The 61,780-nt window shown below is 47.4% G+C and overlaps 1 protein-coding gene across 2 annotated transcripts; it reads left to right on the top strand.

Moving 5' to 3' along the window:
• The first annotated feature begins 25,259 nt into the window (after positions 1–25,259).
• On the top strand, positions 25,260–34,846 carry LOC123097275 (RNA polymerase sigma factor sigB). Of its 2 annotated transcripts, XM_044518979.1 has the most exons (7): positions 25,260–25,659; positions 26,079–26,615; positions 32,212–32,442; positions 32,539–32,679; positions 33,960–34,007; positions 34,106–34,303; positions 34,384–34,846. In XM_044518979.1, the coding sequence occupies exons 1-7, from the start codon at positions 25,420–25,422 to the stop codon at positions 34,675–34,677; spliced, it is 1,689 nt and encodes a 562-aa protein (XP_044374914.1). In that variant the 5' UTR covers positions 25,260–25,419; the 3' UTR covers positions 34,678–34,846. The 2 variants fall into 2 exon arrangements, with proteins under 2 accessions (XP_044374914.1, XP_044374915.1); XM_044518980.1 differs by lacking the exon at positions 33,960–34,007.
• The last annotated feature ends 26,934 nt before the right edge of the window (positions 34,847–61,780 follow it).

The following is a 61,780-nucleotide window of genomic DNA, read 5'->3' as shown; positions in this document are numbered from 1 at the left end:
AGATCCCGCCGCCGCCTGGGCGTCCCCGCCGCCGTCGTGGCCTCGCCGCCCGGCCATGGCGCCGCCGCCGCCCGGCGCTCCCCGCAGCCTCCAGCCGCCGGCGCCCCGCCCCGCCGGCGTGCCCCGTGGGCCCCGCCGCCGCAGCTCCTCCCTCCGACCTCCGCCGCCGGCACCTCCCCTCGCCGGAGCGCGCCGCCCCATCCTCTCTCCGGCGAGTCGAGCCCGACCCCGAGCCCGATCTGCACTGCCGACCCGGCGTTGACTTCATCCCCCCCTCGAGGTCGAAATATCTCTAAGTCCCCAGATTTTGCTAATATGTGTGCATGTTCAACTGTGTGTAACTCCGTGCATGTAGCTCTGATTCACGCGTGTAATATGTCAAATTGTTCGCTTCGTGATGCTCTTCATTTTGTTCAATTGCACCATGTTCATTAGAGGTCATCTTGAAGCCCAAATCTCTGTTGGAAGAGGGCTAGTTGCTGTTATTCTCTGGTTCTTATCAGAACTTGGAGATTTGTCATTTTTGTATCATTTAATCTATGCATCTTTTGGGCATGAGCTCTACATGTGTTTTGAAGTATGCCATGCCATCTTTCCAGTGGTGTAGTCCATGTATTTTTGTGATCTCTGTGGTGACTAGCACAAGCATGGAAAGTAGGCCCCGTAATATTTCTGATTTCAGGGACTTAGTGATTTCTCTAAGTCCTTGTCTGCTGTAATTTCGTTGCCATGTAAACTTGATGCTACAGAGATATCCATGCATATTTTGGTGATGTTCAGTAAGGATGTTTTGTAGATATTGTTGTAATTGATCCATTACTGCCCTTGTTTGCAATTATGGAGTGCTATAGCATGACTCATTCTTGCTCTACTTTTGCTATAAAATATTTCTGGCAGATTCTTAACATGATATGCAATTTTGCCAAGCTTGTTATAGTTGATCCATACATGCTATGATATTGTTCTTACCATGGTTAGCTTCATAAACTTGCCATCTTGCTGTAGGTATGCTTGGTTTGTCATGCATTGCTCTGTAGTGAGTGCATCAAGCTCACAAAGAGGCCTACATATCATTATTTCTGCCATGCTCTGTTTTCTGCTAAGTCTGAAACCTGATAACGAAACTTGCTATGTTCACATGCTTGCCATCATATCTTCTGGTCCTTTTTGGCTTATGGTCAGTAAGGGACTTTTGTCATATGCGTTGAGTAGATTCATGTCATGCCTTGTTTTTCCATGTTAAGTTCCTGTAGCATGTTTATTTCATGCTCTGAACATTACAACCTGATGCTATTTCTGCCATGTCCAGTAATTTCACTGTGTCTGTGAACCTGTTATTATTTTGCAATCTTGCCATGTCCTTTTTAGCATGTTCTAGTGATTTCTGGAGATAGCTCAGTGTTCATGTTTTGTTGTGCTTTACCTGTACATCATGTCCATGCCTTTTGTTCTCATGTTGGGTTGCTGTAGCATATTGTTTTGATGCTTGCTATATGCCTAGTTGCTGTTTTCGTCAGATTGTTGCTATGTCTTGTTTGGAGTGTATGTGTTGCACCGTTGCTCCGTTTTGAGCATGCTCTATATGAAATTTGCTTAGTTTTGCATGTAGTCTCATATTATCATGTTGCATCCTTGTTTTGAGGTGTTTGCTTGATGTTTGTATGCATTTTGCATCAATGCCATGCTTATCTTGTTTTGCTCATATCTTCTAGGCCGTAGCTCCGAATCTAATGAACTTTATATGTAACTCGACTAGAATTTCGTGTAGATCATCATGGTGCTCTTTAACTTGCTGTTTAACAACTTCAACTTAATGCTTGTTCAGTTCTGGACCTATTTCGAAATTTGCATATGAGGACTTACCGGATTTGTTATATGTTGTTTCCGGCCTCATTTAAACTTGCTTTGATGTGTTGTTCTTGTATGCATCATCTCTTGTCATGAGTAGCTTTATATAGCCTTGTCATGCATCATATTTGGTTGAGCATCATGCCTTGTTCTTGTGTGGTGTGTTTACCTTGTTGTGTGCTTCTTCTCGATAGTTCCCGTGTCGTTGCGATCGTGAGGATTTGTTCGTCTTCGTGGCTTCATCTTCTTCATGGATTCGTTCTTCTTCCTAGCGGGATTTCAGGCAAGATGACCGTCACCTTGGATCTCATTACTATCATTGCTATGCTAGTTGCTTCGCTCTATCGCTTTGCTGCGCTACCTATTCACTTGTTCCTCAAGCCTCCCAAATTGCCATGAACCTCTAACCTTTGTCTCCCTTCCTAGCAAACCATTGTTTGGCTATGTTACCGCTTTGCTCAGCCCCTCTTATAGCGTTGCTAGCTGCAGGTGAAGATGAAGATTGCTCCATGTTGGATTATGTTTATGTTGGGATATCACAATATCTCTTATATTATTAATGCATCTATATATTTGGTAAAGGGTGGAAGGCTCGGCCTTATGCCTGGTGTTTTGTTCCACTCTTGCCGCCCTAGTTTCCGTCATACCGGTGTTATGTTCCTGGATTTTGCGTTCCTTACACGGTTGGGTGATTTATGGGACCCCCTTGACAGTTCGCCTTGAATAAAACTCTTCCAGCAAGGCCCAACCTTGGTTTTACCATTTGTCCAGCCTATTTCTTTTCCCTAGGGAGTCGCTCTCTCGAGGGTCATCTTATTTTAACCCCCCCGGGCCAGTGCTTCTCTAAGTGTTGGTCCGAACTGAGTAGACTGCGGGGCCACCTCGGGGAAACTCGAGGTCTGGTTTTACTCGTAGGATGTCTCATCCGGTGTTGCCCTGAGAACGAGATATGTGCAGCTCCTATCGGGATGTCGGCGCATCGGGCGGCTTTGCTGGTCTTGTTTTACCATTGTCGAAATGTCTTGTAACCGGGATTCCGAGACTGATCGGGTCTTCCCGGGAGAAGGAATATCCTTCGTTGACCGTGAGAGCTTATCATGGGCTAAGTTGGGACACCCCTGCAGGGTTTTATCTTTCGAAAGCCGTGCCCGCGATTATGTGGCAGATGGGAATTTGTTAATATCCGGTTGTAGAGAACTTGACACTTGAGCTTAATTAAAACGCATCAACCGTGTGTGTAGCCGTGATGGTCTCTTCTCGGCGGAGTCCGGGAAGTGAACACGGTTTCTGGGTTATGTTTGACGTAAGTAGGAGTTCAGGATCACTTCTTGATCATTGCTAGTTCACGACCGTTCCTTTGCTTCTCTTCTCGCTCTTATTTGCATAAGTTAGCCACCATACTTGCTTAGTCGCTGCTGCAACCTCACCACTTTACCCCTTCCTTTCCCGTTAAGCTTTGCTAGTCTTGGTACCCATGGTAATGGGATTGCTGAGTCCTCGTGGCTCACAGATTACTACATCACCAGTTGCAGGTTCAGGTTATGCGATGATCATGACGCGAGAGCGATGTTTACTTGTTTTGGAGTTCTTCTTCTGCTTCTTCTTCGATCAGGGGATAGGTTCCAGGTCGGCAGCCTGGGCTAGCAGGGTGGATGTCGTTTGATCTTCTGTTTGTGTTTCATCCGTAGTCGGATGTTGATCTTATGTATGATGCATTGATGTATTTTTGCGGCATCTGTATGCCTTGTATGTATCCCCAAATATTATGTAATGTTGATGTAATGATATCCACCTTGCAAAAGCGTTTCAATATGCGGTTCTATCCTTGGTGGGGCCTTCGAGTCTCTTTAGGATAGTATCGCATATTGGGCGTGACACTAAGCATGCAACCAAGGACACATATTTGATTTTTCAACCAGTTTATATGCACTGGAGCATGTGCATGTAGTTCAAATTTGAATTATGCACATAAAATGCCTGAAAAACCCAGTTAATGTATAAAAATGTCCAAACGAAGCCCGAAAAATTCCAAAATCAAACACAACACTCCTGTTGTTCTATGTTGACACTGGAAATTTTTTGAAAGCAATAGGAGGCAACGGATATCGTTTCGTCCCCAAAGGTGGCACGTTCCCTACCGAAACCATCACGCTTGTTGTGAGAAGCTCTGGTTTGTGAGAAGCTTATACCCAAACCTGCCCCAAATGGGACAAAAATTTTACCACGACATGTTGATGCCGCTCCATGATAGCATGCCAAGTTTCATGAATTTCAGACGAGTTTTGGATTTACTAGAATTTAAAAACCAGGTATCTCAGTGTTTGCGCCCGAGTGACGGTGGCGGGGTGTTTGAAATTCATTCCCATTTCTTGCATGGGACCTAATCATGCAACCAAGGACACATATTTGATTTTTTTTCAACCAGTTTATATGCACTGGAGCATGTGCATGTAGTTCAAATTTGAATTATGCACATAAAATGCCTGGAAAACCCAGTTAATGTATAAAAATGTCCAAACGAAGCCCGAAAAATTCCAAAATCAAACACAACACTCCTGTTGTTCTATGTTGACACTGGAATTTTTTTGAAAGCAATAAGAGGCAACGGATATCGTTTCGTCCCCAAAGGTGGCACGTTCCCTACCAAAACCATCACGCTTGTTGTGAGAAGCTCTCGTTTGTGAGAAGCTTATGCCCAAACCTGCCCCAAATGGGACAAAAAATTTACCATGGCATGTTGATGCCGCTCCATGATAGCATGCCAAGTTTCATGAATTTCAGACGAGTTTTGGATTTACTAGAATTTAAAAACCAGGTATCTCAATGTTTGCGGCCGAGTGACGATGGCGGGGTGTTTGAAATTCATTCCCATTTCTTGCATGGGACCTAAGCATGCAACCAAGGACACATATTTGATTTTTCAACCAGTTTATATGCACTGGAGCATGTGTATGTAGTTCAAATTTGAATTATGCACATAAAATGCTTGGAAAACCCAGTTAATGTATAAAAATATCCAAATGAACCCCAAAAAATTCCCAAATCAAACACAACACTCCTGTTGTTCACTGGAATTTTTTTGAAAGCAATAAGAGGCAACGGATATCGTTTCGTCCCTAACGGTGGCACATTCCCTACCGAAACCATCACGCTTGTTGTAAGAAGCTCTCGTTTGTGAGAAGCTTATACCCAAACCTGCCCCAAATGGGACAAAAAATTTACCACGACATGTTGATGCCGCTCCATGATAGCATGCCAAGTTTCATGAATTTCAGACAAGTTTTGGATTTACTAGAATTTAAAAACCAGGTATCTCAATGTTTGCGGCCGAGTGACGGTGGTGGGGTGTTTGACATTCACTCCTATTTCTTGCATGGGACCTAAGCATGCAACCAAGGACACAGATTTGATTTTTCAACCCGTTTATATGCACCGGAGCATGTGCATGTAGTTCAAATTTGAAATATGCACCTGAAATGCCTACAAAACCAAGTTAATGTATAAAAACGTCCAAGCAAACCCTGAATAGTTCCAATTTTTTGACGACGCACCTATAGTTGCATGTTCACTGTAGATAAAAGTTCTAGCAATTCAAACACCATCATTTGCAGCTGTGACCCCATTACGTAATTCAAATCAAGACGAAAAATCAAGTAAATCGCACACAGTTTATTATCACCAACCGTGTGAGATGCAACACAAAATATCTTCGAGCACCGTCGGTGTATAGTATGCCTATGGCTTACGCGAGAAGGTGCATCGGCTACAGTCCACAACCGGCGTGTCAAGCACACTAGCTCACTCCCCAAATATCATTTCACTGTTCAATCGTCGCCGGTGAAAGATGGGGACGTGGACCTGCGTCGTGAGGGCAACTTCAGCGGCCCACTCCGGCGAGAGCGCGGCCGCAGCCGCCAGGCGCGTGCTAACAAGCTTCGTGAGGGCGACCGCAATCTGCGTCCGGGCGGCCAAGGCAGCCCAAACGGCCGTTGTTGCTTCTCAGGCGGCGGCAGCAGCATCTGCCTCGGGGATAGCAACTGGCGAGAGCGGCACAGCAGCTGTTTGTTTCGCAGCGGCGGCCTTAGCCCTGATGGAGGCCGCCCACGCCCATGTCGAGGCCGTCCACGCCCAGCTCATGGTGGTCACCGCACAAATCAAAGGATGCTTCTCCGACAACGGTCGGCAACCCACAGCCGAAGAGTTGGCAATCACCGAGAGAGTTCGAGCAGCCGTCCGTTCCTGCGCGGCATACCTTGCCACGACGGAGCCCTCCAAAGCCCAGATCGCGGCCGCCCACGCCCAGCTCGTGGCGGCCTATTCCAAAGATATGGCGGACGCGGATGGCGAGATGCTTGCGGAGTATGGTGCGATTGATGCCATGGAGCCCCTTCCCCAGGAGATCGTCGGGCGCGAGCTGGACATGGAGGCAACGATGGAGATCGACGAGCACCTGTCGTGGTACTAGTACTCTTTGTTTTGTTTAATTAAGAGCGTCGGTCTTTAATTTATTAGAGTAATGTTTAGGTCAGCTAGCTCTGTTTAATTGCCGAACTTGCTCGATTAAGAAGTGTGGGTGTGCTGTAGTCTCCTTTGTGTACCCAAATTATGCAATGACGTGGATGACCACTGTAACCAGGGAAATTTGAACCAAAATTTTTGACGTTCAAACTCATCACACACGGGTTAAGCTATCTAAATCGTTTGTGATGTTGACATATCCTACACTGTTCTGAATAAGGGACCGTGTCTGATGACACTTTGCGCACCAGTTTTTTCGCTGAAGCGATTCCAAATTTTTGGCTTCCCCGGAAATGTCTACCTCCCCGCCCCCTCCCCCTTACCAAAAGCCACATTTTCCCTATTTCTGCCTTCCTTTCCAAGTTGAATCCTTCACTCCTTGCTTGTAGTGCCGCCTCCTCGCCGGCGCCCCTCCTTCACGCTGCTCGGCCTCGCCTATCCAGGTAGGTAATCCACACCCGACCCCCATCCTCCTCCTCCTTCCACATCCCACATGCCCCGACCACCGGCGCGAGCACGACACCTTCCACCCAAATCACCGACCCCTCCACCAAATAAGCGCCGCCCTAAGCGATGGTGCACGCAGTATAGCCAGGATCTCAAGGAGCATTTGGCAACGGAGAAGCAAATCGCGGCCGCACGTGCGGATGAGGTTGCGATGGCTTCCATTCATGCCGACCCCCAGATCTTGGAGGACACCTTGCCATTTTCTAGCTACGCCGGTTAAGCATGCTCGGTTTACCCGTTGCGTGTGCTACTCCTGCCTTTCCTTCACAAATTCTAATGAATTGTGCTATCTAATTTTACCATGCAATCGGTTACTCCAGTGTATATGTTCTATATGTCGTGCAGTGTGGTGATCACTTATTAACTGTTTTGTTAATTAGTTGTCGTCTTTAGTTAACTGTTTGGTTCAATTATGCAAATGTGATGTTCAATTCTTCAGGCTGCAATTTTGTATTGTCTTCCATGTGAGAAATAAATCGAATTTACCTTTACAAAATACATGAGAAACGAATACAATTGCTATATTTCCAAGTTGTCAACCATGCTTGGTTTGGTTATACATTGTGCAATGTGGTGCTCAGTTAACGTTTGGTTCATTTGTGTTGTGGTGTTTAGTTCAATTCTGCAATGCGATGTCCAATTGTTGTGGCTGCATTCTGTTATTGTATACCATGTGAGAAATAAATCGAATTTGGCTGTACTAAATACATGAGAAACAAATACAATTGCTATATTTCCAAGTTGTTAAGCATGCTTGGTTTGGTTAACTGTCTGATCTTCTATTAGGAGTATGTTATATTGTGCAATGTGGTGCTCAGTTAATGTTTGGTTCATTTGTTGTGGTGTTTAGTTAACTGCTTGGTTCAATTCTACAATGCGATGTCCAATTGTCGTGGGTAGAATTTTGTAATGTTGTGCATGTGAGGAATAAATCGAATTTGGCTGCACTTAATACATGAGAAACATATACAAGTGCTATATTTGCTAGTTCTTAATCATGCTTGGTTTGGATAAATGGGTTTTCCATGTGGCTTGAATTAATCTGATGAATCTGCAATGTGCTTATTTTTCATCAACATATTTTACCGATAGCATGCGAACCCTTACTTAACCTGATGACTACCTACCTTATATGTGTTGCAGGGAAACAATGGGAAGCACTGAGGTTTACAATCGAGGTTAGCACCTGCATGGTCCGTTGTCTAATAGCACATTATTGTGCAATTGCAGGAACCATTCTAATATTTAGGTTTTTCACAATTTGGTCTTGCACCTGTAGGTCCTGTTGTCAGAGGTTTGACCCACTGTTCGACCCTTTTTGCATATGGAGAAATGAGTTATCCATGAATATCAGTCAAGTCAAGAAACTCAGAAAGATTGTTAGGATAAAGAAATTAGCGACAAAAAACAACAAGATCTTTGTCTGCACAATGAAGAAGACATCAGTTCACTACAGGATGGTTTTTATTCCTTTGCCCCATTTCCAATATAGAGAAGATATTTATGCACATCCTTGTTTTCAGGCCTTTCCAAAGCAGTTCACGGATGATTACCTCTCAAACCACCTGTATGGTCAAGAGGTGAGGAAGGTATTCATACAACACCCACGGTTCAATATTGAAGTGTTCCTGAAGAGGACGAAGGATGGACGGTCAATCATCCACAGGCACTGGCCTAAAGTTACAAAGACCTTCAACATCAATGAAGGCTCAATATTCGCCTTCTGCTTCAGCAGTTTTCCAGATGAGATACATCTGTCTATGTACCGTCTATGATGCTAATTTCGAAAGGTTATAGATGTTGCATGTGAAACTTGGTGCTGGTGTAGTTGTGTAATGGGGTAGCTGAGTGCTGAAGCTATATGATGTTGTACTCTGATGTATTTCAATTATGAAAATGAAATATATTGTGTGCTTAATATGAAATGTAAATTAGATTAATAAATGGATTATTAATAATTGGATAATTAGCCTGCTAATTGGGTTTTTCTATTGCAAACGGTTATTGAAAAAACACTGTGTGCGATGCATTCAATAACGCACACAGTTTCTAGGAATAAACCGTGTTAGATTAATGAACAATCACACACGACATCCTCTTGAAAACTGTTTGTATTAGGCCACCTGGCGCACACGTTTACCATATAAAAACCGTGTGTGATGGACAGCCCTTGACACACAGTTTCTTCTATGCACCATGTGTGATGCATTCAATAACGCACACGATAAAATTGTTAATACCGTGTGCAATGGAAACGCTATCACAAACGATTTAACAGGGAAAATTGTGTGTGATGTACTTGCGAACAGAAAACGTTTTCCTTGGAGCGACTGTGTGGGATGTATATACGAACGTAAACGTTTAGCGGTGACTGACTGTGTGGGATGTACTTGCGACCGGAAATGATTTCACCTGTATAATTGTATTCTTTTGAGAGCTACTGTACGTATTTCCGTATTTGAGCACTCGCCGGTCGCACACGACCTCATTTTGCCGAGTGTGTGTGCCAGGAGGGCATATCCCCGACGGTTTCTGGGTCATGTGGGAAGGACCCCCTGTCGTGGAATTGTCACGGCAGATGTCCTTGAGCTAGGACTTAGTCGTGGAGCCATCGCAACTAGGAAGCTTGAAGGGGTTATGCGGGACAAGAAACATGAGGGTTTATACTGGTTCGGCCCCTTACGGTGAAGGTAAAGGCCTACGTCCAGTTCGAGGTGTTATTGATTAGGGTTACGATCGCCAGGGAGCTAAACAACTATGCCCGGCTCTCGATCAGATCGTTGTCGCCCCTAAACCGCTGCCGGGTCGTCCCTTTATATAGGGAGGCTGACGCCCAGTGGCCCTTAGAGTCCCGGCCGGCTCATAAGAGTGTCCGGCTCGGACTCTAAACAATACTTGCCTTACACTACAAGTCTACTATAACAATAAAGATTGTACTACGGGCTTTAAGCCATCGCCGGGTCTCAGCCCATCTCTGGCCCATTATCTTGAAACTTAGCTCCGGGCTTCTGGCAATGACCCTTAGTGTAACCCGGCCCTCCTGGCGGGTGACTCTCAGGTCTATATCCTCAACATTAGGCCCCAGATTGACTTGAGCCGGCTCGTGTCAATCTTCAACTCTGCCGACAGAAAAAATCTCCGGCTTACCGTTCGTGTGAAGGCCATAACCCGGTGTGACGTCATTCTCCGGACTCCGGATAATCCGCCGCGACGTCATCCTCCATTAAGTCCGTTTTTTACTCCGCCAGATCCGCAACGGATCTCTGCTGTTACTGTCTTTCCGAAAATCGAGGCGCCGTGAGGGGGAGATAACCACGCCGTAGTCTCCTTGAATATCGCGCCCACTTATGACTTGCCTTATAAATAGGCCGGCCCGGCACTCTCTTCTCACACTCTCCTTCTTCTTCCTCGCGCTGTCGTTCCTCTGCCCGAGCTTCTGCCGCCGCCGCCGCCGTCGCGCCCCTGATCTTCATCGACCCGGCCGCTGCATCACCCTGACCCGGACCAGATAACGACGGCGACCTTCGCTCTTCCTCAACTCCGGTGAGTCTTCCCTGCCTTGCTAGAACAAATCTGTGGTAGGGTTCATCTTGTGTTCTTCGCGTTCTTCACCATTGCCGCAAGTTTCAGTAACCCCTGTAGTCACTGCCCCCGTTGATCTTAACTCTTCGTAGAACCTTTGCGGTAAATGTTCGAGATCCATTCCATCTGCAAAAATCCTCTTTTTACTGCTTAAAGACCATGTTCCACCTTAAGAACTTCTCCTGTTTCTGTTTCTTTAGGTCTAGAAAATTTTCATCTTGCCCGACCATTTTGATCCGAAAAAGTTACTGTAATATATGAAATCTGTTTTACCACACTTAGTAAAAACTGCAGCCCTTGAATCTTGGCGGCTTATGTTTCCGACTTAAAGAAAACACGCGCCGTAGAACTTTCCGGTTTAAAGAGAACCATGCTCTGTAGTATCTTCCGACTTAACCGCAGTAATCCGTAGATGACCAACTCATCCTGAATGCCCCGACGACTTAGATAACCCACCGTATCAATACATACCATTAGTCCCCTTCATAAGCCGTCATTGTAGTTTGAATGATAAACTCCGGCTTATAATTAACCCGGACACCTTCTTCTTTATCATAGATCACCAACCGTCACCATGCCTCCCAAAGCTCCCATCACTTGCAACTGGATGAGATCCAACGTCACTGATGAGACCCTGGCCAACTTTGTTAAGTCCGGATATCTGCCCAGGAAGGAAGTGATGTCCTACCGTGCCCCTGATCCGTCCGAAGAAAGACCACAGCCGAGGGAGGGGAGGTAGTGATCTTTGCGGACCATATGAGCCGGGGCTTTGCACCGCCCGGCTCAAAATTCTTCCGGGATGTGCTCAACTTCTTTGACCTTCGACCTCAGGATATAGGACCCAATTCCATATCCAACATCTGCAACTTCCAAGTCTTTTGTGAAGTATATCTTGGAGAAGAGCCGAGTCTACTGCTCTTCAGAGAGCTGTTTTATTTGAACCGCCAAAATGAGTGTGCCAACGGGCCAAGTCTAGAGTTAGGCGGCATCTCCATCCAGCGACGTAGGGACTGTCTGTTCCCTTACGCAGAGCCGCCGAGCCACCCTAAGGACTGGAATATGACTTGGTTCTACTGCCAAGATACATCCCCGGCTGACGAGAATCCACTGCCCGGGCTTTCGCCCAACACGCCTGGAGCCGACTCACCCGTTATCGACAAAACTTACTGCCGCGGAACGCCAACCTTTGCTTCCAACGATCAACAAGATCAAGGCCCTGCTAGGCAATGGCCTGAACGGAATTGATCTGGTCCGGGTCTGGATCTCATGGCGGGTGATCCCATTGAGCCGCCGCCCCGGCTTAATGTGTGAGTACACCGGGCGAAAGGATGACCCGCAGAGGCACAGTCGCAATGATCTTCCAGAAGACGTTGCGGAAGAAGAGACCAAGGCTCTGTTAAACGAGAGCCTGGCAGACTGTGGAAGAACCGGGCTAGCCCCGTTCTGCAAGACCAATCCAGCCCCAGCGGTAAGCCGCTGACTTTAACCTTTCCATTTTTTACCTGTCATCTTACTAAGAACTCATTACTGTATTTTTCAGGCTGATGATAAATTCTGGCGGGTCAAGTATGACCATGAGGCGGCCAAGAAGGCCAGGAAGGCGAAGAAAGCCGCCAAGAGAGCCGCCCCTCGCAAAAAGGGAAACATACCCACTGCTTCGGAGCTGCTGCAATTAAGCGATAGCTCCGAGTCAGAGGTAACCCTTAAACCTTTAAACTCTTGCCGTATTTACTGGTTGCTGCTGTCCACTTTACCATCATTTTGCTTATTGACAGGATGACACCGGCGCCAGTAACCCGGTGATTGAAGAGGTAACATTACTCCCCTCCGACTCGGAGCCTTTGCCACAGCTGAAAGTCCGAGGGTAATCCGGAAAGTAAGCTTTTCTCATCCATTAGCTCATCAAGACCCTCAATTTCTTTTGAAGCAGCAGGTTCACGAAAGCCGGCGTCTCACCCGGGCCTGCAAGGACACCGACCTCTCCGCCGGGTTACCCGACGGCGACAAAGAAACGTCGCACCGAGGTCTTTTCTCACTTGTACCCTTTTCATCCGTTGGCGGGTGTTATCCGTCAACCACTTAATTCTTCTGACTCCAATTACCAGGAGACCTCCCCCTCTTCGGGTGACTCCCTGCAATCAAGTCTGCCGGCCTTCAAGACTGCACCCGGGTAATAACAATCACCTTACATTATCTGTCTGTATTTACTCTTTGTATGCCTAACACTTCTGTCTTTTCAGTGCCCAGGCAAAGCTCACCAAAAGAACAAAGAAGACCAGGTCAGCCGGAGTGCCGGACTTGCCTGAGCCAGAGACGACGGCTCAAGATCCGCCAGCCGCCTCCGAGGCCACCATTCCCATGGATACGGCGCCTGAAGCCCCTGCCCCGACCACCAAGACAACGACCGAAGCGTTAGCTAATCCGGAGGCGTCCGCTCAGCCCCACCAGCTAACGACCCGGACGTGGTAATTACCCGGACGGAGTATGTTGAGCCGGGGAGGCCGACCGCACTGGCCAAATGCTCCGCGAAGGGGGAGTTGCTGCAACCCCATCGGGTGAATCTGGACCTCTCCAGCTACACCGATTTAAGCATTGGAGAGCTTGTCTCAGGCTACATCAGCCAAGTTCACAAGAGCCGAGACGCCGAGATCGCCATGGTTAACCAGATCCAACAGAAATCTGAGGTAACCTTCTGCTGTTTTCTTATTTCTGCATAGTGATCCTTGTCATCCTAGCCCCCAAGTCTAGCACTTATACTTGAATATGTTGTAGACTTAGATTCCGGCTTACTGAACTGAGCCGGCCGTTCATAGATAGATACGTTCAATATGCATTAGCCCCCAAGTGCCAAGTGTCTTTGCTTGGAAAGCGCTTGGGACTTTATAGAATGACTGTCAATAACCCAGAAATATATGCAGGCTGTTGGCAAGAAATTAGAGTCGGACCTGGCGGATCTCAAGAGCCGGTTAAAGACTCAAGAGATGGAGACCCAGAAGGCGAATGCCAAGTTTGTCTCCAGCATCGCCGCTCAGGAGAAATTGAAGACTGAATTCGACGCTGAGCGGAAGGCCTGGGCTGAGGAGAAAGCCGCACTGATGACCCGGGCGGAATAGGCGGAGAAGGCACTCTCTGAAAAAACCGCCGAACTCTCCAGCCTAAAGCGCCAAGTGTCCCAAATAGTAGCTGCCATCTTCGGTAAGTCGCCTCACCGGCTTTCATTCATGTTAGAATGTTTACATCTCCTGATTCATCCTTGTCACCGGGTCATCTGATGTTGTTAAACAGGTTCCAGAAGCGCCAACTTGAACCAGAGCGTGGTCACCAAGCTAAAGGCCGTGTACACCCTGGTGGAACAACTCTACACCGGGTCACAGCGCGCTTTAGCTGTGGTGGCCCTATCCAACGAGGTGCCAACCCATCTGGCCGAAGTCCTGCGCCGGCTTGCTGTTCTGCCACAGCGGATCCAGGAGCTACGCCGAGCCTCCGCAAGATCCGGAGCAATTGCCGCGCTGAGCCGGGCCAAAGCATTCCTGCCGGAGCTAGACCCGGCAGACATCGCACTGGGTTACCCGAGCTTGAAAGAAGACGGCTCCGCCTTCGACCAGAAGGACTTCGCGGCATGTGTTAAGGCTGTATGCCCGGTGGCCACCATCATCGGGAACGACACCGACTTAACCAAGTATCAGCCGGGGTACAACGCGGAGAATCAGAGGATTCCAACCCCTCGCTATGAAGCTCTTAGTCTGATTCCTCCGGCTCGTCAGCACACCTTCGCCCCCGAGATTGACCCGGCCGGGTTAATTGATGAAGAAGCCCAGTTCGAAGCTCTCAGCGGCATCGACTGGAAGTCGTCAACCTTCGAGGTCTTGGGATCAACCGGAGCAAAAGACGAGCCGGGGACTTCAACCCAGCAGGCATCGTAAAGCGGCTGGCGGTTCACCGAACAACGCTTCAACCTTGAGACTTGAAGAATTTTGTAATAGACTAGGTGCAACATTTTATCTCTGTCGTGCCATCGTGCACGTAATGAATGCTGGAAACTCTTGAAATTATCCTTTGTGTTCCTCCGGGTCGTAATTATCCCTTTGTCCTTCTCAACCTTAAAAAGTGCCTTTAAGTATCTGCATAGAAAGGCAAATCACAAGTCGCAAGGCGGCTTACCGCCCTGAGAATCAGGTGTTTGAGATGGATAACCCGGAATACAAACCAAAAAGACTGGTCCTTAACTATATTCTGAACACAGTCGTGATAACACACTCAACAGCCTGTAAGCATACTTCCGGGTTAAATAACCCGGGTAGCACGGTTGGTATCTTAACTCGAATTTACTTGTCTTGATGACATCCATGATGCTCAACTAACAAGATAAACCAAAATTAAGCCGGCAAGTGAAACCTGGCCATGCACACGTTGTCATAATCAGAGTAGACTTTGCGATAAATCAGAACTTAGGGGCTTCCAGTTTGAATACGACCAAAGACCCGGCCCGAAAGGGGTTTAAGCCAAGATTCGGATACGATCATATAGCCCCCAATGGGTGTGGCGATGCCAATCAAGAGGGTACCGACAGCTATGTTCTCTTGGGTTCGAATACAACCCATGTTTGAACAGGAAGCCCCCAAGTGATTCTGAAAATTGTTTAACGACGCTGATTCAAATACGATCCACGTCGGTTCTCAGAGGGGTTACACTATGATTCAAATATGACCAAAGGCAACCTCCCAATGAGCTCGGCACTTTGCCAATCAAATGGGTATCGACAGCTATGTTCTCTTTGGTTCGAATACGACCCATGTTTGAACAGGAAGCCCCCAAGTGATCTTACTGCTTACGGCTAGACTCGAATGCGATCATAAGCCGGATCCTCCTTTCAAATTAGTATGACACGTATATTTGGAGGAGAAAAAAAAAAGGACAGAGGTCTTGCTTTATTGCTTATCATAATATATACATGGCTGAGATAAATATATTCACCACAAGAGCCGGTAGCTCAAGTGTAGTAAGGCGAAGCTGAGCTATGTTCCACGGCCGACGGGTCTCCTCCTCAGATTTACGCGAGTCTTTATGCTCCCGGATATCAATGAGGTAATATGACCCGTTGTGCAAGTTCTTACTGACCACAAAAGGCCCTTCCCAAGGTGGGGATAACTTGTGTGCATCTGTTTGATCCTGGATGAGCCGGAGCACCAGGTCGCCTTCCTGAAAGACCCGTGACTTGACCCGGCGGCTATGATAACGGCGCAGGTCTTGTTGGTAAATCGCTGAACGGGCGGCTGCCACATCACGCTGTTCGTCCAACAAGTCCAGAGCATCTTGGCGCGCCTGTTCATTATCCGTCTCAGCATAAGCCGCCACACGAGGTGAATCATGACGGATGTCGCTGGGGAGAACCGCTTCTGCTCCATAAACCATGAAGAAAGGCGTGAAGCCTGTAGACCTGTTAGGAGTAGTGTTGATGCTCCATAAGACGGAGGGCAATTCCTCCACCCAACAACCCGGCGTCCGTTGCAAAGGGACCAAAAGCCGGGGTTTGATGCCCTTCAGAATCTCCTGGTTAGCTCTCTCAGCTTGACCATTAGACTGGGGATGAGCTACTGAAGAAACATCAAGCCGGATATGCTCTCGTTGACAAAACTCCTCCATAGCGCCTTTGGACAGATTAGTGCCATTGTCTGTTATGATGCTGTGCGGAAAGCCGAAGCGGAAGATCACCTTTTTCATAAATTTAACCGCCGTGGCTGCATCACACTTGCTAACTGGCTCAGCTTCCACCCACTTCATGAATTTGTCCACTGCCACCAAGAGGTGGGTCTTCTTATCCTTGGACCGTTTAAAAGGCCCAACCATATCAAGCCCCCAGACCGCAAAGGGCCAGGCGATTGGAATCATCCTCAACTCCTGAGCCGGCACATGAGCCCGTCGTGAGAACCTTTGGCAGCCATCACATTTACTGACCAAGTCCTCTGCATCAGCGTGAGCCGTCAGCCAGTAAAAACCATGACGGAAAGCCTTGGCCACAAGAGATTTTGAACCGGCATGATGGCCACAATCCCCTTCATGAATCTCGCGCAAGATCTCTTGACCTTCCTCAGGGGAGATACAACGCTGAAATGCCCCTGAAACACTGCGATGATACAACTCGCCATCGATAACAATCAATGACTTAGCCCGCCGGGTTATTTGCCTGGCCAGAATTTCCTCTTCAGGCAATTCTCCCCGGGTTATATAAGCCAGATATGGCATTGTCCAGTCTGGTATGACATGAAGAGCTGCCACCAGTTGCGCCTCCGGGTCAGGGACGGCCAAATCTTCTTCTGTAGGCAACTTGACCGAAGGATTATACAGGACATCCAGGAAAGTGTTAGGCGGCACCGGCTTTCGCTGAGAGCCTAGCCGGCTTAACGCATCCGCCGCCTCGTTCCTCCGGCGATCAATATGCTCCACTTGGTACCCCTGGAAGTGCCCAGCAATGGCATCAACCTCGCGGCGATAAGCCGCCATTAGAGGATCCTTAGAATCCCAGGTGCCTGATACTTGTTGAGCCACCAAGTCTGAGTCACCAAAGCACCTCACCCGGCTTAAGCTCATCTCCTTAGCCACCCGAAGACCGTGGAGCAAAGCCTCGTATTCAGCCGCATTGTTAGTGCAAGGAAACATCAACCGTAGCACATAATGGAATTTGTCACCTTTAGGGGAAGCCAAGACAACACCAGCTCCCGAGCCCTCCAGCTGCCTGGACCCATCAAAGTGAATAGTCCAATAAGTGTTATCCGGCTTTTGCTCAGGTACTTGCGACTCTGTCCAATCATTGATGAAATCTACCAAGGCCTGAGACTTAACAGCAGTGCGTGGCACATATTTAAGGTCATGAGGTCCAAGTTCTATAGCCCACTTAGCAATTCTCCCTGTAGCCTCTCTGTTCTGGATAATATCACCGAGAGGGGCGGAACTGACCACAGTGATGGGATGACCCTGAAAATAATGCTTAAGCTTCCGGCTTGCCATAAACACCCCATATACGAGCTTCTGCCAATGCGGATACCGCTGCTTGGACTCAATGAGCACCTCACTGACATAATAAACCGGTCGCTGAACCGGATGCTCCTTACCCGCCTCTTTGCGCTCCACCACAATGGCCACGCTGACGGCTCGTGCGTTTGCCGCCACATACAGTAGCAAGGGCTCCTTATCAACCGGAGCAGCAAGGACGGGGGGCTCCGCCAGTTGCTTTTTCAAATCCTCAAAAGCGGTATTAGCTGCATCATTCCAGACAAAGTTGTCAGTTTTCTTCATCAACTGATATAAGGGCATAGCCTTCTCACCCAAGCGGCTTATGAACCGGCTTAAAGCAGCGATGCGACCTGCCAAACGCTGAACATCGTTTATACATGCCGGCTTAGCTAGAGAAGTGATAGCTTTGATCTTCTCCGGGTTAGCTTCAATTCCTCTGTCAGAAACCAAGAAGCCCAATAGCTTGCCTGCAGGAACATCAAAAACACATTTGGCCGGGTTAAGCATCATCTTGTAGACCCGGAGATTATCGAAGGTTTCCCTTAAGTCATCTATCAGGGTTTCCTCCTTGATGGACTTAACCACAATATCGTCCACGTAAGCGTGAACATTGCGCCCGATCTGTTTATGGAGACAATTCTGTACACAACGCTGGTAAGTCGCCTGCGCACACTTGAGCCCAAAGGGCATAGAGACATAGCAGAAGGCTCCAAAGGGAGTGATGAACGTCGTCTTCTCCTGGTCCTTAACTGCCATCTTAATCTGATGATACCCGGAATAGGCATCCAAGAAACTTAAGCGTGCACAACCTGCCGTAGCATCAATGATCTGATCAATACGGGGGAGAGCAAAAGGATCAGCCGGACACGCCTTGTTCAAGTCCGTGTAGTCCACACACATCCGCCAGGTGCCGTTCTTCTTAAGTACAAGCACCGGGTTAGCCAACCACTCTGGGTGAAAAACCTCAACAATGAACCCAGCCGCCAAAAGCCGGGCCACTTCTTCACCAATAGCCTTCCGCCTCTCTTCGTTAAACCGTCGAAGGAACTGTCTGACCGGCTTAAATTTCGGATCAACATTGAGAGTGTGCTCAGCGAGTTCTCTAGGTACACCTGGCATGTCAGAAGGTTTCCATGCGAAGATGTCCCTATTCTCACGGATGAACTTGATGAGCGCGCCTTCCTATTTCGGGTCCAGATTTGCACTGATGCTGAACTGCTGAGACGAGTCACCTGGAACAAAATCAACAAGTTTAGTCTCATCAGCTGATTTAAACTTCATTGCTGGTTCATTCTCCGTGGTTGGCTTTTTCAGAGAGGTCATATCTGTTGGGTCGACATTGTCTTTATAAAATTTCAACTCTTCTGTGGCACAAACAGACTCTGCATAAGCCGCGTCACCTTCCTCACACTCCAGAGCCACTTTCCGGCTGCCGTGAACCATAATGGTCCCGTTGTGACCCGGCATCTTGAGTTGTAAGTACACATAGCACGGCCGTGCCATGAACTTGGCGTAAGCCGGCCGTCCAAATATGGCATGGTAAGGACTTCTTATCTTGACCACCTCAAAGGTCAACTTCTCCACCCTGTAGTTGTTCTCATCACCGAAGGCCACTTCCAGTTCGATCTTGCCGACTGGATAAGCCGATTTACCGGGTACCACACCATGGAAGATAGTATTTGACTGGCTGAGGTTCTTATCAACTAGTCCCATACGACGGAAAGTCTCATAATAGAGGATGTTGATGCTGCTGCCTCCATCCATGAGTACCTTTGTGAACTTATAGCCTCCCACTTGAGGAGCCTTCACTAAGGCCAGGTGGCCCGGGTTATCCACCCGGGGAGGGTGATCCTCCCTACTCCACACTATGGGCTGCTCCGACCACCGTAAGTAGCGTGGAACCGCCGGCTCAACAGCATTAACAGCCCTCTTGTGAAGCTTCTCGTCTCGTTTGCACAAACTAGTGGTGAACACGTGATACTGTCCACCGCTAAGCTGCTTTGGGTTGGTCTGATAGCCCCCTGTTGCTGTTGATGACCCTGACCAGACTGTTGATTAAAGCCCCCTTGACCGTTCTGAGGACCGGAATTTGACCCGCCGCCCGGGCCATGGAAGCCGCCGGAGCCTGAGCCGCCACCCGGACCATTGTAGTTTTTAAAGGCCTTCATGATAGCACAATCCTTCCACAGATGAGTCGCTGGCTTCTCTCTAGAACCGTGTCTCGGACAAGGTTCATTCAACAGCTGTTCCAGAGAAGGTCCTGACCCGCCGCCTCGGGGAGGGGGCCTCCCCTTGCGTCGTTGGTTATTACCTTGAGAGTTGGTGTTGGCTACAAACTCTAGGCTGCCATCGGCCTTGCGCTTGCCTCCTCCTTGATTCCCCGGGTTAAACTGAGGACTCTTGCCGTTGCCGTTCTTCTTTCCCTTCCCTGTCCTTTCATCATCTGAAGGGGGATCCTTGGTACCATCAGAATCGGCGTACTTGACAAGAGCCGCCATCAGTGTACCCATATCAGTACAGTCACGCTTAAGCCGCCCGAGTTTCATCTTTAGGGGCACAAAGCGACAGTTTTGTTCCAACATTAAGACTGCAGAGCCGGCATCCATCTTATTTGATGAATGTATGATCTCCTTGACCCGGCGAACCCAATGGGTCGTGGATTCACCCTCCTGCTGCTTACAGTTAGTCAGATCCACGATTGACATAGATTGCCTGTAGGTATCTTTGAAGTTTTGAATGAACCGGGCTTTCAGCTCAGCCCAAGACCCAATGGAGTTCGGCGGTAACCCTTTCAACCACGTGCGGGCAGTTCCATCTAACATCATGGTGAAATATTTGGCCATGGCCGCCTCACTGACTTCCAGTAATTCCATAGCCATCTCATAACTCTCAATCCAGGCTGCAGGCTGTAAGTCTGCTGTATAGTTAGGCACCTTCCTAGGTCCTTTGAAGTCCTTGGGTAGACGTTCATTACGGATAGCTGGCACCAAACAAGGGACACCCCCGGTTCTGGTAGGGATACCCGCATCAACGGACGTCGTCGGATAAGCCGGGGGGGTCTGGTAAGCCGTCAATTGAGGCGCCTGCTCCGCCTCTTGGCGTGCTTGGTCTGCTACGTAGAAGGCTCCCTTATGAGCCGGGCCATGACCAGGGGGCGGGTCATGGCGTTGGACATTACTTGAGCCGGTCGCCGAGACCATGTGCCGGCTGTAACTCGGGCTCTGCCCTGGACGAGGGGTTGAGTGGATCCTATCCCGGCTGTAGGAGTACGCCTCTTGTTGCGCCAGTGCTGTATGAAGGAGTTCTCTGACCCGGCGGGTCTCAATAGCCGTCGGAGAGTCGCCATCAACGGGCAGAGCCGCCAGCCGTGCCGCCGCGGCGACCATGTTCTCCAGCGGGTTATTATAATGGCCCGGGGGTATTGGCACATATTGAGGCAGGGCAGGGGGCACCTGGGGAGGCCCCATCACTCGTGGCTGAATAAGGGGTCCTGACCCGGGCGCAATGACCCCTGGTGGGTTACTGGATCCCGCACCCGGCGTGTTGAAGAGATTGCGCGGATCGTAAACCGGCGGGAGTCGAGACTGGGCCTTCTGATGCCTCCTTCTCATGACCTCGTTGGCCGCGTTTTGATCCATCGTGAGTCGAAAGGACTGCGCCTGAATCAACTGAGTCCGGGCATCGAGAGCCGCCCGCTCTGCTGCCAGCCTGATCCCTTCTGCTGCAAGATCTTCGTTAGCTTTCCTCAGATCCAATTTTAACTGTGTCACCTCCGCATCATGCTGAGCTTGATCTGCCGGGTCAACCGTGGCAGTTAACAGGGCCGTTATCTTGTCCGTGAGATCCATCAGCACCTGAGCCGGGGAAGGCACCGGGTTTCCTGATCCGGCAACGGGGTCCTGAACAGGCTGCGCGCCGGCCATAAAAACTCCAACCTGACTTGGCGGCTCAAAAAGGTCCGGAATACTGTCGCCATCGGAAAAACTCATGAGCCTGCCATCTTGAAGTTGGTACAACGAGTTTGACTCATCAGCGGCCGACTCGCCGTCAGAGCCGGCGGCCGCCTCATCACCAGACCCGGATGGATCAGAGGGCCCTCCGTGGATGCATCCCACAAAAGCGCGCCTTAAGGCAGGCCGGGCCCGGGCGGGTCGTGCGCGCTGAGCCGTTTCGATGAGATCGGCGTGGGGATCCGGCTCGGGGCCCGGCTCACCAATCTTGCCGATGAAGACATGAATTCCACCGAAGGGGACCCGGTACCCGTACTCCACTGAGCCGGCGTCGGGGCCCCAGTCCGCATCGTCGACGTAGAGCTTGCCGCGACGACTCTTGGTCATCCGGCCCACAGCGTATCCCTTGAGCCCTTCGAAGCTGCCCTTCAAGAACTCAAATCCACCGTGCGCCAGCCCCACGGTGGGTGCCAACTGTCGTGGAATTGTCACGGCAGATGTCCTTGAGCTAGGACTTAGTCGTGGAGCCATCGCAACTAGGAAGCTTGAAGGGGTTATGCGGGACAAGAAACACGAGGGTTTATACTGGTTCGGCCCCTTACGGTGAAGGTAAAGGCCTACGTCCAGTTCGAGGTGTTATTGATTAGGGTTACGATCGCCAGGGAGCTAAACAACTATGCCCGGCTCTCGATCAGATCGTTGTCGCCCCTAAACCGCTGCCGGGTCGTCCCTTTATATAGGGAGGCTGACGCCCAGTGGCCCTTAGAGTCCCGGCCGGCTCATAAGAGTGTCCGGCTCGGACTCTAAACAATACTTGCCTTACACTACAAGTCTACTATAACAATAAAGATTGTACTACGGGCTTTAAGCCATCGCCGGGTCTCAGCCCATCTCTGGCCCATTATCTTGAAACTTAGCTCCGGGCTTCTGGCAATGACCCTTAGTGTAACCCGGCCCTCCTGGCGGGTGACTCTCAGGTCTATATCCTCAACACCCCCCTATCGCCCACACTCACTTGGCGACGGTTCCAATTGTCGTCGCGAAAAGGGGTTAAAAATTGTTTGTATAGCACCTCGCTGTACTAGTGTAATGATAAGAATGTGGATGATGATGACGATGACAATGGTGATGATGTTGATGACGATGACAGTGGTGATGATGGTGTACCCTCCTTATGCTTGGTGATGAAGATGACCCTCTTCTCGTTGCCAATCCCTCCTCTGGATGATCTCCAGAGGCTAGGGTTCTGTCTTCTGGACGAGTTTCTGTGTCTCTGGGCGTCTGATCCCCGATCCGATTTCACGGGGTGAAAGTAGTCGATGAGGCGGTGGTGTTGACACCTCATACAACCACCCATACGAGCGGTCACGCTCATATGGAACGCCTTCTTTTGCTCTAGAAGGGCCACGACGGCTCCTCCTTTGGCCTCCTTGCTTGATTCTTATATGGTAGGTGATTATCACATTATATACAAGATTCCACTGCCATTTCCTGGGATTCCTTCCATAAAGTGCTAAATGGTCCAAAAAGGGTTACCTGGGGGTTATCAACAAAAGGAGGTGCGCGACCATAAAACCTACCATGTAGGCACAAGAAAACTATCAAAATCATCACATAAATTGGACTCATCAATGTCGCCTGCGATAGATGGTGCTGAGCAGACTCCAACCAACGTGATGTTGCTATTTGAAACTGTGTTGTAGCAAGTGAAATCCGATGATAACTAGGTGTGCTCCAGAGGCGGAATTCATAGTCACATCAAGGTTGTCAGAGACACAGATTAGTGCCATCGCAAGGAGGAACATCCAGACGCAAACCAAAAGTGGAATCATCAGCAGTATCCGCACCAGGCAGGTCATGCGAATGAAAAAAATGGGGACGGAATTGATTCATGTGCACCTCCAACTGGAGGAGGGACATAAACATTATGTGTCTTTCCCAGTGGTTGGGGTCGAAGGCAAGGGTGTCGATGATAGCGTTGTTGCTACCGTTCCCAACATTCCGCGATGAGGAAGAACCATCTCCAGAGGGCGAGCTCTCCTTGTTCAGATTTGCTCGACGACAAGCACTACCTCCTCCCGAACAACGTCAAGTCGCGATGAGGCCAGTGTTCGTCTCCAATAACCTGCCCATGGATGTGAGAAGTAACTCACCATGATCCTTGAACTTATGGTCCAAATCGTTGGCGAACTCCACTTGAAGAAGTTCATACACGCTACTGCCCCCAACCGATAACTTCTCCATGGCTTCTGCTCGCCGCCGTTCTTGCCATCGAGTACCATGGCGTTGTCACGGAATCTCTAGGACTTGTTGTCTTCGATACCAATTGTAAGGTACCTCCATCTCTAGGTCTGAACTAGCTCACAAACTGGATTAATTTGAAGCACACATGAATTTGAACTAGCTCACAAACTGGATTAATTTGAAGAACACATTAATTTGATCCAAATACCTTAAAAATGGTTTTATTGAAACTGTTGTATTTTGCATGTCTGCCCGTCACTCCTAACAAGTAACAAGGGGGTGGCTCCCGTCACGCGAGCGTGAAAAATGGATCGCTCCTGCGACGCGCCTGGCGAGCATGTCACGGGAGGTTATCCAATCGCGGCCGGAGCAACGCCCCCTCCTTCGTTCTCTACCCTCACCGCTGCCGGTCCACGCCGCCGGGCAAAGCCTGGCTGGTGTTGGCGGCGGCGGGGCCCTCTCTCCTCTCCGCACGTGGGGGCTCGGCGCGGGCCGGCGATCCCGGGCGGGGGCGCGGCGGCGCTGGGCAGAGCTTGGAGGCGACCGGTCTTCGATTCTTCGTCCTAGCTGTGGAGGGCTGGTCGCGGTGGCGGCTCTCGCCTGGGTTGGCGGTGCCGGTACTGCCCCAGATCCGGCCCGCCGGGATCCAGGGAAGTCCTGCAGTGGTTGGCCCTGTTGTTCTTCATGCTCCAAAATTTTGATCTGCTTCATGCTGGCCTCTTCGATCTGGACACCGACGGGTTCCGGTCTTTTGCTCGGAGATCTCAACTTTCGGCGCATGGCGCCACTGGTTATCTAGATCCGAATTGATCCGGTCGGACGTGCCCTTGTCTTCGGCCAGAGAGGCTTCATGAGGGCATGGCGCGAAGCTTCGCTGCCTTGCCAGTGCCATGGGACATGTCTAAGTATAGATTTCGCGACGTTGACAGTGGTGAAGAAAGTCATGGTGGCTGCGACTGGAGACTTGTAACGGCAGAGAGGAGTTTTGGTTCCATTGAAGAATGGCGACACAGGTTTTTTCCTGTGTGTCGGGTGTTGAAGACTTGCAGCGGCGACCTTTGCAGGAGAGGGCGGCAACACAGGTGGACAACATTTTTGGGGGTAGTTCTCGAGCACCGAGCCGTGTTCTCCAGGGTGAAAGCCCAAGGTCTGGCCTTCATTGGTTGTACCTGACAATGGTCTTGCGAAGGCATTGTTTTTGGATCTCCGACTCTCTCCAGGGTGAAAACTCAAGATCCTTGATCGGGCGACGACAACGCTTGTGCATTGTTTCCTTCTTGGAGGCGTCGCTTTTGGAGAACCTCTTATGTAGTACGGGTGTTGTCTTTGGTGGTGGTTATAGTGTTGCTGTTGTGAGTGTTTCATCACTGCGACGGGGTCTTTGTTTTTATATTTCTTTTCCTTTTTAATTTTTGTTCTTGGCTGTGTGCATCCTTGATGTCTTTCGATGTCTTGTTGGTGCAGAGGCTGCGTGTAATTGATATCTTCGCGATATATTCCCTTTATCGGAAAAAGGAATTTCAATAATAATAATAATTTAGACTTTTTTTTTTTGCTGAAACTAAGTTTGGACAGCCTCTGTGATATCGTGGAGCGCGCCTCAGCCGACCTGATCACTTTGCCCTTATCCGAAGAGACCAAACAAATCCCAGAATCCATCCGCGCCGTCGCCTTGTCTCTCCACCTCCGTCCCCCCGCTTCCTCCCTACCGCGGAGATCACCGACCCGAGGTGAGCTCTCGATCAGCCCGGGCTGCACAATGGCGTGTCTGGCGCCGCACTTCAAGTGGGCCCCGTCTTCGTTCTCCACCACCCACGCGTACCAGCACCCTTCCTCGTCGTCCTCATCCTCCAACTCAGGCAGGTGCTCCGGCCGCCGCCCCTTCCGTGTCCAGTGCGCTGTCACTTCTGCTGCTGCAGCAGTCGTCGACGCTGACCACGCGGCTGGTGGGCCGCTCCACCTCGTTTACTCGTCTCCGGACTCGGCGCCGGTTCTCCAGGTGACGTAGTCTGCTCGGTTGTTTTTTGCATTGCGTTTTACATTCAACTGATAAAGAAGGTTTGGTTGAGCTAGGAGTGGGCGTGATTGGCCGAATGTTGTTGTTCACTTGCACTAAGTTGTTTCTGAGTGAGAATGTGAGCTAATCAGTTGGCCTATTATGGTCAACAAATGTGATGGACATGGAGTAATGATACTCTTGGTGGAATTTGATTTGAAATAGCATATTATATCCCTACAGGTAGATTGTATTTCACATTACGTATGCACGCGTCTGTAGCTACTTCTACTGTCAGGATTGTTAATTTACTTTCGAATACTGTAATCTGGCACTAATTATAGGACTTGTAGCATTAGCAACTCTTACTAGTTATGTCAGATCATGCTTTTCATTCGTTTATCTTGTAAAAATTTCAACAGAGAAATTTTGAGTCAACTCTGGCATCAGAAACAGTTCTGAACAAAGAGGCTGTTGTAACTGCTGCAGCTGCAGAGGCAGTTGCCCTTGCAAGAGCAGCAGCTGAAGCTGCCCAAGAAGTTGTTCACATGGTACAGAAGAGTAGTTCCCAGCCCGTGTTCAGAAAAAAAGGGGAAGTGGAAAATTACTTGGCGAAAGAAATCCTTCGCACAGAAATGTTATCGAGCAGGGCAAATGAATATAGTGATGGTGAACCATATGGCATTCCGAGTGATGAAGCAGAACTAGATGATGATACACAGGACGCTGATAACATAGCTGTTAAGTCTGCACGTCAATCCGAGAGAAGAGCTCGGAGAACAAGAGCAACAATGAAGGCAGCTACAATAGTCCGTAGTTCCCCAAAACTAGCAGCGTCATCGAAGAAGAAGCGATCCAAGGGTCCATCGACCATGAATCCTTTAGGTTCCTTATGGAAGATGACTGGCCGAAAACTTCTTACAGCAAAGGAAGAGGTTGAGCTCTCGAATGGTATTCAGGTGAGGCTACCGTTTTACAATTAATTTGTATGAACTATTGGATTTGTTGTTAGGGAAATAGCAACTTGTATTCCTATGAGGCCATAGGCCAGTATGTATACAAATACATGTGTGATACAACATGCAGAAAATCCCTTACATAATGGGACTATTACACGGCTAATATATACAACTGTAACACCGCTCCCATACTCATGGTGAATCAACAACACTGAGCTTGGAGAGGAAAAACCGTGTTGTGCTCTAGTCTGGCCCATCGAGAACAAATCAGCCTACTGTAACTCTGAAAGCACACACTGAACATTGGAGACATGTGACGAGAGAACACAATGTACCTTGGGTGTAACTCTGAAAGCACACACTGAACATTGGAGACATGTGACGAGAGAACACAATGTACCTTGGGTGCTGCTCATCTATTCAAGATATATAGTACATGTGCAACAGTGAGAGTGGGAGAGGGAGGGAGGGAGGTTTGCTAACACCCTGCCGCAGCTGAAGCATCTGGTAGCCGGATGCACAAGCTGGACCGGAAATCCTGAAACGCCAGCATCGGAAGACCCATTGTCAGGACGTCGTCGAATTGCTGCTTCATAGGGACATGCAGCACACGGAGCTTGCCGAGGTCTACCTCTTCCTGGACGAAGTGTATGTCGAACTCGACGTGCTTCGACCGTCGGTGATTGATGGGATTTGCAGCTATATACACCGAGGAAATGCTATCACAGAAGACGACGGTGGCCTTGGGCAGGGGAACGTGAAGTTTGCCGAGAAGTTGTCTGAGCCAGCAACACTCAGCCACCGTATTTGTGACAATGCGGTACTCTGCCTCCGCGCTTGAAAGGCAGACCGTGGCCTGGTGTTTGCTGGACCAGGATACAGGGAGTCGCCGAGGAATATGACGTGCCGAAGGTGGATCGTCGTGTGTTCGGGCAGCCGGCCCAGTCCGCGTCGAAGTAGGCCACCAGGTCGAAGGATGCCGAGCGGTGTAGATGCAGACCATGAGTGGTTGTCCCGCGTAGATAGTGTGCAATCCGCTTCAGAGAGCAAGGTGAGCGGTGTGAGGGTCGTGCATGACGAGGCAACATTGCTGGACGACATAGGCTATGTCGGGGCGCTTCATTGTCGTGTATTGGAGGGTGCTGGCGAGGCTGCGGTACTCGGAGGCGTCGGTACCGGGGCGCCGTCAGATGCCGAGAGCTTGGAGTGTGTGTCAGACTGACGTGGACACGGGCTTGCAGTCCTGCATGTTGGCATGGTCCAGAAGCACCTCGGCGGTAGGTGCGCTGGGACAGGAAGAAGCCGGCTTTGTTTTACGTCATGGCAATGCCGAGGAAGTAGTGTAGCGGTCTGACATCCTTCATCGAGAATTCGGTGAACAGCTGTTGTTGGAGATGGTGAAGAAGAGTTGTAGTAGAGGCAGCGAGGAATATGTCGTCGACGTAGAGTAGAAGATAGGCGGTTCCTGAGCTATTGTGCAAGACAAACAGCGAGGGATTCGACTGTGAGCCGATGTTGTGGACAAACGCGGCGAACCGAGCGAACCAGGCGTGTGGCGCTTATTTTAGGTCTAGAGACTTGTCGAGGAGGCAGACATGGTCGGGGTGGGTGCGTCGACGAAGGCGGACGGCTGTTGGAAGTAGACGCGCTCGGAGAGATGTCTATGTAGCAACGCATTGTTGAAGTCCATTTGGTGTACATGCCATTGGCGCGAAGCAGCAATGTATAACATAACGTGAATGGTGGCCGCCTTGACGACCGGCGAGAATGTCTCATTGAAGTAAACGCCAGGACGCCGAGGGAAGCTGCGCACAACCCAGCGCGCTTTGAACCTCTCCAAGATGCCATCGGCCTTGAACTTCTGGCAGAACAACCATTTGCCGGTAACGATATTGGCGGCATCGGGCCAGGGAACAAGGCTCCACGTCCGGTTCCGGTTTTGATCAGAGCCTTGTACGCAATCTGCACAGCAGCTAGCCAATGGGGATCATGCAAAGCAGCACACGGTTTTGGGAAATGGGGACGTTGAGGGGTCTGTGGTGGCGGTGAGAGATAGATCGTATTTTTTGTTGAGTAGGAATTTCCCTGCCTGGCCGCGTGCGGTCATGGTGTGGGTGGGGATAGGCGGGACATGACGATGAGGTGCCGAAATTGGGGAAGGAAGGGGTGGGGCTGGTGTGGCCGGTGAATCAGAGATCACATGGTTGGGTGAAGGGCTTTGCAGGTTTCCTGGTTTGCTGCCATGGCAGGAGATTCGGTTGCCATGGCAGGGATTTGGGGGTGTGGGCTGGCGGGTGAGGGGGGGGGGGGTTGGCTGCCATGGCAGGGGTTTTCTGTATGTGGGGCTGGCGGCTGGGGATTTGGCTGCCATGGCAGGAGTTTGGTTGGGTGGGCTCTCGGCTGCCATGGCAGGAGAATTGGGTGGGGTGGGAGATGTTGGGGCGGCGGGGCGGGGGTGATTAATGCGCTGCCGCTGAGGGACTGTGGTGGATTGGTGAGCTCGAGGAGGTCAGGGGTGGGGTCTGGTGGTGTCGTGCTGAATGGATATTGTGTTTCGTCGAAGACAACGTGGCGAGAGAGGATGACGTGGTCGGTGGGCTCGATTTTTGTGATCTTGGGAATAACCAAGGAATACACATGGGGTGACTGGTGCTAGTTTGTGTGTTGGTGGCGGAGATTAGGTTAATAGAGGCAGCCAAATACTCGTAGGGCAGTGTAGTCTGGGTGAATGCCATAGAGAAGGAAGAAGGGTGTTTGGTCGCGGCATGGACGGCATGGGTGTCGATTAAGCAGGAAGGTGACGGTCTGTAGGGCCTCAGCCCAGTACGGGTAGGGCATGGCTGCGTTGATGAGTAGGGAGTGGGTGATGTCATTGAGTGTGCGAAGAGATCGTTCGGCACAACCAATTTGTGGCGATGTGTACGGGCATGACATGCAAAGAACAATGTCGAGGGATGAAAAAAGGGTGCGGGTGGCGAGATTTTCGTATTCACGCGCATTGTTAGATTGGATTATGAGAATAGAGAGGTTGAAGTGGTTTTGTACAAGGGAGATGAACGTGCGTAGGATGGGAGAACATCAGATTTTTGTCGCAAGGGGGAACTCCATACAAAGTGACTGATCATCAACGATAACGGTAGTATTGAAAACCGGAGAGCTGAAATTGAAAATAAGAGACATTATCCGATGAACTAAAAGGTAACCTAACACTCTTCCCTGATTGACATGCGTGGCATGTCGGGCAGGAGCTCTCGGTGATGGCGAGAGATGAGCGTCGGAGGGTTTGATCGAGGGCATCATCGACAGGGTGCCCGAGTCGACGATGCCAGGTGTCGCTGGAGACGGTGGTGAGGGTGTGATGACGTTGAGGCTCGGTCGTGGGTTCCAGTGGGTAAAGATCGTCAGGAGAATCACATCGGAGGGTCACCACCTTCGTTCTTTGATCCTTAACAGATAGTCCATGATCATCAAATTCAACATTAATGGGGTTGTCACAAGCTGGGGCTTTGGCTGGTACGGATATTTTGATTAGATTAGGTGAGACTAAAACATTATGAAGGGAGAGGGCGTTGGTTTTTGTCGGGATGTTGTGGTAGCTAGTGTGTGTGACTGCTAGCGAGGAACCATTGCCAACTACAATGCGGGAAGAGTAGCAAGGATGACATGAAGAGATTATACTCCCTCCGTCCCAAAATTCTTGTCTTAGATTTGTCTAGATATGGATGTATCGACTTGATACATCCGTATTTAGACAAATCTAAGACAAGAATTTTGGGACGGAGGGAGTATCAGACAAGGACGCCATGTGAGTGGAAGCTCCAGTATCGAGGTACCACTCCGTGCTTGGCGAGGAAGCCTGACCTTGCTGCACTCTCATACTGTTCAAGGCGTGGATGAGGGCTGTCTGGTCCCAAGTCGGATGGGTGGCATTGGGAGATCCGCCAGCCACCGCACCGTAGAGGGGGTGGGCAGGAGCACGGCTGGTGTGCCAGACAATAGGTGGAGCCGAGCCGAGCGCCGGTGGACGACCCCATGGTGCACCGCCATGCTGGGGAACAGAGTGGAGCCCCCGGGGCACGGGATGAGGATGCCTGCACCAGGAGCATGGGGCCGCCAGGGCATGGGCCAAGCGTGGACCATGCCGGTCCAGGGCGCTGGTGCGAGAGCAGCAGGGCGAGGGGCTGAACCACCCCCGCCAGAGTGTGATGATAGGCCCTCGCCAGAGTTGGTAGTCTTCCCCTTGCCCTTGTGGACTAACCTGAGTCCGAATGGTCCACCCGGGTCTCATCTGAGTGGGTTTCTGCCCACTTAAGTGCCCGACCGTATAGGTTCACGTACATGGGCACGACCTGACTATTGACTTCATCGAAGGTTGCCAGCTTTGGGTTGTTTCGACTATATCCTGATTGTTATTGACAAGCTGTCCAAATACGGCCATTTTATTTCCTTGCATCACCCTTTTACTACTATACCTCTCGCTGACGCCTTTCTCGACATGATTTACAAATTGTATGCTATGCCTCTTCTATTGTCTCTGAACGTGATCGCATCTTTACCACTGCCTTTTGGAAAGAGTTGTTTCAATGCACTGGCACCTGCTACGTATGATCCTGCCTCGCCACCTCTAACCAGATGGTCAAACAGAGTGTGTAAATCAACATGTGGAGGGTTATCTCCGTTGTTGTGTCAGTGCCCATCCAACTCGTTGGTTGGTCTCAGTCGCCCCCTCTTTGTGAATTTTGGTAAAATAGCAATTGCACTCTGCAATGGGCAAAACCCCCTTTGAGGTCATCTATGGGCATCATCCGCGACACTTCGGCATTGCTCCTGATGACACCATTGTTATTCCTGATCTTCAGCAGTGGCTTGAACGTTTCCTCCTCATTATGGACTCGGTTGGTCAGCACCTCTTGCGCGCGTAGCAGCGGATGAAGAGCCAGGCCAACAAACATCACATTGATAGATTTTTTGCTGTTGGTGATGAGGTCTTCTTGAAGCTCCAACCCTATATTTAGGCCTCTGTCGCTCCCTGAGCAAATTACAAATTGGTTTTCAAGTTCTTCGGCCCCTTTGAGGTGCTCGAGAGCGTCAGCGAAGTGGCCTATTGGCTAGCCCTGCCAGCGTCAACCGAAGTTTATCCTGTTTTCAGGTTTCCTTGCTCCGCAAGGTTCTAAAGCCGGACTATCAAGTATTACCTCAGTTGCCTTCACCTGATGCTCATTTGCTGGTCCCTGGAAAGGTGCTTCGGCAATGAGTTCTTCGCCGCAGTGCCAATTCTCTTGTTTAAGTTCTCGTTCAATGGAGCAACGCACCATCCGAGCTGGTGCACAACCTGGTGAACTAAGTGCGTGTGTGCGCTGGAGAGTAGGTGGCGGTGGTGAAACTGCTGGCCAGAAACCGAGAGCAAAGGAGAGAGGCGTGGGTTTAGGCGAGAGCTCGACGAACACCAATGCCGCGTTGCTTGTACTCGAGATATTGCTGGACCTAGTAATCGAAATCCTCGTGAGATGGAGTGCTTACGTGGATGTAGTATTGTTCTTTTCATTTAGAGCCAGTTTTGGAGCTAAATATGCAACATTACCTTGAATTGGTGCAGGATCTCTTGAAGCTGGAGGCAATTCAAGGTGAGCTTGCAGAGTACAATGGTGGTCAACCAACCTTCCCACAGTGGGCAGCTGCAGCTGGAACTGATGAGAACACTTTGCGGAAACGTCTTGATCATGGTATTCATTGCAAAAACAGAATGGTAACATCTAATGTGCGACTTGTAATCTCTATTGCCAGAGAATTTGAAGGTCCAGGGTTGGAGCTTTATGATCTTATTCAGGTACATGGACTTTTCTTTAGCTGTTGTGGTTAATAAGTATGGTTACTTCTATGCTGTATTTAGCATGGATATTTTATTTCTAGGTCTTCATTACAGGAAGGAATGCAGGGCCTTATAAGAGGTGCTGAAAAGTTTGATGCATCAAAGGGTTTTCGGTTCTCTACATATTCTCACTGGTGGATCAAACAAGCTATGCGAAAATCTGTCTCTGAGCAAACCCAGATATTTCGCTTACCAGTATGTTGGCCATCCTTGTCCTTTTAGTTATTTTATGTTTTGTTGCACTATTCTGTGTACCCACCTGCTGGCTGCTGTGGTCATACTGATTGTGACTTGGTGCCTAATAATACTATCATGCATGAGTGCAAGCTGAATTAAGTTAGACAATTTCTGAGATTCTGCAGTACGAGTGAACCCATTCAAATTGGTGAAACTGCTAGTCTATGTGCAAATGCGAGATAACAATTTATTTTGTAGCATAACGCATTGATGCTAGTTTCTTGGTGCAATGAGACACATGGTACAGTTGACGGGTTTTTTTCCGGAAAGGCCAAAGGCCACATATTAAGTTGAACAGACCCTTACAAAAGCACCTTTCCAGAAATTGAAATATCCATCCAGGTCCCTGGGGTTGCCAAAGTCTTCTTCCTCCTGCATCCATCGGCCGCGCGCCTTAAGCAAAGTTCGTTGCCGCCTCTGGGCTTCTGTCTCAATGGAGCAAACTTGTTGAAGCCCACAAGCTTGTATAAGCAACGGCCGGGAAGTCGTTGATGTAGACTAGAAGACGCCGTCGGCCGCGATCTGCGCAGCAAATCACCGACCTGGAGAAGAACACACCGGAAACGGCCTGTAGAATGCCCCAGGCCCTGGCTCATAGAGTCGGGGAACACAAATCTCACACGCTCCCTGCTGAGGCCAAGGCTAGCCAACCTTCGTCGGTCAGAACTGGAGCTATTTTTTTCGAAAAGGTCAGAATTGGAGCTGGAGGACCAAGATGCACAACTACGTTCTCCACTCCGCAGGACAGCACGACTGAGACAAAACTGCAGAAGAAAAGCAAAAGAAGCAGATCTGGTTCTACTCTCCCACATGCCACAAAGAAGAACCGCCAGAATGACAGCGAGGCGTGGAGACCTTATCCATGCTGACAATGATGCCATCGTCTCATCACATCCGATCGGAGACAAACCCTAAATTTTTTCGTAACCCTACCACCACCACCGGACCGAAGCCCTATAGTCTCACCGGGGAGGGAGTAGGGTAGACCGGCTACCGCCTGTCGCTTAGGTCGTGGGAGCAGGAGAAAGAATGATTCATACGATGATTACGGGTATTACTTGGGTCAGACGTCTTTGGTACTTTTGGCAGTCAGTGTTGTCTTTTTTCTTTTCATATAGTGAAAAGACATTGCACATTACTGCAATATTACTCCTGTTGACTTTCTCTTTTAATATTCTCTGTTAATTGATGATTCCGGTTTACTACGATTTGTGTATGATTCTCCGAGACCGTCTCAGTTCATTTGCTTCAACTTACCAGACAGTAGGCATGGATCTTACCAGACGGTAGGAATGAATGCCAATTTGTATTTGATACTTGTATTTTATCAATGCTGGTTCTCTTAGCTGCAATATTTCTTACACTGGTTTATTCTGATTACCAGGCTCACATGGTTGAGGCAAGTTATCGTGTGAAGGAGTGCACAAAACGACTTCGCCGTAAACTTAAAAGGCGACCCTCTAATGAGGAAATAGCAGTGGACACTGGTATGCCAGTCAAACGTGTCGAAGCAGCAGTGAACCTCCCGAAGTATAGTGTATCCCTTGATAGCAAAATTGGAAGCACAGACATGACCTACCAGGTGCTGTCTCGTTTGTATTTTGTATCTCACCCGTGCTTGCTGTATATAGAACTCAAACAAGAACGTGCTCCCATTTTCAGGAGGTCACAGCTGATCCCAGCGCCGAGACAGCTGAAGAAATGCTGAATAGAATGTCAATGAAGAAAGATGTGCATCAGGCACTGGATACTCTGAGCCCACGTGAGAGACAAGTTGTCAAGCTTAGGTTTGGAATCGATGATGGTAGGATAAGAACTTTGCAGGAGATTGGCAACATCATGGGTGTCAGCAGGGAGAGGATTCGGCAGATCGAATCGGGTGCATTTCGGAAACTGAGAGGCAAGAAAAAGGTGAAGTGTTTGATGGATTATCTGGTGCCTGTAGGCAATTGGTGAACTGTTTGTCTGCACAAAGTATTTTTCTTTCAGATTTAGTTTTGTTTTTGAGAATCCATTACTTGTACCATTTACCTAGCCACCCCTTATATAGTGTAGGTCAAATGAAAGGAATCAATAAATTTTGGTGAGCAATTTAATTTTTAAGATCGGAAACATTGAAATATCATGCATCCCTTGCCGAGCGGTTCCATATCTGCTCTCACTGAATATCTTCCAAGAATAATACTCCCTCTGTTCCTAAATATAAGTCTTTGTAGAGATTTCATTATGGACCACATACGGATGTATGTAGATGCATTTTAAAGTATAGTGAAATCTCTCCAAAGACTTATATTTAGGAACGGAGGGAGTAATAATCAAACCAAACCAAATTGCTGAATTGCTGAAAGGACCCGTCTAGTGGGCGCTCAAGCGCCAGGTAGAGCTTCGGAGCGGCCGGTGGAAAAGGAAAGTACGTGTCCCCTTGTACACAAAAGGAAGTTGACAATCTAGTTTGCTTTTCAATTTTTGTTTTTTAAAAAGGCCATAACTTTTGAATCAAATATCGAAATTAAGATCTGCTTTCACCGCTGAAATCCTCGCGATGGACTCTTCGAAACTAGATCCCGCATGGATATGTTTTGACAAACTTTTTTGTGCAACTAGCTGACAGGGATGTGCAACTTTTTCTGTACACCATAGACGTGCAGTTTTCCTCTATGATACCTCCACCCCCAAACTGCCTCCTTCTAGTAAGATGTGCAACTTCGTTGGTTGCCCAGGCCATGCAGTTTTCACTAGTGGCACCACCTCATACTACTCTCTAACAGTGAAATGTGCAATTTCATCTACTGCCCCGGTGCCCTGGCCAACTGCCTGGTAGTCGCCATGCGTGTGCAGCCCCCACAACCGCGTTTGAGGGACTATCCTATAAGAATGTCCCAAGTCCACAGCCACGCATGCGTGACTATGCACACAAGAGTGTGCAACTCCATGGTCGGACGTGGGCGCCTTCCATAGCAATTCATGTGCGACTATGCAGATGAGATTGTGCAATTGTGTGGCCGTGCATGTGCGACTATGCCGACGAGAGTGTGCAACTCCGTGGCCGGGCATGAGCACCTCCCACAAAAACTCATGTGCGACTATGCGGACAAGGTTGTGCAACTCCATGACCATGTATGTGCGACTGTGCCGACGAGAGTGTGAACTCTGCGGCCATGCATGAGCACCTCCCATGATAATTCATGTGTGACTATGTGGACGAGATTGTGCAACTATGTGTCCATACATGTGCGACTGCACCGACGAGAGTGTGCAACTCCACGACCATGCGTGAGCACCTCCCACGGCAATTTATGTGCGACTATGCGAACGAGATTGTGCAACTCTGTGGCCATGCATGTGCGACTATACCGAGGAGAGTGTGCAACTCCGCGGCCGGGCATGAGCACCTCATCCGGCAATTCATGTGCGACTATCCGGACGAGATTGTGTAACTCTATGGCCATGCATGTGCGACTATGCCGATGAGAGTGTGCAACTCCGCGGCCGGGCATGAGCACCTCCCACAACAACTCATGTGCGACTATGCTGACGAGGTTGTGTAAGTCTGTGGCCATGCATATGCGACTGTGCCGACGAGAGTGTGCAACTCCGCGGCCATGCATGAGCACCTCCCACGACAATTCATGTGCGACTATGCGGACGAAATTGTGCAACTCTGTGTCCGTGCATGTGCGACTGTGCTGACGAGAGTGTGCAACCCCGCGGCCATGCGTGAGCACCTCCCACGACAATTTATGTGCAACTATGTGCACGAGATTGTGCAACTCTGTGGCCATGCATGTGCGACTATACCGACGAGAGTGTGCAACTCCGCATCCGGGCGTGAGCACCTCCCAAGACAATTCATGTGCAACTATGCAGATGAGATCATGCAACTCTATGCCCATTCATATGCGACTGTGCCGATAAAAGTGTGCAACTCCGCGGCCATGCGTGAGCACCTCCCACGACAATTCATGTGCGACTATGCGGATGAGATTGTGCAACTCTGTGTCCATGCGTGTGCGGCTATGCCGGCGAGAGTGTGCAACTCCGTAGCCGGGTGTGAGAACCTCCCACGATAATTCATGTGCGACTATTCGGACCAGATTGTGCAACTCTGTTGCCATGCATGTGCAACTCGGCGGTCGTGCGTGAGCTACTACCCCGACGAGAGTTTGCATCTCTGTGGTCCTACGTGTGCCACTATGTCGCCGCATGTGTGCAACTCCCGAAATCTTGCGTGAACTACTATACCAACGGGAGTGTACAATTCCCGCAGCGAAAGAGAGTGGGCACCTATGCCGACGAAAGTGTGCAACTCTGCGGCCGTGCGTGTGTAACTATGCAAGCGAGATTGTGCAACTCCGTTGTCACGCGCGTGCGACTATGCCGACAAGAGTGTACAACTCCATAGTCATACGTGAGCTATTACGCCGACGAAAGTGTGCAATTTAGCGGTCGTGCGTACGCGACTATGCTGCCACATGTCTGCAACTCCTGTAGTCATGCGTGAGCTATCATGCCAACGAGAGTATATCATGCCAACGAGAGTATGCATCTTCGCGGCAAATGCGTGTGCGACTATGCCGACTAGACTGTACAACTCCATGCTCATGCGTTCAACAGTCTTCCAGTGTGCAGCAGTAGTTGATCGAGGTTACAATGTCGTCCGTCTAGCTATACTTGAGTAAGCAATGCAAGCGCGAGAGAGCATCTAACCATCTTTGTATTGTGTGTTGTGCAACTTTTTAATGATCGTATCCAACCGAGAAGTACTATGTGTGCAACTACAACTATCGCGGATGCCAACTAAAATGCGAAAATATCATCTAGCCAACTTAGTATTGTCGTGTTGTGCAACTTTCTAAACCATATATACAACTAAAAACTACTATGTGTGTAACTATAACTATTTGACAATTTACTCAAGCAAAAAAGCATCACAAAATATAAGATGGTGGTATTCAACCAAGACTGAATTCTTAGTTGTGCACTAAAAACATTCTCGGGTGACTTCTGAAAGAGCATATGAAAAAAGACAAGAATATAGCAAGATGATCTAGACTGACATGCAGAAATTCACGGCCGAAGAAAGGGATTAAATATGCGTCAAATCATCCCGTTTAAGCTTTTGCTTTTGCATTATTCCACCGTCCACATGGATTGGTCAACCGAGGCAAGTCAAAGTAATCTGACGTTCTTTATGCTATACTACCGGCTTGAACTATGCTTCTTTTCTTCACTGCTCGGAACTGTTGCAGATACCTCAATCAAGTAGTACGCGTCTACAGAATACTTCAATCAACATCTTGTCAGACGCAGGGGAAGGAAGAGGCCGGGGCGACGATGATGAACCCATCCAGATGCGCGTTGGAAAGGACCAGCTCTGTCACCGGAGAGGAGGGCGGCGTGCCGTGGCGAAGACAACCTGGTCCGCATCTGCTGGATCTCACCGTCACCAGGATCTGGGGAGGAGACAACCTCCTGGTCTCACATCAGCTGCTGCTCGGGCGGGCATGGCGACGCAGCACATGCGTCGGTGCTCCTTGCTGCTTGGGGCGAGCCATCCATGGCGACATAGCGCAGGTGCCTGTGCGCAGCGCAGGCGGGTGGAGGAGGGGAATGATGGGAGAGGATGGGGCGGCTGAAGAGGAGGTGGAGGAGAGGATGGGTCGTTTGTCGTACGCGGTCGCAACCACCTCCCCGACCAAGTAACGCCTGACGTCGCGGGCCACATGATCTGAGTTGATCGAGCGGCGAGCGTTCGGCCGCTCGATTCGACCAGAAAGTGTGCGTGCACTAATAAGGTTTTAGGTTGCTGAAATAACTCGTATCAGCACCCTACAAGTGAGAATATAATGTAACGAATTGCTGAAAGATTACTGTAAAAAAAGAATTGCTGAAAGATTAATGGGAAAATCTAAGATAGCGTGCGCACAGAATCCTAACGTCCGGCGGGGAGACACAATTCCTTCAGCAGCGCATGCACCGCGCGTGGTACGTAGAGCAGCGAAAAACTAGCTGTACCAAGATTTGCTACGGTTATGAATTAACATTTTTGTTTCTGTCAACACACGTCGATCTATGGATTACAAAGGTTTAAACCTGCAACAAGTACTTGAAACGGGAACGACTAGGATAGAATCTGAATCTATGGTGCAAGAATAGAAAGCTGTTCGATGGACGCTGGATGGCACAGACTCTGCTGGAGGATGGCAAGCCACTTAGAGCATCTCCAGCCGTTCGGCCCCTCAGGACGCCGAAAAAGCGCCATCTGGGGCCGAACCGGCGTTTAATTTCGGCGTGGGGGCGATTGTGTTTCCAGTCGCCGCCCCCAGGTCGCCCCCAAATCGGCGGAAACACGGCACAAACTCGGTGATTTGATTCAAATTTGTACGAACACGGCACAAACCCGACGATTTCATTCAAATTTGTAAAAAAAACAGAAAACAACTACGCCTAGCCCTACTACGCCGCTGCCCGCCTTCTACATGCTGAGGAGCCTTTAGAACCGGGTGTAGTCGCTGCCGCCGTCGTCATCGTCGTCGCCCTGCGTCCCGCCGGAGCCGCCGTCATCCCTGCTGCACCCTTGACCAGGGTCGCCGACGACGCGCAGGGGGTTGGACGGCCCGGGCGCGTCCTCGTAGTCGTCACTATCGAGGACGACGACGACGCCCTCGTTGCGTCCGTGGCGCCGAGCTATGATCTCCTCATAGGCCCGGCGCTGGCGCTCCACCTGCTCGTAGACGTAGTCCGCCTTCGCCCACTTGAGGACGGTCTCGTCGGCGGCGGCCATCTCCGCGTGCTCCTTCTTGACGGGGAGCAACCCCGGCTCGGTCTTCGGCCAGACGAGATGGAGGGATCGAGGGAAGGGGCGGCCGCCCTCGTTGATGACGAGGGCGCCGCTGCGGGTGCGACGCCCAAGCGGCGTCTCCTGCGGCTCCGGCTTGACGGGGCAGAGCGCCAGTGACCCGGAGGAGAGCGAACCGGAACCCGACGACGAGAGAAGGACGGGGGCGCCGGGTACTCGAGGCGCAGCGTGTTGCCGGTCTCGATGTGGTCGAGGACGGCTTCGAGGGTGCGGCCGGGCACGCCCCACCATTCGCGCCGCCCGTCGGCATTGAGGCGGCCGCGGGGGATGGCGCTGTTTGCAGAGGCGACTTGGTCGGCGTGGCAGCGGTCGAAATACATCGTCCACAGCGTGAGGCTGTCGGCGGCGTACCTCGGCTCGTTCCGCTGTGCCTTCGACAGCGACGAACGGATGCACGCGATCTCGGCACGCCGTTCAGCCCCGATGGGCACCGGGGGCACCGGGACGCCGCCGACGCTCAGCCTCCACGAGCCTGGCACCCGCATGTCTGGGGGCACCAGGTAGTCGGCCTCGTGGCGCGCCTCGTCCTCGCGCAGATGGCGTCGGCCGAAGCCATTCGCCGCCGCGGCGTCGCCTGGGTAACGCTCAGCCATTGCTCGTTGGCGGGGGAAGAAGGGGAGAGTGGCTTCTCTGGCGAGACAAGGCGAGATAGGTGGCGAGTTGTGGCGACTGTGGCGTTCACCAGCGGGGAGGTCGGCTTTTATATCCGAAGCGGGGCGGTGAGAAGCTGCCCGCCGGGTGCCGCGTGGCGGGAGCGGGCGGGATGCGTGTCGTGGCGCCTTCTCTGCGCTGCCCGTGACGCATCAATGGAAGGCTGGCCGGCACGGCAGAGCGACAACCTTGGCATTGATTCCTGCGGGAACCGAGGCGATGAGGACGACGAAGCGGCGTGTCTCTGACTCGGCGGGCCCATTCCTGTTCGCGCAAAAATCAGTTTCCCCGGCGCCCGCGGGCGCCCCCAGCGCACCGGGTTCGGCCTGGGTCCGCCGGTGCCAGTTTTGGCCCAAACCAGGGAAAACGGGCTCCTGGGGGCGCGACTGGGCCGATTTTTAGGCGCCGGCGCTAAAAAATGGCCTGGGGGGTCTGTTGGGGGCGTGGCTGGAGATGCTCTTAAGTGTATACTAAGCACATATGTCCGTGTCAAGTTGAACTCTCAAACCGAGAAATAAAGACAATATACAGAAGATGGTGCAAAGTCCAGGAAAGACTGGGCAAGGAAGCTGAATGAAACAGTTTGGACCTATCGCACCGCTTGCAAAAACCCCATGGGTATGTCACCCTACAAGCTGGTTTACGGTAAGGCATGTTGTGATATGGTATGGCCAAATCGTTATGTGATATATGTTGATGTATAAGATGATCATCTTTTGTAATAGGTTCATGACTTGCATGTGGATGAGTACGGCAACCGGCAGGAGCCATATGGCTGTATTTAATTTATTGTATGACTTGTCAATATTTAAATGTTATGTAATTGCTTTACTTTATCGCTATGAGTTAGCAATAGTCGTAGAAGCAATAGTTGGCGGAGACAACCACATGACATCATGATAATGGAGATCATGAAGACGAAGATCATAGTGCCATGCCGGTGACGATGGAGATCATGCGAGTGCTTTGAAGATGGAGATCAAAAGCACAAGATGATAATGACCATATCATGTCACATATTGATTGCATGTGATGTTTATCTTTCATGCATCTTATTTTTCTTAGGACAATGGTAGCATTATAAGATGACCCCTTCACTTTATTTCAAGATAAAATGTGTTCTCCCTAAGTATGCACTGTTGCGAAAGTTCATCGTTTCGACGCATCTTGTGATGATCAGGTGCGATAGACTCTACGTTCGTATACAACAGGTGTAAGTCAGTTTTACACATGCGAAATACTTGGGTTAAACTTGACAAGCCTAGCATGTACAGACATGGCCTCAGAATACGGAGGACCGAAAGGTCGAACATGAGTCATATAGTAGATATGATCAACATGGAGATGTTCACCATTGATGACGACCCCATCTCACGTGATGATCGGACATGGGTAGTTGATTTGGATCATGTTACACTTAGACGATAGTTCAGTGTGCTATGCTTTACGGCTTAGAACTAGGGCTCCAAAGACGTTTTGAGCACCATAGAGCATATGAGATGTTCTAGGAGCTGAAATTGATATTTCGGGCTCACGACCGAGTTGAGAGGTATGGCACCTCCGACAAGTTCTTTAGATGCAAGATAGAGGAGAACAACTCCTAGTGAGCACGTACTCTTAATGTCTGGGTACCTCAACCACTTGCATCAGTTGAGAGTTAATCTTTCAGATGAAGTAGCGATTAACAGAGTTCTCCAGTCACTAACATTGATATGTCTCCATTGTATCTACTTTTCCAGACACTTTTGCTCTTGTTTTAGACTCTAATTTGCACGATTTGAATGAAACTAACCCGGGTTGACGCTATTTTCAGCTGAACTACCATGATGTTATTTTTGTGCAGAAATAGAAGTTCTCGAAATCGCACGAATTTTTTTGGAGACTTTTTATGGAATAATAAAAAATACTGGAGCGAAGATCCACCGAAGGGGCCCAATAGTTGCCCACAAGGCAACAGGGTGCGCCCACCCCCTGGGCGCACCCTATTACCTTGTGGGGCCCACGTGGCTCCGATGACACCAATCTCAAGCCTATAAATTCCTTTCCCCCGAGAAAAAAATAAGAGAAGAAGTTTCATTGCGTTTTACGATACGGAGCCACCGCCACCTCCTATTCTTCATCGGGAGGTCAGATCTCGAGTCCGATCATCACCAACCCTTCTTCATCACCAATTTCATGATGCTCATCACCGGGAGTGAGTAATTTCTTCGTAGGCTTGCTGAACGGTGATGGGGTTGGATGAGATTTGTCATGTAATCGAGTCAATTTGTTAGGACTTGATCCCTAGTATCCAATATGTTCCGAGGTTGATGTTGATATGACTTTGCTATGCTTAATACTTGTCACTAAGGTCCGAGTGCCATGATTTCAGATCTGAACCCTTTATGTTTTCATGAATATATTTGCGTTCTTGATCCGATCTTGCAAGTCACTACGTGTTATGATCCGCATACCCCAAAGTGACAATAATTGGGATTCTTTCCGGTGATTACCATAGTTTGAGGAGTTCATATATTCACTATATGTTAATGCTTTGTTCCAGTTCTATATTAAAAGGAGGCCTTAATATCCCTTAGATTTCCTTATGGACCCCACTGCCACAGGAGGGCAGGACAAAAGATGTCATGAAAGTTCTTATTATAAGCACATATGACTATATGCGGAATACATGCCTACATTACATTAATGAATTGGAGCTATTGTGCATCGCTCTAGGTTGTGACTGTTATATGATGAATATAATCCAACACAAATATCCATCATTGATCCAATGTCTATGCTTTTTGCATATTGATCTTTGCTAAGTTATTTTTGTTGTTGCTACTGTTACAATCACTATAAAACTGCTATTGTTACTATTACCGTTGCTATTGCTATTGTTACTACTGTTATCAAAACTATCATACTACTTTGCTACTTAACATTTTGCTGCAGATATTTAGTTCTCTAGGTGTGGTTGAATTGACAACTTAACTACTAATACTTGCAAATATTCTTTGGCTCCCCTTGTGTTGAATCAATAAATTTGGGTGAAATACTACCCTAAAAACTATTGCGATCTCCTATACTTGTGGGTTATCAAGACCTTTTTCTAGCGCAGTTGTTGGGGAGCATAACTCTATTTGTTGAGTCACTTGGGAATTATATCTTTTGATCACTATGAAGAATCTGAAAGACGCTACAACCAAGATTCTACCCTCTAAAACGAGGGGAGGTAAGGAACTGCCATCACACTCTGCACTTGATTCACCTTCTATTTTGAGTAGGCTTGCGACACCAACACCTGCTATACAATCTGATATGTCACAAGTTATTGATGATGCTACTTCTGTTATGAAAGATGTTATTGATGATGCTAGTACTCTGCTTAATGAAACGGTGCCACTAGGTGAATTTCTTGATGAACAACTTCCTAAGCTAAAGAACTTGAAACTATTGAAACTGTGAAAATTATGATTCACCTATTAGGCCTAGCTCTCCTAGAACCGAAATGGCTAAGATACCCGAGGGTTATGTTATGGATGGGGAGATAGCTAGAGAATTTCTTGCTTGTAATGATAGAGATAATGTTAAGAAACTATTGAGTAAGCTAAAAGGAAAATCTATGATGGGGAGAATGAAATATGATCCTAAGTTTGCTACTTCTCCTATCTTTGTTACCGATAAGGATTATGAATTCTTTATTGATCCTGAGTTAATTACCTTGGTTGAATATGATCCTTTTCATGGTTATGAAACTGAAACTATTGTGGCACATCTTACTAAATTAAATGATATAGCCACGCTATTTTCTCATGAGGAAAAAAAATTCGCTATTACTATATCCTTAAGTTGTTTCCTTTCTCATTAAAGGGCCATGCTAAGAAATGGTTTAATACTCTTGCTCCTGGTTGTGTGCGTAGTCCCTAGGATATGATATATTGCTTCTCTGGAAAATATTTTCCTGCTCATAAGAAACAAGCTGCCTTACAGGAAATATTTAACTTTGTGCAAATTGAAGAAGAGAATCTCCCTCAAGCTTGGGGGAGGCTTCTCTAGTTACTTAATGCTTTGCCTGATCATCCTCTTAAGAAAGATGAAATACTTGATATCTTTTATAATGGACTAACCGATGCTTCTAGGGACTACCTAGATAGTTATGCCGGTTGTGTTTTCAGGGAACGAACTGTTGAAAAGCCTGAAGAACTATTGAACAATATATTCAGAAATGAAAATGATTGGACACTTCCTGAACTACCACCTAAACCAAATGCGAAGAAGAAAGGTATCCTATTCCTCAGTCCAGAAGATATGCAAGATGCAAAAAAATCTATGAAAGAAAAGGGTATTAGAGTTGAAGATATTAAAAATTTACCACCTATTGAAGAAATACATGGACTCGATACCCCGATACAGGTAGTAGAGGTAAATTCTCTTTATAGATTCAATGAAGGTGATATACCTTTATAATAAATTTGCTAGTCAATGCCTGGATGAATTTAATAATTACATTGTTAAGAAAGAACACTTCAATATGTATGTTAAGAATCAATTGAAACGAAATGCTATCATGATCGTTCGCTTGAGTGACTTGATGTTTAGAATTGCTAATGATGTTAAAGGTTTAGGTAAACATGCATCCATGGTTCATACTCAGTTAGACCAAGTTGCTAAGTCATAAAATGATTTCTTAATGAGATGAATAATAAAATGAATGATCATGCTGTTAGAGTAATGACTAGAGGAGGTAGAATGACTCAGGAACCACTTTATCGTGAAGTTCATCCTAAAAGAATTGAGCAAACATTCTCATAGAATTAATATTGATGCACGTAATTCATCTAAGAAGAAAAAGAAAAATGATAGAACCGTGCATGCTTCTAGTGAACCTGTGGTAGAAAAACCTTCCGGGAATCATAATGATGTTTCTTTTTCTGATGCCGAGGCACAATCTGGTAATGAACATCCAGCTAGTGATAATGATAATAATGATGTTCATGTTGATGCTCAACCAGATAATGATAAAGAACCTGATAATGATGTAGAAACAGAACGTGCTGTTGGTCTTGATAACCCACCTCCTAAAAACAAAAGATATGATAAAAGAGATTTCATTGCTAGAAAACATGCTAAAGAAAGAGAACCATGGGTTCAGAAACCCATGCCTTTTGCTACTAAGCCTCCAAAAAAACAAGGATGAAGAGCACTTTGAGCACTTTGTTGAAATGCTTAGACCTGTTTTTTGCGCACTCGCTTAACTGATATTTTGAAAATGCCTCCAGATGCTAAGTATGAAAGATATTGTCACTAATAAAAGAAAGATACCTGAAGCTGAAATTTCCGCCATACTTGCAAATTATTCATTTAAGGGTGGAGTACCTAAGAAGCTAGGAGATCCAGGAATACCCACTATACCATGCCCCATTAAATAGTTATGCCAAAACTGCTTTATGTGATCTGAGAGCCGGTGTTAGTGTTATGCCTTTCTATTTATCTAGAAGACTTAATTTGAATAAAATCACACCTACAAAAAATAGCTTTGCAATTGGCTGATAAATCAACTGCCATACCTATCGGTATTTGTGAGGATGTGCCTGTTATAGTTGCAAATGTTATTATCTTGACAGACTTTGTTATACTTGATATGCTCGAGGACGACAAGATGTTGATTATCCTTGGTAGACCCTTTTTTGTTGGAAATATGTCCTATAGGTAGTAATATTGTATTATTATGTTTCCATTATTCATAGTTAAGAGTTTATATTCCATGCTATAACTGCTATGTTCCTGGAATATGCGATTCAATGGAAAACTCATATGCACATGTGAAATGATAAATGGTAAACAATAGGTTCCCAGTCTTGCCTCTAAGACCGGCTCAAGTGTTGTTGGTGATCACGTTTTCTGGATCTATGGATATCATTAAGTGTAATGATAGTCCTACAACAACATTGAGGGTACGATGTTAGAAGGACGATCATATTGAATCGACCCAATACTTGTTTGTTATACTATGTGATTACATCGTCTAAAATCATCTGTTATAAGATGGAGTGTCACCATGTGTTTTAGTGCCTCAGACCATGAGAGTGTATCGGTCACTTCCTACTATATGATGGGATTTGGGGTTGCTCAAACGTCATTTGTAACAAGGTGATCATAACGACAACTTTCAGGCTCACCGAAAATTTTGACAAGTGACCGGGCAACTCGAGAGTGGGATTGGCTACTCCAATGATGGAGAGATATTCTTAGGGCCCTCTCAGTGTGATGGCATCCATCATCGTCTGGCCAGACACAGGTGACTACGTCACGGGGATGCCGGAACACGTCAACGAGAAAGAAGAACAAAACTAGTAACAGGAGCAACGGTACAGTGAGCATGGTGATGACTCTGGAGGATACGGATGCACACCGGGTTTTGTGAAGTATCGCAAAGCAAAGGGAACATCACATGATAACCAAAGGTTCAATCGAATGTCATTCCTGTAATCATAGGGATCAATATGGATATCCATGGTTCCGCTATCGGTCATTGAATCGAAGGGGTTTCGTTCATGTCTATGGTTACCGAACCTACGAGGTCACAAGCTTAAGGTAATCATGATCTGCTGAGTGTTAGTAGGACGGGAGTGATGAGAATATATTTGTGGAATTGTGTCATTAATATCCAGAATAGTTCCGAGAGGTTCCGGAAGTGTTTCGGGGTCACCGGAAGGGTTTCGGTGAATATCGGGTAATACGGGTATTACCGATTAATATATATATATATATATATATATAGGTGGAAAATGTTTCCGGGGATGTTAAATTATATATATGATGCTCTGAATTTTTTTAGAACAAATATATATTTAAGTTAATATCAATGGGCCTAAAAATGCCAAGTGGTGGAAGGCGACTTGGGCCCACAAGGGCCCAAGTGGGAAGGCGCCCCCTTTCCTTGCGGGGGCCCCGAATTGGACAAGGGGAGGAGTTCGACTCCTCTTCCCCTTGGTTGGATGTCCCAAGGAGGATTTCCCTCCTTGGTGGTAGCCCTCCTCCCCTCTCACCTATATATAGTGGAGGTTTGGTTCCCAATAGAAAACACAAGTTTTGGAGCCTCCTCTAGTTGATCTAGTGCATGTTCTAGTTGGTCCTAGTTGACTAATTAGAGCCAGCCCTAGCCACCTTTAATCCTCATAATTAGAAGCCCCATGTGGTTCTAATCTCCTCCCTCTAATTGTCTGGCAACGATTAGCTCTGGACAGCGAAGCGCTGCCAGACCGTGAAGACCGTACGCTTGCAGCCAAGTAGAGAGGCCGTGCTATCGGTCTTCCGTTCGAGGGATCATTCGTGGGACGTTCGCAGGATCATCATCGATGTTCGAGGGACTCCAAGTACGATCTACACCGACTCGTCTACTTCTGATGCACTCCCAGATTCGGTAAAGATCATTGATTACGACCCGTTTTGCATCTTCATATTATTCCTGGGTGATCGTAGGCCGATTTTTGTTTTGTTTTCTACTACGTTCCCAACAGTGGCATCATGAGCAGTTCTATGAGTAGATGCAGGTTGCGATCTAGATCATATGTGGATGTGAGGGTGATATTCTTGCTATGCTTCCCTTGAGTGTTGCTTCAGTGCAATTCATTGACGGCATGGTGTCTCTTTTCACAAGGTTCTGACAATCGACCAACTCTGGCTATCGACGATCTGCTAACAGTTCCTTGGGCTTCACCATAGTCAAGAATAGTGAATCGTCGCGTACACAAGGGGGTAATGAATATGGATGATCTTCTAGGGTGTTGTAGGGTGGAGACCCTAAGTGGAGATCTTTCACGAATTGGAGGGGGATCCACGAAGAACGTGAAGAACATGAAGAACAAGAGGGGAAATCACAAGAGGAACACTCAAGAACAAGTCCAATAACACATCCACTAGACCAACAAACACATGAGATTCACAAGGTACAAGAACAATCAAAGGAAAACAAGGTACATGGTAGAGTTCATCCCAAATCCTATGAAGGAGGTGAGGTCTTGATGATCTAGATAGATCCTTCCCTAGATGGGGTCTTCATATCCACTAGGGATCTTCTCTCTCTCAAGTGGAATCCCAAAAGGGGAGGTACACAAGCTAAGCTCTAATGTCTAGATCTATTCTTAGTTAAGTATACATGGAGGAGATGGAGGAGTATATATAGACATAGGTGATGAAGGGATGAGCAGGGGCGAAATGGACATTACATGGGCAAAGCCCGCAGCTACACACAGGGGCCCCTGTGTGCACGGGTTAAGTGGAGCTCGTGCGCACGGGGTATCCAGCAACCTGACACACTTAGCCCGTGAGAACTGAGTCAGTGAGGCCCATGGACACGGGGGTCCCGTGGGCGTGGTACACGCCCGTGTGCACGGGGTCTTCAGGACCATGCAACCTGGGAGGCCCATGGGCACGGGGTTGGGGAGGCCCGTGCACAAGGGGTCGCCTGGGAGCTGCTGCCTTCTTTCTTGGCGGTTCCTTCTCCGCTTCCAGGCTTCCCTCTTGGATGGTGTAGTTGTTCTCTTGAGCTTGGACTCCTCCTCGGTGAATGTGTAGCTCCGCTCACACCTATGTATGCACATGAGAAAGGGGCCAAGTAGTATACCATCCTCGAAGGGCACAAGTGAACATGTGTAAAGGAGATGATTCACCTTTATGTATGTGAAGTAGATGTGGTAGGTGTCACTTGCCAAACAGAATCTTGACATGGTTAAGTCCGTAGGATGCTCTGCATCATCCCCTTCCCCTTGGGAAAGATCCATCCTCGGATCAAAATCCAAATCACCATGGGAAAGAGATGTTGTCGCCGTGTAGAAGTGGACGATCACCAAGCGTTCTTCATCGTGAAGCTCGAAATGGGCACTCTCCAATGTCGCACCATCGTGTGGTTCCTTTAAAAGGAGCAAAGATAACAAACACTTGGAAAAACAAATGTGGTTAGCGTTAGTGCAAAATCAAGCATTCAAGAGGTGATTCACCCAACAAGTGTCGTCATCAAGCATAGCATATGGTTTGGCAAAGAAGTGTGGCATGTCATTTAAGCATATAAGTTGAGCACAATCAAGGTCATCATGGAAACAAGGATGCAAATGGGAGGTAGAGCTGCAAAGATGTGTGACAAGAGAGTAAGCATCTACCTCAAGGGCATAACAAGCGTGCACAAAGCTATCAATGAAAGGTCTATGGTAGGCATATGATAAATTCACAACACCAAAGAAGATGAAATGTCTAAACACACGGGGCAAGTCAATCCAAGAATAATGTGCATAGGGTGTAGTGAAAATCTAGTGGCACTCAACACAATAGAAAGATCAATTGTTCATCATGTGTGAGGCAATCAATGTAAGCATGTTGCAATCAATGGGACATGGCGTATATGTGAAGAAATGACATTGTTGCAACCAAGCATATGAGAGGAGCAAGTTATCCAAGAACTGGATGCAAAACACAAGGCATATATAATGAGGCATGGAAATGTGAAAATGGCAAGTCGAAGCAATATCTTTAACATGTGCGCAATCAAGTGGTCCAAGATGAACAATAAGTTTCATGGTGCAAGCAACACAAGTAGTATGATCCATAATATCCATGCTCATGGTTTTGTGTTTCTCGAAAGAGAAGGATATCACCTCAAAAGCATGTCCTCGTGCGTCCTTCACAATACCGAAGTACAAGCAAGTGTGATGTAGACTCATCGTGGTAGAAGGTGGTTCGCTCTCAAGAGCTCGGATTGTCAACTCACGTGACGTGGAAGTTGACACAAAGTCCAAGTATCCTATACATACACAAATGAAAGCAAAGAATGTATGCACATGGTAGATGAACACATCAGCCATCATGATGGTTCTCTTCTCTTGCACATAACCATTAGTAGCAAAAGTGCACGAATAATATGATGCAACAATGGCTATATTCATGACACTAGGTATATGGTGCAAAGAAGGAAGACAAGCATGCTTCACAAGAAATATGTCAAAAGCTCCAAACATATGCGAGAAAGCTATGGGCGCGATCTCATTAGTAAGACTAAAAGCATTGTTGCACTCAATACATGACAAATCATCTAGCCTGAGAGAGGCAACATATGGAGACATATGACGACATGTAATAGCAATCATGTGCAAAGCATGGAACTGGATGCCATCAACCGCATGAAAAGAGCAAGTATGAATCATTGGTGATGCAACATAGGCAAGCATAGAAATCATAGCATGCAAACTAGTAGCTCAAAGATGCAACATACTAGAGGAATCCATTAAAGGAACATGGCAATAACAAGAAATATCTCCACCAAGCTTGCAAAATACACATACAAGTACTAGAATCAAGTGTCATGTGAGATGCAAAGCATGGGTCACAAATGCATGGCAAGAGCATAGAAATGAGCATATCTTGCAAAGTGAACATGGCAATATGGGCAAATGAGACATAATGGACAATAACCCATAACCATGTGAGGGCCATGTAGAAGAAATGCACGTAGTGTTTGCATGAAGGGAGTGGTGGTAAGGACAAGCCACGAGATCCCAAATCATCATTGCTCTCTAGAGCTCGTTTCGTCAACTCATGGGATTGCGAGGTTGATGAGGAAGCATGTGGTAATTGTACACATCATCCATCATGATGTGCATGTGTGCGTGTAGCACAACATAAACATCGCTCAAAGAAATTTGATGCATGGTATAAGAACATGTCATCCATCATGAAAGAATAGTTGTTATGTATAACATGATGGGGACACGAATTGATCACGCAATGATATGGCACATCATTCATGGGAAGCATATTGTGCACACAAGTGTGAGGATCATGCAATGGATGGAATGGATCAAAATCTCCTAAAATGTATGAGGAAACTATGGGGGTCTCCTCATGTGCAATAGCGGAAGCATAATATGGAGAAAATTTATAACATGGCAAACAATGCATGTTCGAAGCTAGGCGGTCTTGGCATGGTATATGAGATAAATGATGCAAATGGAGCATATCAATATCATCACAAGAAAAACAAATGCCAATAACCATGTGTCGGTGTCAAAACCGGCGGATCTCGGGTAGGGGGTCCCGAACTGTGCGTTTAAGGTCGATGGTAACAGGAGACAGGGGACACGATGTTTACCCAGGTTTGATCCCTCTCTATGGAGGTAATACCCTACTTCCTGCTTGATCGATCTTGATGGATATGAGTATTACAAGAGTTGATCTACCACGAGATCGTAATGGCTAAACCCTAGAAGTCTAGCCTCTATGACTATGGTAATGAGTATCTGTCCTTTCCGGACTAAGTCCTCCGATTTATATAGACACTGGGAGGATCTAGGGTTACACAAGGTCGGTTACAAAGAAAGGAATCTATATATCCGGTCTCCAAGCTTGCCTTCCACGCCAAGGAGAGTCCCATCCGTACACGGGTGCAGTCTTCGGTCTTCATGTCTTCACAGCCCATAAGTCCGGCCCATGACTAACAGGCCGGACGCTCGAGGACCCCTTAGTCCAGGACTCCCTCAGTAGCCCCCGAACCGGGCTTCAATGACGAGGTGTTCGGCGCGCAGATTGTCTTCGACATTGCAAGACGGGTTCCTCCTTTGACGACTTCCAATTAATGTATTCGGCTTATAATTCAATGCCGCACCCCTCGGCTTTTGTGCATCTATGTCTTCAGCTTCCATGTGTCGGGCGAATGCGGACGGTCAGGGTATTTTTTGCAAATAACACCCTGAACATGCAAGGAAGAGCGTCTATTTAAAGGGATTGGATCTCAGACCCATTCGGCACCACGCGGAGAGAATCCTCGGAGATTGCTAGGAAAGACCATTCCAACATGGCTAGCATCCCCCGCTCCTCCTCCCGTTCCAGCCCAGAGAAAGGCGAGTAGGAGAGGTGTTCCGTATCTCATGGCCAGTTGGAGAAGCTGCAAACGCAAGGGTTTCTCCCTCCTGCAGATCTGGTCCCTATTCGGGCAGGGTTGGATTCCTTCAACGGCAAGACCCAGGTGGAGGATTTTCCCAATCCATCCGCGGGGGAATGAGTGTGCTTCGTCCCCTATCTGCTGAGGGGCGTGGGATTTCCCATTCACCCATTCCTCCGAGGGCTTCTGGAGTATTATGGCCTCCAGCTGCACAATTTTACCCAGCCTCCATCCTGCACATTGCGGGTTATGTCGCTTTATGCGAACTATTCCTGGGTTGTGAGGCCCATTTTGATCTGTGGAGAAAGTTGTTTTGCCTTGTCCCACGCAACCACGAGGGATCGATATTCGAAGTGGGCGGGGCCGAAATATGGCGTATTGCTGAGACCGGATAACTATCCGACACACCGGAGAAAGCTTCCGAAGAGTGGACCTCCGAGTGGTTCTACATAGATGACGTCGTACTTCCAGATCCAGTCTGGAGAGGTCTCCCTGAGTTTGCGAGTGTTCCTCTGAAGAAGCGCCACAACTGGCGCCCTCGAAGCCCCGAGGAGGAAGATAGTGCAGAAGTTCACCAACTCCTAAGCAAGATCAAGACGCTTGCCCAGTCCGTGTATACGATAGTTGAAGTGATGGCGACCTCCATAGTACGGGGAGTTCAGCCACTCTAATACAGAGGACTTCCCATGTGGAATTACAATGGGGAAGATGACGCCTCCCGCTATAGCAGGAAAGGTCCAGACACCCCCGCCGCCCTAGCCAAAATATTGGTCGAACTGTTCAAGGGTGAGGAAGAGGAGTTCCTGCGCATCACGCACAGAGAAGGATATTCCTTGTACAATCCTCCTAGCTGGGTGAGCCCCCAACTTTTTTGCTCCACTCATTCCTCTCCCTGAGCTTTATTAACCCGCCCATTTATAACAGCACTGGCGTAAGACTTTCGAGGGGCTTTACAGCCCCGCCCCGCAGCCCGAGGGCCACAATCGGGACCTTGACCCCGGATTCGAAGAGGATCCGGATATATTTGTGGTGCTGGAGAATGGCGTGTTTTACCAGGCGAGGTACGACGACACCGAAGTGGCCATCATCGCCGATTACCCTGGTCTTCTCCCCGCTTCACACGTAAGTAGTCAGGAAACATCTTCCCTGAAAGGATTCCCTCGTTCCGCCTCACCCACCGCACTGTCTCGTGCTTCGAAGGGGAGGCGTTCGACATACCGTGCTACCCCAGGAGCGACTCCAAAGAGAGCGGCTCCCACACCGGGCAAGCCTTCGAAGAGGAAGGCAGGCGAAGACACGGTCGGGCCGTCGTTAAAGAGGTATGGGTTTTGTCGTGGAAACGTCACGGCAGATGTCCTAGTGTGAGGACTTAGTCGTGAGGCCAACGCATCTATGTGGTAACTTGAGAGGGGTTGATCGGGACGAGAGACGCATGACGGATCAACACACAACACAAGGATTTAGACAGCTTCGGGCCCCGGGAAACATCATCCGGTAATAGCCTACATGCTGTTTGTGACTAGATCTCATTACGCTCATCAGGGAGACGCCGCATAAGCCGGCTCCCCTTTAGTTGTGTCTAGCCCTAGAGATTGTTTCTTGTCCCCCTTGGGGTGCCCTGCCCCTCCTTATATATGTTGAAGGGGCGGGTTACATGAGTAGTCCTAGTAGGATTAGGATTACTCTATTACAAGTGGAGTTCTAGTCTTGCTTCCTTTGTAGGAGAATATTCCTTATGCCTTTCCTCTTAAGCCGGCCCACCATCATACGAACCGGCCTACTGGGCCTTGGGCCTTGTCGTCCCTCTGACCCGCCCGCCGGATTACTAATGAGTCGCCAAGATCGGGCGGGTTACCAGTGAATCGCCAAGATCCAGCCGGGTCATACATCCGGCCGGGTCACACCGCGGGGTATATCCCCGACAGGTTTGCAAATATGTTTTTTAATAGTCGCATCCAACTGTGACTTTCATGTTCATCCCGTATCAGGAAAAGAGTCCGCCGGACTGTGTCCGGGGGTCCGGGAAGTAATACTCCCAGCAGCCAGGATCCAGCCCCAACCGAGGGGGTGGGGGCCGATATGGGAGTGACGCCGTGATAACCCACAAGTATAGGGGATCACAACAGTTTTCGAGGGTAGATTATTCAACCCAAATTTATTGATTCGACACAAGGGGAGCCAAAGAATATTCTCAAGTATTAGCAGTTGAGTTGTCAATTCAACCACACCTGGGTAACTAAATATCCGCAGCAAAGTATTTAGTAGCAAAGTAGTATGATAGTAGTGATAACGGTAGCAAAAGTAATATTTTTGGGTTTTGTAGTGATTGTAACAGTAGCAGAGGAAAAGTAAATAAGCGAAGAACAATATGTGAAAAGCTCGTGGGCATTGGATCAGTGATGGAGAATTATGCCGGATGCGATTATTCATGCAACAGTTATAACATAGGGTGACACAGAACTAGCTCCAATTCATCAATGTAATGTAGGCATGTATTCTGAATATAGTCATACGTGCTTATGGAAAAGAACTTGCATGACATCTTTTGTCCTACCCTCCCGTGGCAGCGGGGTCCAATTGGAAACTAAGGGATATTAAGGCCTCCTTTTAATAGAGTACCGGACCAAAGCATTAATACATAGTGAATACATGAACTCCTCAAACTATGGTCATCACCGGGAGTGGTCCCAATTATTGTCACTTCGGGGTTGCCGGATCATAACACATAGTAGGTGACTATAGACTTGCAAGATAGGATCAAGAACTCACATATATTCATGAAAACATAATAGGTTCAGATCTGAAATCATGGCACTCGGGCCCTAGTGACAAGCATTAAGCATAGCAAAGTCATAGCAACATCAATCTCAGAACATAGTGGATACTAGGGATCAAACCCTAACAAAACTAACTCGATTACATGATAAATCTCATCCAACCCATCACCGTTCAGCAAGCCTATGATGAAATTACTCATGCACGGCGGTGAGCATCATGAAAATGGTGATGGAGGATGGTTGATGATGATGATGGCGACGGATTCCCCTCTCCGAAGCCCCGAACGGACTCCAGATCAGCCCTCCCGAGAGAGTTTAGGGCTTGGCGGCGGCTCTGTATCGTAAAGCGTGATGCATCTTTCTCTCTGGTTTTTTCTCCCCGAACGTGAATATATAGAGTTGGAGTTGAGGTCGGTGGAGCTCCAGGGGGCCCATTTGGCACGGGGCGCGCCTCCCACCCTTGTGGACAGGGTGTGGGCCCCCTGGCCTTGATTCTTTCGCCAGTATTTTTTATTATTTCCAAAAATAATCTCCGTGAAGTTTCAGGTCATTCCGAGAACTTTTGTTTCTGCACAAAAATAACACCATGGCAATTCTGCTGAAAACAGTGTCAGTCCAGGTTTGTTCCATTCAAATCATGCAAGTTAGAGTCCAAAACAAGGGCAAAAGTGTTTGGAAAAGTAGATACGACGGAGACGTATCAACTCCCCCAAGCTTAAACATTTGCTTGTCCTCAAGCAATTCAGTTGATAAACTGAAAGTGATAAAGAAAAACTTTTACAAACTCTGTTTGCTCTTGTTGTTGTAAATATGTAAATCCAGCATTCAAGTTTTCAGCAAAGATTATGAACTAACCATATTCTCAGTAACACTTAGGTCTCATGTTTACTCATATCAATGGCATAATCAACTAGCGAGCAATAATAGTAAATCTCGGATGACAACACTTTCTCAAAACAATCATAATATGATATAACAAGATGGTATCTCGCTAGCCCTTTCTGAGACCGCAAAACATAAATGCAGAGCACCTTTAAAGATCAAGGACTGACTAGACATTGTAATTCAAGGTAAAAGAGATCCAGTCATAGTCATACCCAATATAAATTAATAGTAATGGATGCAAATGACAGCGGTGCTCTCCAGCTGGTGCTTTTTAATAAGAGGGTGATGACTCAACATAAAAGTAAATAGAGAGGCCCTTCGCAGAGGGAAGCAGGGATTTGTAGAGGTGCCAGAGCTCGATTTTAAAGTAGAGATAAATAATATTTTGAGCGGCATACTTTCATTGTCAACATAACAACCGAGAGATGGCGATATCTTCCATGCTACACACATTATAGGCGGTTCCCAAACAGAATGGTAAAGTTTATACTCCCCCTCCACCAACAAGCATCAATCCATGGCTTGTCCGAAATAACGGGTGCCTCAAACGAACAACAATCCTGGGGGAGTTTTGTTTGCAATTATTTTGATTTGATTTGCATAAAGCATGGGACTGGGCATCCCGGTGACCAGCCATTTTCTCGTGAGTGAGGAGCGGAGTCCACTCCTCTTGAGAATAACCCGCCTAGCATGGAAGATACAGACAACCCTAGTTGATACATGAGCTATTCGAGCATACAAAACATAATTTCATTTGAAGGTTTGGAGTTTGGCACATACAAATTTACTTGGAACGGCAGGTAGATACCGCATATAGGAAGGTATAGTGGACTCATATGGAATAACTTTGGGGTTTAAGGAATTGGATGCACAAGCAGTATTCCCGCTTAGTACAAGTGAAGGCTAGAAAGAGACTGGGAAGCGACCAACTAGAGAGCGACAACAGTCATGAACATGCATTAAAATTAATAAACGTTGAGTGCAAGCATGAGTAGGATATAATCCACCATGAACATAAATATCGTGGAGGTTATGTTGATTTTGTTTCAACTACATGTGTGAACATGTGCCAAGTCGAGTCACTCGAATCATTCAAAGGAGGATACCACCCTACTATACCACATCACAATCATTTTAATAGCATGTTGGCACGTAAGATAAACCATTATAAACTCCTAGCTAATTAAGCATGGCATAAGCAACTATAATCTCTAATTGTTATTGCAAACATGTTTATTCATAATAGGCTGAATCAGGAACGATGAACTAATCATATTTAAAAAAACAAGAGAGGTCGAGTTCATACCAGCTTCTCTCATCTCAATCAGTTCATCATGTATCATCATAATTGCCTTTCACTTGCACGTCCGAACGATGTGAATAATAATAATAGTGCACGTGCATTGGACTAAGCTGGAATCTGCAGGCATTCAATTCAAGGGAGAAGACAAGGTAATATGGGCTCTTGGTTAAATCAATAATAATGCATATAAGAGCCACTTCAACAATTACATTTTGGTCTTCTCCTATCGACCCCCAAAGAAAAGAAAAGAAATAAAACTATTTACACGGGAAAGCTCCCAACAAGCAAAAGAAGAACGAGAAATCTTTTTGGGTTTTCTTTTAATTATTACTACTACAGGCAGGAAAGTAAACTAGCTAAAAGCTACTACTAATTTTTTTGGTTTTCTTAAAGTTTTTCAAACACACAAGAAGAAAGCATAAAAAGGAAAATAAACTAGCATGGATATTACAGTGAAAAAGTATGAGCACCGACAACTAGCAATGAGTGTGTGAACATGAATGTAATGTCGGTGAGAAATACGTACTCCCCCAAGCTTAGGCTTTGGCCTAAGTTGGTCTATTGGCACGGCTGGCCTGGCGGATATCCGAAGTTGTAACTGGGGTCGTACTGAGACGCAGCGGCTATTGCATCGTGGGCTGCAGCTTGGAGGCGAGCTATCTCAGCCCTCCTCTCGTACTCGTTCGCCTCCTCCCTAGTTATGACATATCTCCCCTTTGCCTGAAAGTCAAAGAAAGTAGGAGCAGGGAGAGCGACATGATAGGTGCGTCGTCTGTCAAAGATTAGTCGGTACAGGAAGAACTAATCGTTCCTCTCAACAAACTGATGACGAACCATAGCCTCATAATCTAAATAAACAGGAGGCAACTCGATATCATACTCACGTATGGGTATACCAAGAAAATTAGCTAGACGGGTTGCATAAATTCCACCAAAGAAATCTCCATTAATTCTATTATTATGCAACCTACGTGCAACAATGGTTCCAAAATTATAATGTTTATCTCCTAATACAGCACTCCTGAGAACACTGAGATCAGGGACACACATGTGACATGCTTCATCCTTACCATTTATGCACCTACCTATGAAGAGAGCAAAATAATGTATAGCAGGAAAATGAATGCTCCCTATGGTAGCTTGTGTTATATCTCTAGACTCCCCCACAGTTATACTAGCAAGAAAATGTCTAAATTCAGATTTGCGAGGTTCACTAGGACTACCCCATTGCGGGAGTTTACAAGTAGTGCTAAAATCCTCTAAGTCCATAGTATAAGAATTTTCATAAAGATCAAACAGGACAATTTGAGAATTGCGTGATGATGAAAATTCAAACCTTCTCACAAAGGAATCAGTGAGATAGTGGTACTGACGGCACTTATCTGCCTCAAAGCTCACAAGATCAGCGTTACACACATATGCGTTAAATTCTTCCTTGATTCCTGCTCGATCCATAAAGTCCTCTGAAGTCCATTCACAAGCCCGCACTTGAGCTTCCCTCGGTGGTTCATCGTCCGCATCGCGTATTGCGGGCCTAGGCCCTTGCTTCCTTGAAGGACCACCTCGGTACATTTTCCTAAACATATTTCTTCCTCTGAAAAATTTCTGAAAAATTTAGTAACTTCAAATAAAAGTGAACCAAACTCAACAAAATTGATAGCAACTACTCCCACAAGTGCCTAGAGACTATATCATGCAATAGAACTACTTGGGACCATATAAATTTGACATGCAAGCTCAAGAACAGGGTCACCTAGGCAGAAAAAATTTGCATTGAATAAAGCACTAGAACAAAAACTAATTGGACCATTGGAGGAGTCACATACCAAGGAACAATCCCCCAAAGCAGTTTTGTGAGTGGAGCTTTGAGCAAGGAGATCGAAAATTGTAGCAAAATGAGCTAGAACGCGTGCTTGAGCTGGTTGGTGATTTTTTGGGAGGAAGGAGTGTGTGATGGCTGGAATAAGTGGAGGGGAGCCACCATGGACCCACGAGGCAGGGGGCGCGCCCAGGGGGGGTGGGCGTGCCCTGGACCCTCGTGGCCAGGTGCCATCTCCCCCTGATGTGTTCTCAGTGCCAAATATTCTCAAATATTCTAGAAAAAATCATATTTCAATTTCGGGGCATTTGGAGAACTTTTATTTTCGGGGTATTTTTTTATTGCACGGATAATTCAGAAAACGGACAGAAATACTATTTTTACTTTATTTAATCTAAATAACAGAAAGTAAATGGAGGGTACAAAAGGTTGTGCTTTCTAACTTCATCCATCTCATGCTCATCAAAAGGAATCCACTAACAAGGTTGATCAAGTCTTGTTAATAAACTCATTCCGAATCGCATGAAACTGGAGAAATTTCGAATAACACTATGTTACCTCAACGGGGATATGCACGTCCCCAATAATAAGAATATCATATTTGTTCTTGATAGTAGGAAGAGGAAATTCAAAACCTCCAAAAATAATCGATGGAACTTTTCCAATAGAGTTTATACTATGGACTTGAGGTTGTTTCCTCGGAAAGTGTACCGTATGCTCATTGCCATGAACATGAAAAGTGACATTGCCTTTGTTGCAATCAATAACAGCCCCTGTAGTATTCAAAATGGGTCTTCCAAGAATAATAGACATACTATCGTCCTTGGGAATATCAAGAATAACAAAGTCCGTTAAAATAGTAATGTTTGCAACCACAACAGGCACATCCTCAAAAATACCGACAGGTATAGCAGTTGATTTATCAGCCATTTGCAAAGATATTTCAGTAGGTGTCAACTTATTCAAATCAAGTCTACGATATAAAGAGAGAGGCATAACACTAACACCGGCTCCAAGGTCACATAAAGCAGTTTTAACATAGTTTCTTTTAATGGAGCATTGTATAGTTGGTACTCCTGGATCTCCAAGTTTCTTAGGTATTCCACCCTTAAAAGTATAATTAGCAAGCATGGTGGAAATTTCAGCTTCCCGTATCTTTCTCTTATTTGTAACAATTTCATTCATGTACTCAGCATAAGGATTCATTTTGAGCATATCAGTCAAACGCATACGCAAAAAGATAGGTCTAATCATTTCAGCAAAGCGCTCAAAATCCTCATTATCCTTTTTCTTGGATGGTTTGGGAGGAAAAGGCATGGGTTTCTGAACCCATGGCTCTCTTTCTTTACCATGCTTCCTAGCAACAAAGTCTCTCTTATCATATCGTTGATTCTTTGATTGTGGGTTATCAAGATCAACAGCAGGTTCAATTTCTACATCATTATCATTGCTAGGTTGAGCATCAACATGAACATCTTTATTAACATTATCACTAGGTTCATTTTCATTACCAGATTGTGTTTCAGCATCAGAAATAGAAATATCATTGGGATTCTCAGGTGTGTCAACAACAGGTTCACTAGAAGCATGCAAAGTCCTATCATTTTTCTTTTTCTTCTTTTTAGTAGGACTAGGTGCATCCATATTATTTCTCTGAGAATCCTGCTCAATTCTCTTAGGGTGGCCCTCAGGATACAAAGGTTCCTGAGTCATTTTACCCCCTCTAGTTGCAACTCTAACAACAAAGTCATTATTCTTACTATTCAATTCATTGAGCAAATCATTCTGAGCTTTAAGCACTTGTTCTACTTGAGTGGAACCATAGAAGCATGTTTACTAATGAGTTTAAGTTCAACTTTAACTCTAGACATATAATCACTCAAGTGTTCAATCATATAAGCATTGCGTTTTAATTCTCTACCAAAATAAGCATTGAAGTTTTCTTGCTTAACCATAAAATTATCAAACTCATCCAAACATTGGCTAGCAAACTTAGTAGGAGGGATTTCAGCTTTATCATATCTATAGAGAGAATTTACCTTTACTACCTGTGTCGGGTTATCATGACCATGTGTTTCTTCAACAGGCGGTAAATTAAGACAATGTATTTCTTCAACAGGAGGTAAATTCTTAACGTCTCCTTTGCCTCTTGCATATCTTCAGGACTGAGAAATAGAACACCTCTTTTCTTCAGAATTGGCTTAGGAGTTGGTTAAGGAGTGTCCAATTATTTTCATTTGTCAACATATTATTTAATAGAATTTCAGCTTCATCAACTGTTCTTTCCCTGAAAACACAACCAGCACAACTATCCAGGTGGTCTGTGGAAGCATCGGTTAGTCCATTATAAAAGATATCAAGTATTTCAATTTTCTTGAGAGGATGATCAGGCAAAGCATTAAGTAATTGGAGAAGCCTCCCCCAAGCTTGTGGGAGACTCTCTTCTTCAATTTGCACAAAATTAGATATTTCCCTTAAAGCAGCTTGTTTCTTATGAGCGGGGAAATATTTAGCAGAGAAGTAATAAATCATATCCTGGGGACTACGCACACAACCAGGATCAAGAGAATTAAACCATATCTTAGCATCACCCTTTAATGAGAACGGAAATATTTAAGGATATAATAGTAGCGAGTTTTCTCATCATTAGTGAACAGGGTGGCTATATCATTTAATTTAGTAAGATGTGCCACAACAGTTTCAGATTCATAGTCATAGAAAGGATCAGATTCAACCAAAGTAATTATATCAGGGTCGACAGAGAATTCATAATCCTTATCAGTAACAAAGATAGGTGAAGTAGCATAAGCAGGATCATATTTCATTCTAGCATTCAGAGATTTTTGTTTCAGCT

Source organism: Triticum aestivum, chromosome 4D (assembly GCF_018294505.1).
Source record: "Triticum aestivum cultivar Chinese Spring chromosome 4D, IWGSC CS RefSeq v2.1, whole genome shotgun sequence".
Lineage (NCBI taxonomy): Eukaryota > Viridiplantae > Streptophyta > Magnoliopsida > Poales > Poaceae > Triticum > Triticum aestivum.
This window is presented reverse-complemented; position numbering and strand designations above follow the sequence as displayed.

Bases quoted from the DNA above. Each gene is read 5' to 3' on its own strand.
- LOC123097275 (XM_044518979.1), top strand. From the start codon at position 25,420: ATGGCGTGTCTGGCGCCGCACTTCAAGTGGGCCCCGTCTTCGTTCTCC. The intron at 32,680-33,959 runs GTATGTTGGCCA...AGACCGTCTCAG, and splicing joins CCCAGATATTTCGCTTACCA to TTCATTTGCTTCAACTTACC. The intron at 34,304-34,383 runs GTGCTGTCTCGT...TCCCATTTTCAG, and splicing joins GCACAGACATGACCTACCAG to GAGGTCACAGCTGATCCCAG.